Here is a 72,089-nt window from a genome sequence, read left to right as displayed (position 1 = left end):
GGGATATATTGGAGAGGACTGAACTCACAGGAAATTAATACAGAAGATGGGCTATGGCAATAGTTCAAGCAAAATTTAATGCATGCCAGAATGAGGAGATGGATTATGAAAATGGAAAAAAGAGATACAGATTCAAGAGATGTTAAGACAGATGAAAATGATGATGATAGACTGGATATGGGTGAAGCAGAAAAATTGGGAAAGAGTATAAAAGATAATAGGAAACCAGGAGGACTCTACTTTTTATGACTTAGAAAACTGAAGTGACGAAATGATCATTCTCCAAGAAATGATACACAGGACTGGCCTTGTGTTTAGGGAATGTTTGGTGACATTAGCCTCGGACATGTTGAATTAGTAATGTCTGTGGGATGTGCCAGTGGAAAGGTCTGGTAAGTAAAAGGATATATGAGTCTGGAACTCAGGAGAATCTTTCCTATAAGTTAAAAATATATTTAATATCTGTTACATACTTCTTAGGCATAGGTCATGTGTAGCTCTAGTAACAATATATATAGCGCTAAGGAAAAAAAAAAAATTAGGACGGAGAGAAATGGAAGTTTGACTATGGCCCCAAAGTAAATGGTGTTTCAAAATTCAGGCCAGGAGTGAAGTTTGATAATTACATGGTTACAGTGCATATAGCTGGTAAGAGTTGTAAGTTGAGGACTAAAAAGTGAAACCATACTGGGTTTAGCAACATAGAAGTCAGTAATGAAATTAAGAAGAACAATTTAATTTTAACAGACAAGAAGAATGTCAGCTTACTGAGTTGAGGATTGATTGAGCATTGAAAAAACTGAAAAGGTGAGTGTATTGTTCTTTTTAGGCATTTAGATTGATTAAAAATATGGGTTATGTTGGCCAGGCTGACAAGATGGTGAGCAATCAGACTTTTCAATTCTTTCCATAAAACCCATCTCAGGAGAAACAAAAGAAATGAGAGGAAAATATATAAATCAGGAAAACCAATGTTAAAAACTGTGGGAGTCCTGCAAAGATAGATAAATTTGCAAACTGCTGTGAAGAAGAATTGGCAGTCTGGGATGGAGAAGGCCGAACGCCATGTTCAAAAGATGAGGTGGAGGAGAGCTTTTGGAGTTTGCTCATTTCTCTTCCATGAAAATAAAAAGAAACCAATATCATTACCTTCAGAGAACAAAACTGAAAACCAGAAAAAGAATGCACTCACATTGATATTGGATTGGTTAATAGTAACACTGGGGACAAAAAGACCAGGAAATAATGTAGTTGAAATGTTGAAAAAAATTATAACAAAAATAAAATTTTAATGTGAGAGTGAAAAATAGATGCTTTATTCATGTCAAACCTCAGAAAGTTCATCATATAAAAATCATACTTTAGAAAGACCCTTGAAGAGCATACCACTCAAGAAGAAATTTTGGTAAGGGAGGCATAGTTTTATTTATATATATATGTACATTTATATATATATATATATACATATACACATATACATGTGCATATATATACATATGGAAGCAATGTAAAGAGCATAATTTAGTATACTCTCTTATTTTCTTTCAAACCAAGAGATAAAAAGATATACTTCTTGATATAATAAAGTGCAGAAGTGAAACACTGAACTAATGATTCCAACTTTTTAAAAACCGTGATTGTAATATACATGTACAAATACATACTTTCTACATTTTTCTATATTCAGTGTTTATATGGTGAATATGAGTGTGCGCATGTGTATATGTATATAACCAAATACATTTTCACAGATTTTCAAGGTGTGTGAATATTAATTTTTTTTTTCCTGTGTGTTTCTTTTTTAATGGTTGCAACCCTCTGAATTGATTTCTCAAACGATGATGGACTATGGCAAACAACTTTGGTGATTGGAAAACAGAGGAAATTAATTGTATTATGGCATGAAGTTGTCTTATTTGAAGGGAGGTTATGGATATCATCCATTATAGAGGCTAAAATGCTTATTAAGATTTTATAAGTTAGTGATTAATACCAAAAGAATGCAAGGATAAGATAATTGAGAAGAACAGAAGGCATAAAAGGCAAAAAAAAGCAATATGTAGATTATAAATGATAAACTTAAAAATTAAAAATTAAAAAATCAGCAAGATTTTTTTCTTTTAATATTGGTGGTCTACATGATTTGAAACAAACTTCCCTCCAAAGATATTTTTTAAAGTTAATAAAAACAGACACATCTTAGTAGCATGAAAGATTCGAAAACAACGGTGAGGGATTACTGTTTCAAGGGCCTGAACTCCTACCCATGAAATTGAGCAGGGTCTAGACCCAAGACATTTGTCTGCTTGCAAAGGGGCAGGGCTGAAAGAAGTCTATAACCAAGTCTAACAACAGGAATCAGATTCTTGAGAACACCAGGGCTGAAGGCCTTAAAGAATCACCCCCACACTCTACATTTACCCCATTGCTTTAGGCCTTGGCCAAAGAAGAAAGCAGTCATTTTCAGTTGACTCTGGCAGCAAGAGGACTGGGGTGGGACTGCAGGGCCAATCAAAAGTGAACACCTGCTGTGGGCAGAGCTCCTGAAGAGCTAAACTTGGGAGTCACATTAGAGATTCGACTCTGTTAGGTCACAAACTATTTATATTATCACGAGAGACAAAAAGATGGAGAACTGTTCTAGATAAAAGAAGCCAAAAAGTCAGGTAACCTAAGTGCAAAGGTGATTTCTGATTGCATTCTGGATTGTTTTTAAAGACTATAATGCAAATTATAAGGGCAATTGTTAGACTTGGTTATGAACTATATATTAGAAAAGAGTACTATATTAATGTTACATTTTCTGAATCTGGTAAATTATATTGTGTTTATATCAGAGAATGTGTTTATGTGTTTTACTTAGGACATACTAAATGTTTAGGTGTAAAATGTCGTGTCTGTATATATTTTTCAAATGCTTCAGCAAAAAAGGTGTGTGTAAGTGTGCATGATAGCACAGATACGGCAAAATGTAATGAATTAATCAATCTAGATGATGATTATATAGGGTTCATTGAACATTGCATCTTTTTTGTATATTTGACATTTTCAAAATAAATCATTGATGAGGAAAATCATCATCATAGATATTTTCAGTATTTTACACATATTATTTTATTTAATCCTCATAACAACTTGTGCAATTTCCCTTAGAAGTTATACAACCACAGTACCATGTTATTTTGAATTTTGACATTTTCAGATTAAGCTATTGGATCATCCAGTTGAAGATGTTCAGCAACAACTCTGTGAAATGAAAAGGTCCACACATCCTTTTTAGTTAGCTTGCTGTCTGTGACATTAATAAGTCATGATATCAAGTCCAAAAAAATCACAATATATTTCTCATTGTCCTAAACACTGTAGAGATTCTTTTTGTCATTGAAGATTATCTCCTTGTAAAGTAAATACAAATCTAATTCTTAAATCCTATTAGTTTATATTAAACAAAATATGTCAGAGGTTAAAGGCAGTTATAAAGGGATGTAAAACAATATTTTAAATTATATAAAGGAAGAAATTTAAATGAAGTAATTATTCCCAAAATCTTATACATTGGCACAGAGACTTGGTGTTGTCTGTTTTTATCATTGACCTTTCCTTTTAAAGTTAAAAATGAATCTCCTAATTTCATGAGGAAATAGTATTAGACTTAAGAAATAATTTAGTGAAGGATTTTGAACTCTTTCTGCATTAACAAATGAAACTGAAAATGAAAGTAATACTAAAAATTCAAACATGCTCTACTTATTGGATAAATGTGGATATAAGTCACAAGCTAAAGCAACCATATTAACATTAAGTCTTCAGAATGAGCCACAGGAAAATAAACAGGAAATAATAACCCACCAGTGATTAAACAATAGTTGTTAAAAGGTCTTAAGAATGCTTTTCTCTTCTCTTCTTAGTATTGCCATCGATTATATTCAGATGCATATGACTGATCAGTCATTGTCGCTTTCAATCACAAGATGCTGGATCCTTAGAGTCTATTGTTTCTGGTGTATTGGTTGAGAAAAGGCTGTATGCTGCAATGAATAAGATATGGTAAGTGGACCTAGTGAAAGTTTCCTTCTCACCCATGCAATGGTCCAAGGTGGAATTCAATGGGTGATACCAAACAGGGGTTCATGACTCTGACCTCCTTCCATTTTGTGCCCTTCCAGTTAGCCAACTGGAAGAGAGGGTGGAGAAGGCACACATGGTTTATACTAATTTCATTGGTAAGAACTAGTCACCTGCTACATTTACTTGCAAGGGTTACCATAAAATGTAAAATTGGAGTTCAAAAGTATCTCTGGCAAATAAACAAAACCTATTCTAATAGAGCTCAGAATAGTAGTTGCCTGGATGGGGTGAGGGGTGAGGGTGGGAAGAGGAAAATAAAGATGTCTGGAAAGAGCCACTTGGTTCCAGAGAGTTTTCTGAAAATGCTCCATAACCTAATGGAGTGGTGGTTATACAGGTGTACTCAACTGCCAAAACTCACCTAGCCATACTCTGAAAACATGTGCATTTCGTGGTATGTATTATTGCTGAACAGATGCTATAAACTTCTAAATGGAAAGGGATATTCAAGGTCAAAGGGTTAAATAACAAATTACCTACAGCTTCATTAGTGTACTCTGTTAGTCAAAGGCTGCCACGATTAAAGGGAAGGGCAGAGATTCCAATTAGTAAATGGAGAAATGTCAAAGGATTTGGGAATCATGTTTTGAAATCACTGCATGGAGTCCTTTGACCAATTATAATTTACATTCCTCTCATATGCAGGATGCCCAGTCTCCCCATACACACACACATACATGCACACACACACATAGACACACACTCCCATAGTCTCAGCTTGTTAAAGCATTAACTCAAAGTCTGGAAATCTCACCATTTTACCTCTGGAATAAAATTTCTGTAGCAGCTACTACTGCTGGGTAACAATTACTTCACTTTTAACAAGAGTTAAAATCAAGCATTTTATTATTCTTGCAGAAGTGGTGGATCAGGACTTCATAAAGAGGATACAGGGGATGGCTACGCTCACCTGAGACAGCTGACAAGAGCACCAACACATCGCATCACGCTGCAGCTTGGCTTCCTCACAGCAAGGTGGCTACCAGGTAGTCAGGTAGCCTTTGTGGCAACCGAGGGCTGCAAGTGTGAGTGCTTTGGTGACACCTCGCCTTTTGGTCCAGCCTCCGAGGACTCAGTGCACACCTTCTGATCCAGATGCAAAGAATCAGAATTACAGCAGTGTCAAAGAATTTGAGAGCCATGTTATAAAACAGATAAAAAAGAGATTGTGATTGGGGATAGGGGATTTTTTTTTTTTTTAAAAAAAAGGAGAGGACTAAATTTCTATCTCCCTGAGATGCCTACCATAATCTAATAAGATATTACTTACATGTCTCTATGTGTCAAGATTTGCTTTCAGTTTTTTAAGCTGGAGGTAACTTCAACACCAGAAGCAATTTATCTTGCATATTACAGGTCTTAAGCTGTGATGCTTTTCCATCGCTCTCTTTCAAGAATTTTCGTGTGCTCTGGGAGCAAGCCTCCAGACTGGAGACAGATGGAAAACTACTCAGGCCATCGGAAAGTACTCAGCGCTCTGGGAGCGGTTACCAAGGAGCAAACTGGCTTGTGGAAGAATCCGTCTCAGTCCAGTATTTTATTCTCAAAACAGTCTTATCAAAGAAGCAGGAGAACTATTGTTGTTCCCATTTTGTGCTGGGCGATGAGGTCCTGGGAGGTGAGAAAATGCAGGGCGATGTTCAGGAGCTGGAGTTTTGGTTGTCTTATAGGACCTTGGCACCAGCCTTGAGAACATTGATACTGAAAACCTGAAAGTGCCCTTTGTATGTGTGGTTCTTTAATGTGAATTTAATTACCTGTGTTGTTAATGAATATCATAACACTAAACATATTTATGGTAATTATGGGTCACTAGTGACGGAGAGAATCTTCTTTCCTTGGAATTTCTAGCATCCGTGCCTAATCTCCTTCCGTATCGTTGTCTGCTATGGCAACCTTGGTTCCAGCACCGGTACGCCCTGAAATAAAATGAATTCTGACCTATTGTTCCTAGTTAGATCACTTACTTATCTAACCCGCTCAGTTAGCCACCTGTTGCTTCCTGATAAAAAAGCCTCAAACAACCTCAATCCTTCCGGCATCTCCAAGTGAGCAAAGATCAGAATAATGGATATTAAAGACCTTTCAGAGTAGATAAATAAAAAGACGCAGTTATTTGACCAAAGCCCATGAAGGGCAATCTTCTGATAAGATCCATTAGTTTATTTTCAGTAAAAAAAATAGTTACCATAGAAACGCATTATGACGATATATATTCTCATTTACTGTGGAAACGTAGATTAGAGTCACCTTGAAAGGTTGAAACTCAGGCTTTTGTAAGAGCTGTTCACATTTTCCATACTCTGAGATAACATATTTAAAATACATTTCTATATTTCCCTTCTATTTTTATGTGAGTTCAATTAAATAAAAAAAAACTGAAATTATGAAAATAATACCAGATTAAGACCAAGGTCAGGGGCATGTTATCAGAGAGGAACCCACTGAACTTCAAAAGTGTAAGAGTTTTTTTAAATGTCACTTTGAGTACATTAACTCTATTAGGAAGCACAGCTTGTCCCCATATTTCATCGCCATTGGCAGTTTATAAATACAGTCATTTCATGGTTACATATTTAAGTGTTCTACTATTGAATTTCTTTTATTTTCCTCCATAGCTTATGGCCAATATTTTAATTGATGCCCATTTTTAATACTTCGGTACTATCTAGGTGGTCCTTTTCTGTATTACTGATATGAATGACTCTGCGAAAATACAGTTCCATATACTTTAGACATATACTCTTCTGAGGCTTTATTGAAATCTAAAGTGCCAGCAATTGAGTTTTTGTCCCAGAACCAAACGCTTACTGGTGAATTAGAATAGACCATGTCACATCTCAGTTTTCTATATGTGGTGACCACAAATATAAACTTATAGATGAATGATATTTCTGAAATTTTTTTTAGGGGGCAAGTCTGGCAAATCCCATTCTCATACTACAAGCTTTGTGCTCATTTGCTTAGCATTTTGTGGCTTCTTCTAGCTTAGGAACAAATCTCTGTGTTCTATTCTTCCTATAAGGTTGCTTGCAGATTATTTAATTCCTTGTATTGGGCCCAAATGTACATTTCTTTCATCTTTTGTCATTCCCCTAGTGACATTTTAAAGGCAATGCTTTGAGACAAACTGGTAATAAAAAATCCAAGAGGATCTAACTGTCATTTCACTGGATGTCTACAAGTTTCCTTCTTTTCAAATGCAGAACCAGAGTTTACAGACAAATTCAGGGTTAACCTTGAGGATTCTCAAAATATTTTTTTCCTCAATTAAATAATTAGTTCTCATCATCAGCAGCCCATGCTATTATGTTCTGTATACAAGACATTAGACATTAGTAGAAGGTTAAAACACAGAGAGAAACAGTGCATAGTTTATCTGCTCTCACTGAGTCACCATTTCCTAAAATTCATTCTTCAAATAGTACATCACTATCAACTTTCACCTCAAACTCTTTCATTTAATTTTAAACACTTCTAGTAGAAAGAAAATTGTAGGAACCCAGTTAGTGGAAAATCATTTCCGGTTATATTTCTGAAAACAGGCAAAAATAATACTTTCCTAAATGTATAGACACATTACTGGATAGGAAGAGTGAATAAGGAAGATAGTGCAGCTTACTTTAACGCACACATTCTCCTGTAACTTAGAAAAAGATAAATCCAGGCTCAAAATCAAGATAAACATCTTGAGAGACTGAAACCTGAAGTTGTGATCAGGACTAAGGATACTATATTTTGCAAAAGGCAGTGGGGACCAGGGTTTCAGCTCCTCTGATCTACTGAGGAAGAAAAGTACTTCTTATGAGATTGGTGACTTAACCAAAAGACAAAATTTGGAGGAAAGGCTGAAAAAAGTCTCCTCTTAATAAAGTCTGACGACAGGGCCTAGAGCACCTTGTGATGGAAGAAGATGAGAGGACAAAGATAGAGTCTGGAACATGAGATCTCAACTAAGACATATATTAATCAGGATTCTCCAGAGAAACAGACTAGTAGGAGCAAAGAGATTTCAAAGAATTGACGTGTGCCACAGTAGGAGTTGGCAGGTCCAAAATGTGTAAAATAGACTGGAAGCCTGGAAATACTGAAGAGCCAATGCTGCAATCATTTCTTCTTTCTCTGGGATAACTAAGTTTTGTTTTTAAGTACTTTCAGCTGGTTGAATAAGGTCCACACACATTATCAAGAAGTATTCCCTTTACTTAAGATTGTCTGATCGTACAATTTATCCACATTTATAAAATATTTCAAGAGTAGTACCTAGACCTGTGTTTGATTGAATAACAGCACAGAAGTCTAATTAAGTTGACATATACAGCCAAGCATCATAGATCATCTTGGTGTCTTTGACTACATCAGTATTATGCAAAATATCTTGGACAAAGAGCCACAAATTGCCAATTAAAAAAAATAACTGGCTGAAAGATAAATAAAGTAATTTATTGGTTTAAATTAAATAATTTGATTTCATCAAATAAGTTGAATAAATAGTTTTAAAATATTTTAAATATAAGAATATCTGGCTCCAATATTTATAAGGTGGTTGTAAATACATGATTTTAATCTTACACAAACTTATTGAGAAAATGAAAAAGGAGAGTGTATAATCAAACACATGTTAAAAGGCCTGACACCAAAAATAAACTTTACACCAGATTCCAAAGAATTTATAATCAGTATAATCTGGGTGTATGCCAGGAAGGCAAAATGCAATTTTGATTCAAATTTAGAGACTTTCTCAGTATTTACCATATTAGCCAATTAAAGGTAAAATACTATATGATGTTTTCCATAAATGAAAAGGAAAACCACTTGAGAAAAATCTCAACCCATTGTTAATAAATTATATTAGCAACTAAGGAATTGATGGATATCATATTAACTTGATTAAGGGGAACTAGAAAAATCTCTAGGAAACATCATACTTAATGATGAAATGTTAGAAAAATTTCCTCTAAAATCAAGAACAGAATACACTCATGATTATTGAACTGGAATCCCTTAGCTAGTTCTGTAAGACAAGAAGAAGAAAAAAAGTTAATCAAACAGAAATGCTCACATCTCTTAGTTATCCCCAGATGGTATGTTTGATTATGTACAGTGCTCAAAATGGGTGTGCGTAGATTATTCAAATTACTCAGAGGATATTTTGCAATAATTTGAGAAATCAATTGCATATTTACTAGTAAATAAAAAGTAGAAAGGTAAACACAGAAATATTTCACTTTTTGATTACTGGGGAAGAAGGTGGGAAGGGATAAACTGGGAATTCGAGACTTGCAGATACTAACTAATATATAAAAAATAGATAAACAACGAATTTATACTGTATAGCACAGGGAACTATATTCAATGTCTTCCAGTAACTTATGGTAAAAAAATAACATGAAAATGAATATATGTGTGTTCCTATATGACTGAAGCAGTGACCAGAAATTGACATAACATTGTAAACTGACTATACTTCAATAAAAATATTTTTTAAAATGTCATTCATATTGAAACAAAGATATAAGGTATCTATGAATAGGTCTGAGAGAAATTGGGCAACATATTTAGGAGAAAATGATAAGATACTATATTTCACATTAAATCAGACCTAAACTTCAATATGTGCCATAGACAGGGAGATTCTGTATGGTGGAGATATAAATTCTATTACTTTGTTCTGTCCAGTTAACACAATTCTATTCAAAATCCAAAATAATGGAACTTGGCAAGCTATTCTAAAATGTGAATTCAAGGATAGTTAAGGTACTCCTGAAAAAAAGGAGAAGGAGCAGAGACAGGCAAGAGAGGGGGGGGGGTTACCAACCAGTCATTTATTAATGGTTATGGTAAGGTTCTAGACATTAAGTCAGTATGCTAGTGGCACAAGGGTGGAAAACTTGAACAGTGCGACATAGTAAGACAGCAAAAACAGAACCACACACACGCGGAAACTTGACGTGTGACAGAGCCGTGCAGTTCAGCGGAAGAACAGGGGAGTTCTTCAATAACTGGTGCTGGATCACCCAAAGGGAAAACAAGCAAAATCAGATCCTTACTGAATACCAGACATAAGTAACAATTCCAGGCAGTCAGAGGACTTAAATCTGAAAGACAAAACTTGAAAAAAGAATTACTTAAGACGTTTTTTTTTTAACATTTTTTATTGATTCATAATCATTTTACAGTGTTGTGTCAAATTCCAGTGTTCAGCACAATTTTTCAGTCATTCATGAACATATACACACTCATTGTCACATTTTTTTCTCTGTGATTTATCATAACATTTTATGTATATTTCCCTGTGCTATACAGTGTAATCTTGTTTATCTATTCTACAATTTTGAAACCCCAGTCTATCCCTTCCCACCCTCTACCCCCCTGGTAACCACAAGTCTGTATTCTCTGTCCATGTATTTCTGTCCTGTATTTATGCTTTGTTTTTGTTTGTTTGTTTGTTTTTGTTTTTTAGATTCCACATATGAGCGATCTCATATGGTATTTAAGATGTTTTTATATATTATGAGATTTGAAAGTTTTAAACAAGAAACAACCAATGTAAACTTTAAACTATAAGGAAAAGATCAATAAATTTGACTACATTAAATTGGAATACTTCTACTCATGAAAAGAAACTTAAAGCAAATTGCAGAATCGTATTTATATAATATGACATAATATGATAGGGTTGCAAACATAAACTTATGCAATAAATTACTTATGTATATAATAGTACATATAATATATGCATTATATATAATATGTAATATATAATAAAAAACAAGAAAGTAACAACACGTATTTCAGCACTGTCCACTTTGGGGAGAAAGTGTAGGTGGCACATTCAAGAACACATGAAGAACTTCTGAAATATTAATAATGTTCAATTCATTAAGTTTCATAGTTATTGTTTTAGGTATTTTATTTTAATACTATTCTTGATATCTTAAATATATTTGTAATGATATTGTTTTCTTAAATTACATAATTTATATAGTGGAATGCATACTTCAAAGCTTAGAATATAGAGAATTTTGGCAATTGCTCATACCTGTATAATATATAGCTATATCAATATAGAAAACATTTTTATTATTCAAGAAATATTCATTATGTTTCTTTTCAGTCCATCACTGACCTCCATGCAGATGCTGCTCTGATTTCTTTTCTCAAAAATTAGTTATGCCACTGCCAGAAATTCATATAAATGAAATCATATGTACTCCTTTTTATTTTAGCTTATTTAGCTCAGCATAATGTTTTTGCTTTTCATCAATGTTGTTGCATATATCAATAGCGTCTTCCTTTTTATTTCTGGGTAGTGTTCCATTGCATGAATATCCAAACCTTGTTTATCTAGTCTCTTGTTAATGGATATTTGGGTTGTTTCCACTGTGGGGCTAATATCAAAAAAGCTGGTATGAATATGTTAAACACTATAAGAAATTGCCAGGCCAACTTTCAAAGTGGTTACAGAGATGTGCTTATGTAATACAAGTATCAGGTATGAGAGAGAGGGAGACATCAAAGACAATGTCCAGGTTTTAGGTTTCACCAAGTGGAAAGGTGGATTTGCCATTTGCTCATTTGTAGAAGATTTGGGCAGGAAAAATTTGTAATTTAGTTTTCAAAAGATTAACTTGAAATTCTTAAAAGACATTTAAGTAGATATCTTGAAGAGGCAGTAAGATATATGTGCTTAGAGGTCAAAGAAGAGGTGAAGGCAGGAATTCCTGAATCATCATCATATTGATTTACAGACTCATTCATTCAAAAATGTATTTCACTAGGAGAGCACATATGTGTGCCAAGCCTTTGTATACCCATGAACTATACCAGTTAAAAAAAAAAATCCCTGCTCTTACGGAATGCATGTTACCTGTAGCCTGGGAAGCTAGATGAGAAAACTTAAAAAGAAAGTATGTAGAAAAGAAAAGGGGCCCAAGGACTGAGCCCAAGGGCAATCCATTGATTCGAGATTTAGGACATGAGAAAGAATAGCTAAGAATCTTAGGGAAAATTTTTCTGAAATACAAGAGAAAATGTAGAAATATAGTGCACCTTGTAGCCAAGTAAGGCCAATTGTATTATTGGCCTCTTTTAACAAGTCTCCTTGGACTCATGTCCTTTTCCACGGAACTTCAAAGTTACTCCCACTGAAGGAGAAGAATATATTTTTCAATGTCTTGGTAATTTTTTTTTTATCTGGGCAGTAGAATAAAGCAGAAAAGTCAGTAGGCAAGTTCCATTCTTAGTCCCTGAAAGGATTCGCATGTTTTTATTTGCACTCTTGTACATCTGAATTTCCCGGGAGAACATGTTTGCTTGTCCCAGGATGAAAAAGATGTGAAGTAGAGCTTTCCAGCCTACATCTCACATGGCCTTTTCCCCTGTATGTGTCTCTGTGACCTTTCCTCTTCTTAGGGTAACACCAGTCTTTGAGTTCTGGACTCACTCTAAATCCAGTGAGATGTCATCTTCAGCTCATTAAATTAATTACATCTGCAGAGACTCTTTGAAAATAAGTTTATATTCACAGAAACCAAGAGTTAGGAGTTAGACATATCTTTTTTAGGGGACAAAATTCAATCTACTACAATGTGTTCACTGTATTATCTTTCTGTCCATTTAAATATATTTTTATCTAAGAAAGGAGCCATGTTTACTCATGTTTCAGTATCAAGTGTCCAGCAAAATACCTGAGAAGCAATAAGTGTTTGCTGAAAAAATGCTTTAAAATATTTTGTTAAAAAATATAGCAACTATTTCTTTCATAAGCTATAGCTTATATTGTCTAAATAAAGAATTTTTTTATTGCCATAAATTTACTACTTAAATCTAACGTCTTAAAAGTACTTGGAAGGTATCTTCTGTCATCATGTTCTGATTTTTTTTCCAGTCTTTATTCTCAGTCTTTTGAAGCACACATTTAAAAACAATCTCATCAAAGTCAGATATGGTCTTCAATATGAAAAGAAATAATACATTGAAATAATTACCTAAAACTTCTAATAATGATTTGCTCTTTTATCCTAACAGTAATCATCAGTCCACACAACAAAAAACCAGCCATCATGGTGTCTCTTTCATTAAACTTCCTTTGTCCTGAAACATACTGGTTGGTGTGCTCTGTTGATTTATTTCCTCTCTCTTCTGAAAAGTTCTGTTTCTTTTCAGAAAAGATAATAGTGAGTTTTCTGTAACACGCTGTGCTTGTTGTTAGGTAATTATTCTGTCTGGAAAAAAATGTATTATAATAGATTTTCACAAAAAAAGCCATTCAACACAATGCATTTTACTGAAAATCAAGTCTCAAAAAAATGAGAGAACTTAGGGAAGAAATGAATACTTCTCTATCTATCTGCTTCTCTGTTACATTTCAGAAATATGACCCATGAAATCAGTTAGGGAAAAGTTAAACAGAGATGTATGAGGGAAATTTTCCCTCTACCACAAATGAAACAAAATGAATAGTGGTCAAATTAGTAAATCACATCTTTTATTATAATGTATAGTTACCTTTTTCTATAAGATGAATCTATTTATGTGACAAAAGTTAGCTAGAAATATATTTCATCAATATAAAATAAGACAGCTTTAAAATAATTAAAAAACAATGGTTTTTTTCCATTCCATATGTAATTTTCTTTCAGTTGAATTAAAATAACTACTAAATTCTAAATCTAAAAGTTCTTCCTAAAATGATGACACATATATATCTTCTAAGTCATATACACATTTGTTTTAAAGAGTGTGTATTGCTTAGGAAGTTATTTAAGTATATTTTGCACAGAGAAAATAATTAGGCATTAAAGACAACATTGGCAAGCTACTGTAACCTGTTTTAAAACCTATTATGTAGGTAATAGGTTGTAATGTGTAATTTAAAATGCATAATATATCCATTACTAGTCTATCTACTTACAAATATTCTGTTTATTTATTTTTAAAATATGCATTTAAAAATAATTGTAGCCCTAAAAAGATTGCATAAACACAACTGCGAGTTCCTGTACACCTTCATCCAGGTTCTCCCAATAATATCTTACAAATCCATAGTACATTCCCAGAAGCAGGAAACTGACATTAGTGCAATACTATTGACTACATTACAAAGAGACCTTATTTTGATTTTACCAGCTTTTAAATAAAAAATTTTTTGGTGTATAAATCTGTGAAATTTTATTGTATGTGTGGATTTGTATAACCACCCCTCAACCAGGATATTGATTCCATTCACAAAAGAACCCTTTCACGGCATCACTGTGTAAGAACATCCACACTTTCCCTAACCCTGCTAACCACTGATCTATTCTCCATCACTAAAATTTTATTTCAAGACTGTTATATAAATGGAATCATATAGTACGTAACCTTTTGAAACTGGCTTCTTTTCTTCAGTAAAATATCTTTAAAATCTAAACAAGTTGTCTATTTTAATAGTTGATTGATTTTTTTTTTGCTGAATTCTTTTCCCCTACATGGTTGTACCACAGTTTATTTCACCATTCACCCACTGAAAGATGTTAGTTTTGGTGTTTTCCAGGTTGGGTCTATTGCAAATAAAACTGCAAAGAATATCCATGCCCAGGGTTTGTGAGGACATAAATTTTCACTTCTCTTGATGTGTCATTGCTAGGTTGTATGTTAGCTTTATAAGAAAATGTCTTGCATTCTTCCTATTAAATTACACATTCAGCTTTTTAAGAAACTGCCAAATAACTGTTCCATTTTGCATTCCCACCAGCGATGTATGACAGTCACACATCTTCATTAGCAGTTGATATTATCTGTGATTTTTATTTCGGCTAGCTTATATGCATGAGGTTCTTTTGTGTCTTTAATTTGTATTTCTGGAATGGTTAATAATGAACACATTTTCAAGTGCTTATTTGTCATCATGTATCTTCTATGATAAAGTGTCTTTTCAATTTTTTTGCCCATTTCCTACTATTGAATTTAGAGAGTTCTTTATATATTCTGGATCGAAATACCTTGTCAATCTGTATTTGCAAATATTTCCTCACAGTCTGTAGTTCGTATTTTATTCTCCTTAAAACGGTTGTTAGCAGAGCAAAAAAATGTTGTTATTCTTTGGTTTATTTTTACAAATACGTGAAAGTCTAAGGCAGATACTTGACTCAGAAAATATGTATTTTAATTATTTAATCTGTGTGTATGTGTTTGTACACATGTGCACATCATTTTTAGAAGCAAAATAAGGAAACAGATAACTTGAAAATACTAAAGAATATTGTTAGGGGTGATAACTTGAAAAGACTAAAGAACATTGTTAGGGGTTTAAAAACGTTTTGGAAAGTTATTGATTTTTTTCTAATATAGATGTTTTCCAGGGAACTTAAACATTGGCTCATACTTCATAGCAATATCTTTGCTGTATGCATGTGGCATTTTGCCCTTTAATTACAGACTTTTTCAGCCAAATGGTTTTAAGCATTAAAAACATTTAAACCAATTTTTCTCTAAAAGAAAAGGCAATTTTCTTTTGAGAAATTATTTTAAGACACTGCACCACATAACTAATTATAACATAAATCAGCACTGTTTAATATATGCAGTGTCACCCAGCAGAAAAATGTTTTTGAAGGATGAATAAGCAATATAAAATCTACCCTTAAGGGGAACATTATCAAACACATTTTACTTTGAATCAGGTTTTTTTTAAACAAGAACATCCCCAATAAACTATGCTTTACCTGAAAACTTCAAATTTTGTGAGGCACTGTTATATCTAATGTAGGACTACTGAAAAATAAAGCCAAAAAGGTTATTGAAGGAAGGATTTAGAATGTGGCTGATTACAGCATGTCTTAATTACAGAAGCAGGACATTTCAAGAGCAATCAATAGATACAGAATAATGAAATCATTGTGCCTATATTCACATTAAGGATTAAATGAGGACTAAATTTCCTCGTTTTGTATGCAATCATTTAATTTTTTCGAGTACAAAACCTGTAGGAGCGATGTAAAAATAACATGTAATTACACTGTTGATAGTTAATGGGAATTATTTGAGTGTCTTTTACAACTGATGTTTTCTTCTCTAACATTGTATAATTTTAGGCATGGGAAGGACCCCAGAGATCTTCTAAATCAAACCAAGAGCAAAAACAATGCATTTATAGAAGAATTGAAGACTTCGGTCATATTACAACAGTTCACAAATCCACAATAAGGAATTAATGCAACAATGAGATTATCAGCACTGGAAATCAATTAATTTCCCTGTGCCTCAGTTTATTCCCCTGTAAACAGGGGGAAATAGCAGATATATTCCTCTGATGCATTTTGAATAGTGCCTGGAATGCAGAAGTGCTATCTAAGAATTAATGGCTGTAATTATTATTTCAAATCATCAGATTAATGAAACAGATTTATTCACCAGAACATTTCATGGACCTGGCCTGTCTTCCATGTCAATCCTATCAAAAGAATCACGGCATTGTTGCAATATATCGCATTTAGGTGCTTTCAAAGAAAAATGGTTTGAGGTTGGAAAAAATCTTTTACCAGGATTGCAGAAAAAGAAAGAATTTTAGGAGCAGCCCTTTTGGTACACAATTCTACATCTAAATCTTAGTCCAGTATTCATGCCCTACACTAAGAGAAGTTAGAATGGACAAGCAAGGTTGGGGAAGGAGGACTCACAGGTGGCACTTGCATAAAGTCACTGTGTGATTTTGCTAAGCGACTCAGCTTACAGTGCCTCTGTATCCACGTCTGCACACGCGAAGCAATAATGGACTAAGGGAGCAAAGAATATCAGGAAAAGCTGAGATCCAGCTCTACCACTGGGAGGATGTAGGTCTCTCTGGAATTGGCAGTTTTTATATCTTTAAAAGAAGTAATAATAATACGTGGATCCAAGTTTGTGGAGCAATGCATGTATATAATTTGGCGCCCTTTTTATAGCTAAGCAATAGGAAGAGCAGTACATTCATAGAGTCGCTGACAACAAAATGAAATGGTGACTTCCAGGCTACACAAGAGAAGGAGTTTGAAGAAGCCAAATAAGAATGAAGTAGGACCAGGTATCCCAACTGAGAACATTCTGGAAACATTATTGACGATTCTTAATACAGGAAGGAAGCTGACTGTATTAAGAATTGTTTAAAGTAGATTGAATGACTGATCACTCAGAAATGTAAGTGTTGAAAGACTGGGTAAAGCATAGCATTAAGGCAGGGATGCTTAGGGTCCAGAGCAGGAATTCACTTCCTGGTAGACCGCCTGCCCTGTTTCATTGATCCCGTTCACCTTCACAGGCATCACCGGGGCTTCCCACCTGGCAGGTTGATCTCATGGGCGTATGAGCCACCGGGAGCATCCTGCTTAGAAAGCTTCTACATTTGGTTAATGGTCTATTGTCACTGTCTTAAAATTCTGAATAATTTTCAAAACAGGGAGCCTACATTGTTATTCTGCACTGGGCTTTACAAATTATGTAGCTCATTCTGTCTCGAGAAGTATGAGTGCTAGGTAGGGTTCAAACTCTTCAGTTATTTTGACATAGATTCACTTTCATCAATGCAAATATAGCAGTGAAAAACCATCTTATTTTTTCAGCTGGCTTCTGATTTTTAATGTGGATGCTCTCTGAGTAGATTTCTTGAATATACTCCAATCGGCATGATAGCCTTGTTTTAATAGTTTAGACAACCTCAAATGCAAACCGTAAAGTATGACAACAAAGTGGAACTTGGCATCTAACCCATGCAAATTCTCTATCAGCAACTTCAGCTGAAATCTCTCAAGATGCCGCATCTATTAAAAACGTATTGTGACACATGCAGAATGGGGCTGGGTGGCACGAGCATTTATTCCTCCAACGCATGTGGGATGGCTGGGATTTCTTTTCCAGGTTTCACATATGATCTGAAGAAAACACATGCTGCAAGTTGTGTCGCCTTTAGTTTAATTCAGTCCAGATTGTGAAAAAAAGAAAAATGTTCCCACAACGAGACTGAATTTTTCATTAATCAATCCTCCAAATTTCAAATCCCAGTTGGGAACCCTAAATTCAAAACGTGCATCATGGGCAGTAGGGAAAAATAAGACATGCCCAACAGAGCCTTGTGAAATCTCTGAGAGTCCCGGAATCTTGGTCTTGTCATCTGTCAATGGCAAAAGTCTCATATCTTCGACAGGATTGTCATACAAAGTAAGGGAAACATCAGTAAAATGCCTGGTCCTTGGTGGCAGCTCGATAAAATATTTCTTTTTGATTTGTTGATTTTACTGTTTGCTCGCACTTGGAAATCAGCAGAATTAAGTGTTTACTTATCCCAGCAAATTATTTATTGACCTCTGAAATCATTCTATGCCCCAAATACCTAGTAGAAGGGACAAAAATTGTGTTGAGAAAATAGTTGACACAAACAGATGTAGAAATGGTTCCATACAAATGACACTTTTTAAGTATAGGAAGAAAAATACACATTAGAAGAACATGACTTAAAGGACAAACATGTTATTCAAATAAATTTTTTGGTCTATCCCTACTTAAACTCTTTTTTTTTTTATTTTCAAAGTAGATTATTTCCCTTGATTCAAAATTATTTTGTTTCAAAGTAATTTTCCCTTTTTCCAGTTTTCTCTAGGATCCGGTTTAAAACACAAAGGTCTGATTGTGTCAATTGTTTTATTTCCTTTGTAGGTGAACAGTTTCAATGTTTTTCTTCAAGATTTCACTCTACATGGTCTCAGCTTATAAAACTCTATGTGTAGGTCTGTCTGCATTCATTTTGTTTGCTGTTCAATGGGTCTTTTGGATCTGAAGATGTTTGACTTACTTCAGCTTTGTAACATTTTCTTTCATTATTTTCTTTCCTTTATTTTCTTTTTCCTCTTTTTTTGAACCCCTATGAATTTTAACTACCTTATTGTTTCTTTTAACTTTCCAGAGAGTGCTTCAATTGTATTTTTAGCGTATCTATTTTTTTCCTGTAATTTTGCCGATCAGAATATTTTTAAATCTCTAATTGCTTCTCTTTCTTATCTGTTGACTTCTTGTTTTATTGATGTAATATATTCCTCTGAAGATATTGATTAGAACATATTTTAAAATTTTAGCCTACTTTTTGCCCTGTTTTCCTCTGTTTTCTGTTGTCCTTTTTGCCAGTCTTGGTCTTTTTCTTCTGTGCTCTGAATTTTCTTTAAAAGAGTGTTGCTCCTTGGATGTCTTTTTGTGTATATGTATGACAGCCCTGGCTGATTAAACTAGTACTGAGTATCCTCTGCTGCTATATGGTCAAGACCATTTCCCCAGTTGGCCTCTTGTCTTTAATGGGAGAGCCAGTTGCAAGCAGAACTATTACTGAACAGGAGGTGGTGGCTGTCAAACATCACTGTAGTCTGTGAGGGTTGAAAACAGTGAAGGCCTTTTCCTAATGCTAGAATGAGGCAAAACAACTGGAGAAGCCCCAAATACTGCTAGAACGATCAAAGATTTTTGTTATTTTTACAGTGGTCTGTCTTTATCCCAGCCCCTGGGGCTTAAATGATGGGTGATCTGGACTCTCAGGGGTGGAGTAAAGGGGTACTCAGTATGGAGAACTGTCCCCAAACTGAGCCATTGTCAGCTCCTCGGGGAATGTCCCTGCTTTGTGTTCAAACATCTGCTCCCACTCTGTGCAGCAGCCAGTTCTGCTGCTGGGGACTTTGACATTTGTGCTAAGGAAACACTCCCAACTCCTCCACAGGGATCTTCCCTACGCTGCAGGGCTTCCTCAGCCCTCTTTTATCTGAGAATATTCTCCCTCATACTTTCTGTTTTCCAGAAACCCAATAAATACCTCTGACCTCCAATAAATTCATCATTCCCCTGCTCATTCGAAGCAATCAGGTTATCCTCACTGTGGTAAGTAGGCACATAGTCAGACAGTTTATTCCAAACTAGTGACTGAGGAATGACAATAGATGGACTCTTTTTTCCTGTTTGACCAGAAGCCTGCAAACAATTTTTTTAATTCTTTATAATCAAACTCTATAAAAAGACACTATTTCAACATTATTCAACAAACATTTACTAACCTACTATAGCATACACACACACACATACACACACACAATCAAATAATTAAATTGTGATACATAAGATTATAGAGGTTGAGAGGTCAAGAAAATAAGGGTCAAGATGGATTTCTTGAAAAGAGGAGCTGCTTTATCTGGATCTGGAAAGATAGGTTCATCAGATAGATGAGATAATGATGAAACAAATGGAGAGGAGGCCGTATATGCGAAAGCAGTCAGGTGTGAAGTCATAAAATATTGTGCGAGCAGTAATAATATACTAACACATTAAGCTTCAGCTTTAGTATTTGGCAGAAATCTACTGCTCAGTGCTGGCTTCAGGCTTTAGACCAAGAAACTGTCAAATACTCACATCAGTGTCATTTCTGTCATACCTGAACTTGTACATGTTCAATAATGCTGTGGTTCCATTTTTAAGCTCATAATTATCAACCCCCACACATCAAATACAATCAAAGCCACACATTTGGATTTAGAGTTAATATTTGAATAGTTACATTCAAGTATATTTTAGCATTCTGATATGACTAGGAGTAAATTTTTTTTGGAGCATCTTTGCCAAAATGATATCAGTTGAAACCTAAGTGTGTGTTTTTCAATGAAAAAATTAAGTGTTCCAAAAATTGAAGATAATTGATTTACTGCAAAAGTGGTTAAATAGATAAATAGTTTGGTAAATACTGTAAATACCAAGAAGTTACCCCCAGCAAAATAATCTTGGGAAGAAAAATATCCTTTTGGAGTTAACTATACTTAAATAATCTTAAATGACAGCAAGGATTGATGTATCAAAATTCTAGTCTCCATACAAGTGTTTATTGTTCTAGCATTTGTAACATTAAATATAACTTTCAAATATTTATTTAGTCATTGACTCAGAATTTTTCAGAAAAAAAAATCTGCTTAAAAATTGAGACTTGTTTCCACCTTAAGAGGATTAATTAGCACTATATCAACATTGTTGCCTAAAATTTACACAAGGAGAACTCTAATATCATGTACAATATCCAAGAGAAATCGTATTTTATGTAATCAAAGCAAAAAAAAAATAAAGAATATGAAAAAAAGTGTTAGAAAATGGAGAAAGAGAAAGAAGCAGTTAGCATAAGACTGCATTACAAAATAACCCAGTATGGGTGGTAACACTTCAATTGCAATTAAAGTTTGTTTCTTGCTCACGTACCAATTCACAGAGGGTGATCTTAGCAGATGGTTTGTCTCCATATGGTGGTTCAGTTGCCCAGTTTTTCCATATTTTGGCTTCTCTGTTCCCCTAGAGACATGCCATTATTTGCTTCCAGACACAGAAAGGAGAGTGTGAGCATGGTTGAGGGTGAGGAGACACACTTATTTCTTAAATTCTTCACCTGGAAATGAAATACATCACTCCTGGTATATTTTCCTGTTGTGCATAAAACAGTGATTTTTAAATATACCACCTCTTTATAACACACATCAAATATTTGTATATGTAAGAAAGAAGAATTTTTTTTTTTTTAGTTTGACAGTTTTGTGGCCTCATAATGTTATAGACTACATGTTTGTGTCCCCTCTGACCCCATCCCAATCTATATGTTGAAACCTTAACACCCAAGGGGATGGTATTAGGAGGAACTGAGGCTTTTGGATTTAAATGGGTTTAGATAAAGTCATGAGGATGGAGGCCCCTAGATGCAAATAGTATCTTTAGAAGATGAGAGAGAGAGGGCCCAGTCTCGGCCATTGGAGGACCAAATGAGAAGGCTACCTGCAATCCAGGAGGATGGTTCTCATCAAGAACTGAAGCAGGAGGCACCTTGATCCAGAACTGTGAGAAATAAATTTCTGTAGTTTAAGCCACCCAATATGTCATGTTTATTATAGTAGCCCAAGTTGACTAAAATAAATGATGAATTCAACTTTCTTCTTGCTTTGCTTAATTTCTGAGAGATAGATGCCTATTGGACTTCTCAGAGGTAATATGAGAGTGAATCAAGGAAGGAGTATTTATATAATAGAAAATCAATATAAAAAGTGTCATGTAATTGTTATTGACCATGAGTGACTTAGTGATCATGATCATACAAAGTTTTATGCATATCTTTCAGCTGAATTTTCAGAAATTAAACACAGGGCAGCTTATATGTAACAAAATTAACCACCATGAGTAGAAAGATGGGTGACTACTTTCAACATATTTTCTTCTATCGCCAAAGAAGAATGACATGACATATGGGACAGATTAGATGATGTATTAGATGAATACAAGTTGTTTTTTTTTTAAATAAGGAAGGACTTTTTTGTTGATGTTGTTAAAGATAATTCTTGAACAAAATGAAAGACTAAAACTTAACATTGTAAATTTTATTTCTTGCTTTTGACAATATTTAATGTGCATGGTTAATTGAAGACAAAGTAGTTCTTGTCAAGTAATCAGAACTGATGTGACTCTAGAATGTAAGTATGTCTTCCTTCACTTCTTGCTACAGTGTCTCCTCTCAATGTACTGCAGGGATGCTATAATAACTGTACATACTATGAATACTGAGGAAGGTGAACATTAATACATTGTTTCATTACCTTCAAAGCAGCATGGCTCCATTGCCTGACCCTAGGTATCAGCACAATTTTCCCTTCAACTTTTGCATGAATCTTGATCATTTTCTCAAGAACGTATTTTAAGTCCTTACTACTTTTTCCAACACGTCTCCAAGTCTCCCCACAGCTTCACAAAATTTCCTGACCTTAGTCTTCTCTCGTGGAGGTGTGCCCATGGGTTTGTCCTCACTGTTGTCATTTTCCAAGCCTTTCATTACTCACCCATCTATTTCCTTGGTTGTGAGATGTCTCAATGACTGGTGGACATTCCTGCTACCTCCAAGTGGGTGGATTTGCTGCCTGTTATGTCTCTAGTTACAAATTTGATTGTGTTTCTTCAGGATTTTAGAATGATTACTTGTCTGCCCTTCTGTTGTAATAGAATATTTATTTGATGAAATATATATAAAAACTGGGAATATTTTTTTTAATTCTGATATTTTCCCAAATGTAATCGTGAAGTATTGATTTGACAGCATTTTGCTTAAACAGTTATATTCATTTAGTTGTGACTACCACTAATTTATGAAAATAACTGTTTAAGAAAAATGCAGTAACTAAGAAAACCACATTATGTTTTTTAATTTGTCTACATTGGCCCCAGTTGAAATTTAAAAGTATGGCTTCAGATATGACTTGAAAACACAAATGACAATGACCCCCAAATTAATGTAGCTTACTGTCCAAAAATATATGATACCCACATTAAACTTATAAAATATCTTTCATGATTTTACATAAAGCTTAATATGACCTAATACACACTATTTGCCAATCTGATAAGAGCTAAAAATAGAGTAATACCCCAAATATAAGTTTAAATATTCTTTGTAATTTTGAGATTTAAATAAAGTATTTACAACACATCCCTGCTGAAAATAGTCTAAGTCTCTGAATCGAGATATCAGAGCAGACATACGGTCTCAAGTTGCCAAAAAGTGACCGAGTTTTGGACATTCCACATGTCTGAATGATGGCTTCATCCAACTTCACAACATCTGCTTTTGGTAAAGTTCTTGTAGTCTTGCTGCACATTGCAGACATTCCAGAGACAAGAGAGAATTCTGGTCAAAACAGAATTATCTGTAATTCTGATGTAAATTATGTTTAGGAGCCAAACCTTTTTGCATATATAATCACTAAGAGATTAATTATTTACTCAAAAATAATATTCCTCTATGTGTTAGTCTCCAAAGTCCTCGGTCTCAGTGAACTCATAGGTTAATGGTGTCATTTCACAAGCAAATAGATAATTACAACACTGTGTGGCAATAGATGTGTTAGAGCTATATAAAATGTACCATGGGAGCAGAGGGAAGGAGTTCCCAGTCTAGATTTATCTAGAAAAAATAATCTAAAACCAATAAACATAGTTCCCTGTGCTATATAGAGGAAACTTATTTATTTATTTTATATTAAGTATTTTGCAAAACTTAAACTCCCAATTTATCCTTTCCCAACCCCTCCCCCATCCCGGTATCCAGTAACCTATAATGAGAAATGAAATGAAAGTTAATTTATATATGTATGTATGACTGAAACGTTATGCTGTATGCCAGAAACTGACACATTGTAAACTGACTACAATTCAGTACAAAAAAAAAACAATAAACATAACCAAAAATAGACTCATAGAAACTAAAGCAAGGGATCTTTGGTAAAATCTAGTTCAGTCTCATTTTATATACAAGAACATTGGTGTGTAAAGAGATAAAACACTATGTAACTTAATGTACGGACTGATGATGGAAACCAGAACTTTATTATCAATTTAGTTCTCTTTGAACCCCTATGTACATATGGATCAGTTACCTGAAGTTGCTCTTCCCTTGTCTAATTTCTGAACAGGTAACACCATGTTGTGTTGATGACTGGTCCAACCATCAGCGGTCTGGTAAGTGTGGAATCATTCATACAAAAATGGCGGAGCCCACTCTGTAATTGGTAGGTGGTGTTTAGAAAAAGGATCTAATATATATACTGTATTGTCCCTGCTACAGAAAGGATTTGACTACTGTACTTGCCTTAAGGACCTTTAATCAATTTCTCTGCCTGCACACCAAGAGGACAAAAGTCAGGAGGACTTTCAGATAAGATAGCAGGACTTCACAACTGTAGGATAAACATTTTTGATGGAAGACTTTGACAGATTGCAGACAGCAGTATCAAAAGCAATAAAACACTCCATGGATATCAGAGAACAAAGCTTTTGTGAAAGCAAATGGTGATGTCTCAGAGAAAAATTCTAGTTTGGCTTGATGAAATTTGCCTCATGTTGCTCGGCAGAGGGGGTTATAAACAGCGGAGGGATAAAGAGAAAGATGAGAGAGAGAGAGAGAGATACCAGAATAGCATCATTGTAAAGGTCTGGTCTTTCTGCTTTCAACTTGTTAGAAACAAGGCAGTTGGGCATAGTATCAGCAATATGAGCGATTCACCTCTACGGCTGGGGGCTCCAGGATTTCTACAGGTCTCAGAGAAGGCACCTGAGATGATACATTATCCAGACTTCTGAGATGTTGCCCTGAGGGCATAGTCTGGTTGAATAAAGACTAAATAAGAATTAATGAAGTGTATTCCTTTGTAAATGAAGTGCTGATGATTATTTATGATATAATCAAAAATGAAGATGAGTATATATAACAAAAAGGTAGATGTTATTTATTACAACAATTATTGGGAAAAATAAATTGGAACCCATTTATATACTTTGCTGGGGTTTTTGCATAAGAAGATAATGCTATAGGCTCATTGAAAGAGTCATGCTTGGTGCTCTTTTTCTAAAAAGAAGGAAAAAAAAATAAGGTAGGTTTAAATTAAATACTTCTGGAATCAAAAGACATTAGAAAGAAATCTCCAGAATGAGTTTTCTGTTGGTTTTATTAGCATATCATGGTTTGATCTGTAGAGCAGCATATCTAAAGAGTATGTATTTCAGGTTGTAAGCTTTACTATATATACTGGGTTTTATTATATAAATCTGGTAATGATCCCTGGACTGATCACAGGACCCTATTTGCAAACTTGACCAGCTAGCGCTAAGTCATTTTATTTAGAGCGATATCACTATTCTTTCACATGATAATATATACAATGTCAGTATTACAAATGAAAATGGACAATTATTTAGAAAATTAAAGAAAAAAAATCAGAGAAATGACCACGTTTCTGAGGTGTCATGAAAATGAAAAACACTAGGAGCATTAAAGTTTCCCTAATTGATCGCTATGGTTTAGGGGCTTTGAACTCTGAACTCAGACTCCCTTGGTGCAAATCTTGTACCATCTCTTCATAGTTCTGAGGACTTAGAGTATTTTATTTTTAAGTTCTTCATTTATTACTACTGTATAAGGAAGAGAATACAATGACCTACTTATAAATTTGTGTGCTGATTAAATGAGATAGTCCTCATAAAGCATCTAGGAAAGTACTTGCCTCATAGAAAAGACCCAAGAAATCATGGCTATCAATATTATAAGATTGAATGCTTGGAGACAGGAGTTTCTAAGTTCTGGCTTAATATTTACTAACCAGTAAATTTCACACACAGCAGAACTGCTTGGAGTTTCAGATGTAATCTGTAACGTGTTAGATGAATTGCAATTACTTTTAAATATTTTCTTCTCGGTTCTCAGATTAGAAGAAATGAACTTTTAAATAATGTCATCTGAACTCAGAAATTAAAGAAATAAACTAACATTAAAGTACCATGTGCTGCTGACATATTGAGGTTGAGGGAAATATGGTTAATTGAATATACGGATAATTCAAGTTTATCATGAACATATTTTATTTTTCTTCCATTAGTATTGTGAAGGAAACTTTTAGTCTCTGTGATTATTTCAATAAATAAAGCCAAGTAAGCATTACTACAATTTCTTCAGTGATGGGTAATCTTGTAAGGCACCTATAGATTTACCCCCAAGAACTTGCAACAAGGAAATACAGCATTGCATCCAAGGAGCTCAGCTATTAAGTCAATACACAATTTAGATGTATGCAAATACTTGAGAACTTGTTTGGAGGGTCTAGCGGGGGATCACAGCTACTCGTGTATACCCTTGACTGAAAAGAATGGTCCTCCCCTATCGGGGATGGTCGTCCTCTTCAACCGAGCATGCAGCTTCGGGAGGGATGCACATGGAGCGGTGAGGGAGGAAGGGGACACCCGCCTAGCCGGCCAGATCAGCTGAATCAACCCTGGCGATCAATGGGTGACAAATGTCGCAGCCAGATCACCCTCACATCCGCAAATTCACTTAAAATAAAAGGATTATTGAGACTATTGAGGAGATCTCACTGAGTACATTAATACATTCAGAAAAACAACATGTCAACCAGAAAAAAAGGGACTGGTCAGGAAAGGAAGACTTAAAGCATAATCCACAGAGGCAAATATTAGAAATATCCATTTAAGTACAACTGAACGGTTCTCCAAAGAAGAAAACCTTCACCAAAGTACATGGTGCTATTGGTAAACCATTCCTGGAAAGAGGAGGCCTACCTCAAGCTACTGCAAATATTACTGCAAATAACACATGCTTTTCACTGTAAGAAATTCTAATTATAATGGGATTGGCATCAGAACACAAGCATTAAAGGATTAGCATAAGAAGGGTCCTGAGCGAAATTTGATCTCATCTGTAGAAATTCCTACTATGAAAATAACAGGCTACATTTGGTTTAAAAATACCTGGTCCATATGGCCAACATACATTAATAACAATTTATGATCTTGGCTTCATATTTCAATCTATGTACACTTATTGGTGTGCATTTCCCTGAGAAAGGAATCAATTCTCAATGAGTAGACATGCCAAGTTTCTGATCATGAATAGTGTTGTCTAAGGCACATCCCTCAAGGTGGCTAAACTGACCTCTTCTGGAAACATCCAGACCTGGATAAGTTCCCATTAAACCACTCACATCACCCTACTCTTTGTGGAATAATCTATTGCCAGTGATTATTATTCAGTCTCTTGGTTTTAAGTCTTCTTAATAAGGTATTACTCCCAAACCTCTATCTTCAGTTCAAAACTCCTTAGCTACTGACTTGTCCATCGGAAACTGGATGTCTAATAACATCTCAATTAATCAGTTTAGAAGAGAACTCTTGATACACCCTCCAAATGTCCTGTCTCTCTTTTGCTCTTCCCCACGTAAGTAAATGGCACCATCTCATTCCATTTTTCAAGCCTGAAAACTGGGAATTTATCTTTGATTCCTCCCTCACAACAAACCAAACCAAACCATCACAGCAAGTTGTGTCAACTCTTCATTCCAAATATTTCTTAAATCAAGTGTATTCACTCCATTAAGACCCTAATCAACACTGACTTTTATCCTCATAGTTACTAACTGGTCTTCCAACCTCCCTTTCTGTATAGACTGAACAATTTTGTGTCCACCTCCCTTTCCACTCCAACCAACCAACCAAATTCATATGTTGAAATTCCAACCCCCAATGTTATGTTAGGAGGTAGCCCCTTTGGAAGGTAATTAAGTCATGAGGATGAAGCTCTCATGAAGGGGATTATTACCCGTATAAGACACTGGAGAGGTTACATCCTCTCCCTTTATGCCCCCCATGTGAGGGGGCAGCAAGAAGATGATCATCTACAAACCAGGAAGAGAGCCCTTGAGCCCTTACCGTAACCTGGTCAGGCTAGTGGCAGCCTGATCTCAGACTTTATAGTTTCCAGAACTGTGAAAAATATATTTTTTGTTGTTGTTTAAGCCACTTAGTTTATGGTATTCTGTTTCTGCAGGTCTAATTAAGAAATTCTCCTAAGGATTTTCCCATCCAGTGGCCAGAATGATCTTTTGGAAATGTCAGTCAGCTCATGCCATTATCCGACAGCTAAGCTGAAAATCCATGCTGAATGCTAATTTATGGGGCAGTTCAAGATCTGCCCTCTGATGGCCTCTCTAATCCCCTCTTGTTCAGGGGTTCCAGGCCTATTGAAGTCTTCTCTTTTTTCTATTTCATTCTCAGTTCTTGCACTTATTGATTCTTTGTCTGGAATTCTTTCCCCCCAGATCTTCTTTCCTGTCCTTCAGCTCTGACTTTAAGTATCATCTTTTGGATGGTATTTCCTGATTAGTTCATCTGAAGTAACCCCCAGGCATTATTTTGCACAGCACCAAACTTCGCATTCTTCATAACACAGTCTGTTACCTCATAGATCCTCACTCATTTATATGTATGAAACCAGGGATGTTGTTGGACAGGATCATAGTGATTTTTCCTACAAATGAAAGGAAAAGTGGCCAAAATATAGCAGGCACTCATAAGAGTTTGTTGAAAAAACAGATTGCATCAAAAATGCAGATCAGAGGACCCAGAGAGAAAAGATATTTTTGAGATGATATGGTCTAGTCTCTCTATTTTCAAAGTCTGGAATCATGTTGCTGATTAAATTTGCCTATAAGCTTCTAACTGGTTAATGATAAAATCAGAACTCAAGTGAAAGTTTTCTGACATTGAGTTTAGAGCCCATTTAATATGTCATACTGACTGTTCAATAGCACAGTCCTTTAGAGATACACATAGAAGTCATAGAGTTTTCACCAATTTTACTTTGCATTAATATTCCATCTATTCCTATATACAATAAAGTTTTGAGGGTTGGCAAAGTCTAAATCTAAATAAAACTGCACTTGATATTAGACATACACATACCCTTTCCATGTAACTAAGAGATTATATTATTTTGTGTCATTTCTAAAAGAAAATGGAGTGAAAATTTCTCTAAACCATGCTTTTACAATAGACTAATATTGTTTAAGCGAGCGTTTCACACACATACACACACTCATACATAAATGTTTACCCCAATTTTAATGTGGTATTTTTATTTTGTCTTTATTGGATTAAATATATATTTGAGAGGGAAAAAAACCCTATATTTAATTGAGTTTCTCACAGATGATTTGGCATTATAGGCAATAAAATGTTCAACATGTGGTTTTATTTGCCATATTCCAGAGTTTATGTCCGTTTTAAAAATTTAACCTCTGACAAGATAAATGGTTTCTCAAGGGACCTAAGAAGGACCTATAAAGTGATGTCACGTTTGCCCACGTTACGTTGATACTTTTCACCTAAATAGTCAAACATGGCACGGTATTAAGCCAGAAGATAAAACATAGCAAAAAATAACATAATTGCTCTTCTGTGTCTGTGATCTAAGAGGAACCCTAAAACCAATATCCACTTTAAGTATTCTCAGTTCTAATTTTGTTGTTCTCTTTTGGTGATCCAAACCACAGGTCATAGTTAAATGATTTTTTTGTTTTTTCCTTTGCAATTGACTTTCCTTTTTCTAAGAACTTACTTGTCAGAACCTGGATTAATTAAGCTACAGAACCCATTTTAAAAGTCTGGTTGCAAAAGAGACTGAGAAGAATTGTCTCCAGCAAAATTAAATCTACACTCAGCGGCAGATTCCATGGTTCTGCACCCTGCAAACATGCTGTATGGTTTTTATTTTGATCTCTGATTGTTTGACCTTACGGATTAAACCATTGTCTACATTTCCAGTTTTGCGGTTAATTAAAATGCCTTCAATTTAAGACTCCCTGAACTATGATTAGTTCAGCTTTTGGAGACTCCCTTGCCCACTGAATTGAATTCAGTTCAACAGAGGTTGGTCGATAGAACAGTGGGGAAAAAAAGAAAAAAAAGGTTAAATGTACCTGCCTGCATAATGTTCTGTCTGCATAATGCCAAAACAACTGGTACAAAACAGGAGCAAAAACAACCTTTATTTGGTTCTGTCTCTTGTACTACATGAAGTTTTTATCTCCTGGATCCTCCAAATACACCCTTAATCAATTAGGATCTCATAAAGTTGTGAATAGCAATTCATTACAGCAGAATTAAGAGGTATTTCTGTAAATGATGTATTTTAAGCTCCTCAGGTTGTTTCTAAAGAAAGTATTGGGAAATTAATTGCAGCCTCAAGAATATCCAGATAATAAATGTTTCTGTTTCTGTAGGTACCTGGTATTTCTTGTAAAAAAAAATAGCACTGTATATTTACAGATCATCTACTAAGTTTGCCCAAGTTATATTTCCTGTTTATTAATAAATTGTTCACAGTGATAAGGATATAAAAACATAACTACCATCTGGGAGAAAGGCTTCTGTAGTCACTCTACATATATTACCTCTAACTCTCACAGCAGACTTTATTTAAATTCTCTAAAAACTGAAAAAATATGTCAAATTAGAAAGTAAAAGAATAGTTTTTTTTGTTCCATGTTTATGCAAATGCATTTGAAGAAGCTGGATGGCATGTTAGTGTGTCCATCAGTGTTCCCACTTCTCATTTATCATTGCTAAGGGGAAAAAAAAAATCCGTTCTAATAATTCATAGCTTTCAACTGTCCCTGCTTCGGAATCCTACAGCACCTTGAACTACACATGTGACACCTTATGGCATACTGTCAATTTTGGGGACTGGTCAAGTCACACATAGTAAAGTATTGGGTCATAAAGGATGCTTAATACATTCATCTTTGTGCCAAATCTCAACCACATTTCCCTGCTTAATAAATATTTTCTTAACACATAAACTTGCAAAATCAATTCACAAAGGAGAGTTACATAGCTTAAAAGGGTACGTAAATGAGCTGTACTTACAGACTGGTTGTGTCTGCGTCTTTTTCTTCACTGCATTGTTATACAGCATTTGGGTTTCAGAACATATTTTGAGATTTCCTGTCTTCCAAGCCATCAGCAATTTCCAAATGATATTTTTAGCTTTCTTAGGGACAGACCATGAAAGCAAAAAATGAGGTACATGGGGAAAATAATGGTGGATAGTTATTCAGAATCATCTCTGCACAGTTTCCTTTTTTTGTTGGGGAATGAATTTCAGTGATACATTTCTTCAGAACTGTGTTTATGCAAGTCTATTTTCTGGGATGGATTAAATTGACCAAAAACTAATGTAAGCAGAGTGAAGAATTAACAGGGTTTTAAAATCATTTTATTTATTGGTAGTAGATAGTAAATTTAAGAGTCAATTTTCCATTCATAAATCAGGATAGAGGTTTATTTTTTCCTGAGTCTTATAATTGTATAGTGTGAGAGACATGTATTAATGTATTCAGTAAAGATGTAGTTACAGTAAGTAACTGTCAGAGTATCTCTGATGATAATTTATCTCTTTGACATCTACAAATGGTCATGGCAAAACAAAGTATGTAATGCCATGAAAGTAGCTTTTATTCAATAACTTTAACTGATAATAGTAGATGAAAAGAACATAGTTTAAATGTGTATACACACACATACATAAAAACACACATATATATGTTAACATATATATATTTTATAACATATGGGAGGAAGAATATGAGATATAAAATTGTACGTACTTTTTGTCTATAAGTAGGTAACAACTGTGATATTCTCTTAGAGAAGGGAGATATCTTTCATTCGCCACTGATAATGGGGGGTGGAGAGGAAGAAGAAATCCTACAGTACAAAAAACTCTTTTTTGGATGACATGATCTACACAAAAAAGTGTGTGTGCTGTGAGTCTTACAGTTTCAGCCAGAAAGAACAGTATTTGGTCTAACTGACAATCAAGGTTATATAAAATACATTGCCAAAATTAATATGAAAGTCTAACCTCATCACACAGCCTGCCATTGTCCTGTCTTACAATATACTATATTAATAGAAGGCAGTGCTGGTGGCTGTGTTGCGTGTTAGGCTTTTTGAAAACGTATTGAAAATATGTGTAGACAGGACCAGAGGGAGCACTGGGTCTTGTTTTGAAAGTATTAATACTTCCAAATCAATAATTCTATACTTATTAATTTGTATACTATACGAATTATACTCTGCATAGCATAGCAACATTTTTTGATAGGCTGCATGAGGTTAAATGTGGACCAAATAATACAATCTTTGTCAGTGTTGTCTGAAGCAATGACATATAAAATAAATGACATAAAAAGGCAAAGTACCCCATAATCAACAGAAGGCAAAGCAGAGCAAATCTTCACTTGAACTGCCCAACAGAAAACAAACGTGAGTTAAATATGACTGCATATGTAATTAAAATTTTTCTAGTAGCCATTTTTAAAAAAATGATTGAATTCTACTGTTATATTCTATTTAACCACATATATCTAACACACTACTTTGAAATGTGTCAGTATAAAATTATTAATGAAACATTTACCTTATGGTTTTCACACTGTCTTGTAAGTCTAGAGTGTATGTTACTTTTTGACTCCATATCGGTTTAGATTAGACAATTGCAAGTGCTCAGCAGGCACGCGTGTCTAAATAGCTCCCCAGTGGGACACCTCGGTTTAGACAGACCTTCCTGTAATTAGCAAAAAAAGACAGGAAGACATGCTGATGCCACTCAGTCTTTGAAATATACCATTATGTTTGAGGACCTATAACCAAAAAGAGAATTCAGGGAACAGACTCGTGCTGAAACCAGCTTCTCACTTGGGGAAGAAGACTTCAAATTGAAGGAGGGGAGATAAAGGGATAAGTATATATTCCTAAGAATGAAAACTTAGTTGAGGTTAGGGATATGTAAGGACCCTGAAAATAAGGAGACAGGTGAAGAATCTGTGTGCTCTACGGAGCTGCCTTGGGTCCGGTGTCTTCTGTAAATTCCGCACCTGACAGAGCTCTTGGGATCCAGATGATTCTGTAGTAAAGATCCATGTCCCACACTCATCCTCTGGCACAGGAGAGTCAACTGCCATGCTGTATAGGGTATCAGTCTTCTCTGATTCAGAACAGAGGGGTCATGCAGAAGGTAAGCAGATGTTCCAGTTGCCCAGGCCATCCCTCCTTATGCTTATGATGGCAGTACAACTATTCAAAGTTCTTTCTTGCCCTCTCAAACCTTGTTCTGGTTTGGAAGAGACATTTTATGTTCATTCCAGGAGATGAACCCAGAAGTAAGACTCAGTGACTCTCAGGAACCCAATGCCTAGTTATGGGTCGAAGATGAGAGGTACATTTCTGTGGTCAGCACAGATGGGAAAATAAGCCTTTAAAATCCTAATCTATTAAGAACAATTTTATAAGAAAAAAATGATGCTGACTTCTTTGCACCTAAGTTGATCTATTTCAAATAAGAATATATTTTCTCTCTCCATGGCTCTCCTTCTCTCTAAGTTTGTGTCCATTTGAATCCTTAAGTGGCTGTCACCATTAATAAAATTGAGTAGCTGAAGGCCACATATTAAGCACCTTAGCTGTTTCTTGCTCCATCTAGAGATTTCTTTCAATCGTCAGACTTATTTATTCTGAACTTACAGTTTTAAAATATATTTGTAATAAAACAGCTCTAGGTAAAGTGGTTTATTTAGATTCTCAAATTGTATCCCATTTTTTTCCCAATAATTATTGTTACCTCTTCACTGATCTTTATATGGTAAAAGCTTTAGGGGAAATTTCAAGTTTCAAATTAACTTTGAAAGTGACTAGAGCTTTATAAATGAGGAATGATTTAGGTGCAAATTTATGGCATATAAAAGATTATAGTTATGTGATGAAGCAAAAAGCCTAGCTTTCTGGAAAGTATTTGTTTAGAGAGGAACATAAACAACTTGCATTAGGGAAATTTGCAAGAATGTGGGGAATGATCAGAATGTATCTAATGCATTTATATGTGGATATAAAATATGTAATTTGTTATATTGATTTTCTGCTATCAAAGATGCAGTAATCACAGTAACTTTACCATCTTTTTCAAGAAATCTTAGCAAGACTTTATTTTACAGTGTACGTACGATGACTTCATGACTCAGGATGCCTTGAATTTTATGATACTCTTTTCATAATTTTTGTGAAAGCAATCAATAGACAATGAAAAAAATCCTCATTGTCTACATTAAGAATAAGCAATCATTTAACGAAAAGAGGAATGTGTTATACAAAGATAATATGTAGCTATCAATACAGAGTTATGTTTTCTTTCTTAAAAGTGATTTCTAAATCCTAGATATTTATAAAAGTCAGTCTATAACTGTTCAGGAAGTTGACTGAATTAAATTAGATGGTGTTCTAAAACTCATATCTTTTTACAACTTTCAAGGCTTGCATACTCATAAATCTGAGTAGTTAGCAAAATATTTCTTGGTAAATGTATACTGCCAAATCAGTTTAAATGAATAGATAGTAACTTTTAATGAATATTAATCATCTGGATGCTACTGATGGTAGATTGGGTGCTGGTAAGGCATTGTATTAATCTCATTAATTTCATAGCAAAGCTTTTATTATGAGTTTTTTAAACATCCAGTAATGTAGCTAGGAAAGCATAATAAAACTCAACCTGAGGTGAAAGAATTATCATTTTTGTGATCTTGTTTATTTTATACTTTTTTTGCTGAAATGTTAAAGTAATTCCTAGATAATTCATTCCCAAATACTTCAGAATAATTTCTGAAAACTATAACATTTTTATAATTGACTGAAATATTAGGATCACACTCTATAAATATTACATGTTAGAAAAGTACATGTAAAATACATTCCTATATCATCAATATCCCATTATAATATCTAACAAATTAATATAGCATTTTAAATATCATCATTATCTAGGCAATGGTCAATTGCTTCCACCTCTCATCTTTATCACCATTTGATTGCTCTAGTCAGGATCGAAATGGTATACACACAAATTTTATTTGGCTGTTCTGTCCTTACTCTCTTTTACTTTTGAACAGATCTCCTTCCCTTTTTAAATACTGACTTATGTTCAGTTTTTCAGAATAATTCCACATTCTGGATTTGTCTGATCACATCCTCTTATTATTATTCAATTTGTTCCTCTAGCCTTGGCATTTGGTTTAAACTGGAAGTCACAGCCAAAGGTTTGATTAAAACCAGATTTAGCAAGTTTGGCACAAACCGTTCATTGGTGGTGCTGTGGAATTCACATATAATCTCATTAGAAAGAATGCATTATCTGGTTATTTCTTCCACTTTCCCATTGTTTCTAAGTGTTATTATCAAAATTTACAAACATATAAAACAGTAGACAATAAACAATATACAATATACATGTGTGCTATGTATACATCATTCATATGTATGTATGTATCATTTATGTAATTGTAACTTGGGTTCCAAATATTATTATGCATTTCAATGAATGGTACATCCCTTGAGTCCCTCTAAATATAAATGTCTCTCTAATATTTTTTGTTTTTTCTTTTTCCTTGATGAAACCAGGGTATTTTTCCTATAGAAATACCTAATTTGGATACTACTGACTGCATACCTTTAGTCTCTTCGAACATCCTCTCTTCCATGTATTTTCTATAAACTGGGAGTTACCTTAGAATCTTGGTCAAATTGAGGTTCATATTTATTTTGGTAAAACTACTTCACAAAAAGTCGCCATAAGTTACATAAATTGTATGTTATGTGTTTCATGTGACCTTGAGTGTGTGTGTGAGATAACTTCTTTATGAGAGGTTAGCAGCCATTGATGAACTTTGGATGGACACACAAATCCACCAGGAAGCTGAAAAATGTTGCTATACTAATTATCTCATGTCTGTTTATTAGCCAGAATATTTCTTTTAAGATAAATTTCCTGTCTTTAGTTATTTGCTAACATGCAGTGCAGTTCATATAGAAAAGACAGCTTACATGTTTTGTTTCCTTTTTAAAAAAATCACATTTTGAAATAATAATATGGTTTCCTATCTCCAAAGTTTATCAGTGAATTTTGAAATCACACATAATGTGTTTTAATCCCTTATAATCATTTGCTTTTTTTTTAACATTTTTTATTGATTTATAATCATTTTACAATGTTGTGTCAAATTCCAGTGTTCAGCACAATTTTTCAGTCATTCATGGACATATACACACTCATTGTCACATTTTTTTCTCTGTGATTTATCATAACATTTTGTGTATATTTCCCTGTGCTATACAGTGTAATCTTGTTTATCTATTCTACAATTTTGAAATCCCAGTCTATCCTTTCCCACCCTCTACCCCCCTGGTAACCACAAGTCTGTATTCTCTGTCCATGAGTCTATTTCTGTCCTGTATTTATGCTTTGTTTTTGTTTGTTTGTTTGTTTTTGTTTTTGTTTTTTTTTTTTAGATTCCACATATGAGCGATCTCATATGGTATTTTTCTTTCTCTTTCTGGCTTACTTCACTTAGAATGACATTCTCTAGGAGCATCCATGTTGCTGCAAATGGCATTATGTTGTCAGTTTTTATGGCTGAGTAGTATTCCATTGTATAAATATACCACATCTTCTTTATCCAGTCACCTGTTGATGGACATTTAGGCTGTTTCCATGTTTTGGCTATTGTAAATAGTGCTGCTATGAACATTGGGGTGCAGGTGTCATCCTGAAGTAGATTTCCTTCTGGATACAAGCCCAGGAGTGGGATTCCTGGGTCATATGGTAAGTCTATTCCTAGTCTTTTGAGGAATCTCCATACTGTTTTCCACAGTGGCTGCAACAAACTGCATTCCCACCAGCAGTGTAGGAGGGTTCCCCTTTCTCCACAGCCTCTCCAGCATTTGTCATTTTTGGATTTTTGAATGACAGCCATTCTGACTGGTGTGAGGTGATACCTCATTGTAGTTTTGATTTGCATTTCTCTGATAATTAGTGATATTGAACATTTTTTCATGTGCTTTTTGATCATTTGTATGTCTTCCTTGGAGAATTGCTTGTTTAGGTCTTCTGCCCATTTTTGGTTTGGGTTGTTTATTTTTTTCTTATTGAGTCATATGAGCTGCTTATATATTTTGGAGATCAAGCCTTTGTCGGTTTCACTTGCAAAAATTTTCTCCCATTCCGTAGGTTGTCTTCTTGTTTTATTTCTGGTTTCCTTTGCTCTGCAGAAGCTTGTAAGTTTCATTAGGTCCCATTTGTTTATTCTTGCTTTTATTTCTTCTAGGAGAAAATTTTTGAAATGTATGTCAGATAATGTTTTGCCTATGTTTTCCTCTGGGAGGTTTATTGTATCTTGTCTTATGTTTAAGTCTTTAATCCATTTTGAGTTGATTTTTGTATATGGTGTAAGGGTGTGTTCTAGCTTCATTGTTTTACATGCTGCTGTCCAGTTTTCCCAACACCATTTGCTGAAGAGGCTGTCTTTATTCCATTGTATATTCTTGCCTCCTTTGTCGAAGATTAGTTGACCAAAGGTTTGTGGGTTCATTTCTGGGCTCTCTATTCTGTTCCATTGGTCCATATGTCTGTTTTTGTACCAATACCATGCTGTCTTGATGACTGTAGCTCTATAGTATTGTCTGAAGTCTGGGAGAGTTATTCCTCCAGCCTCTTTCTTTCTCTTCAGTAATGCTTTAGCAATTCTAGGTCTTTGATGGTTCCATATAAATTTTATTATGATTTGTTCTAGTTCTGTGAAATATGTCCTGGGTAATTGGATAGGGATTGCATTAAATTAATCATTTGCTTTTTGATGTTCAAACAGTTCCATATTTACCCGGTGAGAGTTTCTTGATATTGTGTTCTGAGTACTATCAAACTCTATCAGAATATAAAGAAGGAAAAAAATAACTCCCAACTCTTTTTTTATGAGGCAAGAATAGCCTTTATATCAAAACCTGACAAGAAAATTATAAGTAAATAAAATAACACATCACTATCTCTTGTAAGCATAGATGCAAAATCCTTCACAAAATATTAACAAATGACACCCATCAATGCTTAAGTAGATAATACACCATGAACAAGAGGAGTCTATCTCAGGAAAGGAAAAATGGCTTAATGTAAAAATCAAGAAAAATTACATGATCATCTAAAGAGATGGAGAGAAATCATTGGAGCAGATTCACATTCATGAAGAACACTTGCAGCAATCCAGCAATAGAAAGACACTTCTGCTTACCTATTAAAAGGCATCCACACACTGCTGATAGCTAACAACAGCAGAGCAGCAAAACAATGAACATGCTTATCCTAAGTCTGGAAACAAGGCCAGAATCCTTCTTTCACCATTTCTATTCAGGATACTACAGGGGAACATAACTATGCAATAAAAAAAGAAAAAGGAAAGTATAAACATTAGAAAAGAAAAGTATAAACATTAGAAAGGAAAAGGCAAACTCTTCCTCATGCACAGCTGGCCTGGTTATTTATATTAAAACTCAGTGGGGATACACACAAAAATCTACTGCAACATATGAGATTTTTAACAAGTTCACAGATATAAAGTCAATATGCAATAATTAACTTCCTAGATTCTAGTACTGAGCAACTGAAAAAAAATGAAAATATTATTTACAATAGCATCAAAACATGTAAAATACTTAAAGATTATTTTATTTAAAAATGTGAAACTACTATAGTTAAACTTTTACAGACACCGTGTGGAGAAAAATTAAATAAGATCTAATGCAGATTGAAAGACTCATATTGTTAAGATGATTTTTTTCCAAAATTGTATCTGTAGATTCAATAAAACTTCATCTAAATTAATATGAATATTTCTTTGGTAGAAATTGACAAATTGATTCTTAATTTGTTGGAAATATAAGGAAAAGAGAATACTGAAACAGCAGTCACTGAGAAGAGTACCTGGGCAAGAATTTGATTTATTTGAAACCGCACTAATTAAAACAGTGTAGCATTAGCATTATATTAAAGAAACAGAACAGAGAGGCCAAGAATTAACCCAAACTTACCTGATTAATTAATTTTGAGGAAGATATCAAAAATGAAGTGGAATAAAGAAACTATTTTCAGTAAATCGTCTGTAACAACTGACTAATCCTTTGAAGGTAAAAAAAAACCATACTTTATCTTATAACATATATAAAAGTCAAATTGAGATTGGACAAAAACTTAACAGTAAAACCTAATACTATAAATCTCTAGAAGAAACTATAGGATACTATGTTCACAGTCTTGCATTAATGCAAAATTTTCTTGGCTCAAAAAAATGAAAACCATAAAAATTGATAAACTAGACTTCAGTAAGTTAAGAATTTTGTATTCATTAAAAGACATCTTTAAGAGGTAAAAGAGATAAACTGTAGAGTAGAAGACAATATTTTCAATACAGTTTCTGATACTGAATTTGTATTCAACTTATATAAAGGATACCTAAAACAATAAAAAGACAAATAGCCCAATAAAAATAAATTGGCAATAATTCGAAGAAACACTTCACAAATAAGGCCACCTTACACACTTTGAAAGGTGCTTAGCATCATTAACCACGAGGAAAAGAAAATACAATTAAAACAATAATGAGATACCAATTTCTACTCACTAGAATGGATAAATTAAAAAGATTAATGCTAAGTTTTGGTGAGAATATGGAACAATGAAGACCTCATACATCACTGGGGAAAGTTGAATATTATACCAAAAACTTGAAACAAAAAGATCTGTACAAGAATGCTCGTAGCAGTTTTGTTTACAGTGGCTCCAAACTGAAAATGTTCAAAATGTTCATTTTTATAAGCACAATAAAGAAGAGGCCAATTGTAATATACTTATTAGATAGAACGTAACTGAATAAAAAGGAAATATACTACTTCTACACCAACAACATGGATGAATCTCAATACATAATATTTATGAAAGAAGCCAAACCAAAGGAATAGGTGCTTTATGGCTCCATTTCTATGAATTTCTAAAATATAGGTAACTAATCTATGGTTATATGGTAAACTGTGGTGGTTGCCTCTAAGAAGAACAGGTGATTGACTAGAAAATTTCATTAAAAAAACTGTCTCAGATAGAAATTTCTCAACCATATTTGGACAACTATTTTCACATAAAGGAGCTATTCTCACTACAGATAAAATAAAAACTCATGTACTAGATAGAAACTGAAAATATATAGTGACTCAAACATGAAAAGAAAAATAGTTATTTCCCATGCAGGTAACGTTCATTTATATCCTATATAGAGTCTATGAGGGTCGATGAATGTGTATCTGTAGATGAAGGGCAGCTTTCCTTCAAGGAGTCATTCAGGGATTTTCCAACTGTCTATCATGTTAGGTTTTCCAGGTGCTTTCCATCTAGGCTTCAATTATCTTCAACGTGTTGCTTTCAATTTTCTTATCCTCAACTACACCAAACTAGCAGAAGAAATAAGAGAAGAATTATGTATGAATGTTTCTTATGATCTAGTTTGGGAAGTAGTACCTATTAGTTCCACCTATAGTCCCTTGCCCAGAACTTAGGCACATGGCCAAAGAAAGAGCAAGGGCCACCGGGCAATGTGGTCTTCTTTGGTCCAAGAAGAAGGGGACATCAATTTGATACGCTAGCCTTCGCTGCTATATACAAAGCAAAGCGTTCCTCAAGGAAATCCCTATTATTATTTTGTCCCTGCTGAAACAAGGGTAGTATTAAATTCAAGGTTCATTCTATAATTGGGCTGAAGTCTTAACGAGTTCCACATCTTTTAAATAATGACATAAAGTCTAAATAGAAGCATTACTTCATATTTTTAAATTTTTAAATGGTTTACTGCTTTTACACAGAAACCATGATACTGAAATTGTTCCCAATTAATATTTTCCCATTTTTTTTTAAATAGGATTCTCCAGGTCTTCTGTTCAACATAGACCTTGAAAGAGGTCTAAACTGATTGAAGGTATTAATAATTATGTTTCCTTGAACAGTCTGTTTTAGCTATGCCATCAGACTGACACAAGGTTTAGGCAGCTTCTCTGATTGGAAGTCCATGTAATCCATCCGCTTTCATCCATTTACATATGTAGTCATTCATTTACCTAATACCTGTCCAGCTGCCTTCATCTAGGTATACGTGTGTTTTGTTTCTAATTAACCTTCACTTCCTTTCTTTTGTGCATATTACTTCAGCTTTTTTCCAGAGTAATACAGCATCGTGCTTCCTTTTCTTAAAAGTGACCTGAACTTTAAATGTTATTTTTTTTTCTCGTACGCCATCTGTCAGGATACAGCCACCTTGACATTTGCATAGGGTGATTTTGTCTTGCCCCTTAAGAACTCATTGCAGCTTAAAGATGTGTGCAGAGCTATCCATAGGAATTACACTAAAGTCTCTGAGTTGGGACTTAGGTGAAAATTCTGTGCATAGAATTTTGCAATGAATTGCTTCTTTATATGGTATATAAATTAGAAGCTTGATTGCCAATTTATTACTTTATGAAAGATATAGCATCTTTAAAAATATTTTCAAAATATTTCTAATCTTCCCTATGAATCTCACTTTTAATGTAGAAGGCACTTGATTTTCTGAAAAGCTATGAATTAAGTTTGGGACAGATTATTCTCAATGAAGATAGACCACTTCCATCAACCTATTAAGTTAGGTACTATGATTGACATACATATATTTTATGGATAAGTAAACTGAGTAATCATAGCAGGTTAATGAATTTGTTCACATTAAATAGAAAAATGTTGAGGACAGGATTTGAACCAAATGCTTTTTGAGTTCAAAGCTCTTGATCTTAATATTACACTAATATATTTCCCACACCAAGTGGTACATTTTAATGAATCTCAAACAAGGTAATAGAATGATACTTCACATGAAATATCAAGAATTTCTCATTTCTTTTTTTGCATTTAATTTCTGTCCTTTTTTAATTTGAAAGACTTAACAATTAGGCACCCAAGAGCTCATCACTGTTCAAAATTCTAACTGAAGAAACAGTACCCTCAATTTGACACTTCCATTGCCTACAAAGTATTTATAAACCTAAACACTCTTGCAATTTTGTATTGAGCATTTGAAAACAGCTCATTGCTAATAACTCTATTCGATATTTACCAGACAAAGGGGAGTTTCAACTCTTAAGCTTCAGCTATTTTTGAATTGCCTTTGTGCCAGAGAACTCCACCTTCAATTGCTTTTAAAGTAGAAAATATGCACTGTCTCTTCTCACATAATTCAAAAGTAGTTTAAAGTTATATTTCTCAAAAAGAGAAAAATGACAAGGGAGCTATGATCAGGTCTTTGTAGTCTGTCCAAGGGAACATTATTTGAATGTTTTTATTTTTTCCTATAAGTGGAAGGGTCTATGGTACAAGTGCTTGGAGAAAGTTAGCTGCAGTCTCTGCTGTCATAAATATAATGTTTGTGTGGTGTTTGGAGATCCTGCAAAGGGCAAGACTAAATTATAGCATGAGGTGAAATGCAATAGCTGGAACAGTGCTCGTCTTCAGTGGCTGGGAGCCAGTTTTCCAAGGTTCCTCTTACCCTCAAAATGTTACCCATTCGAGCTATTCTCCTTGAGTTCAGGAGGTAAATTAGATCATCATTTCATAAATTTCATGCATTCGCACCTTGCACATGGAAATATTGTCACTGTAGTGGTTTAGAACACTGTCCAAGTGATGTGCTTGTCATTAATTCAACTTTGGGAGAGGCCACTTAGTATAACTGTGTCCTCTGGTCAAAGACACCCCATGATTCAGAGACCCAAACAACAGACAACAAGTTGAGGGGAAGATGCAAACACTTCAATTCTTTTTAATTTTTTTTAGAAAGGGGCAATAGCTTAAAGTTATATTTCCATCTGGTAGAACACAAACCATACATAGTCCATAAAGATGTGTTTAATAAACATAAAACACTTATTAAACCACAGACTTCATCTCCATTGAACACCTTTCCACTGAACACCTTTAATTTAAAGAGATAAATTAGATACAATCTCAATTTCTTAGTGCTTTAAAATTATGCTTTGTTAAATAAGCTGTCTTTGGAGCTCAAAATATTAGGGTTAAAATAAGACATGATAAATGTTACTACATATATACATAAGTACAGATGGGAAGAGATTGATTTTACTTGCAGAGAGCTACCAGGAAGCCTTCATAGAAAAATATCAGAGGCAATTCTTACATACATTGCGTTACATGATGAGAAGGGAATTGCTAGTCAGAAAGAAGAGTTGCAGAGGGATTCCAGACAGGAAAGAAAATACAACCAAAGTCCTGAAAATGTGAGAAAGCATGTCTCATGCAGGGCTTTATGAATAATTCAAAGCTGAAAGATTTGAGTGAAGTTTAGAGTTTAGAGAAGGATGGGAAATTAAAGGAAAAAGAGATTAAGTTTCTCTTATAGGTTAGAAATACATTGGTGAACCAGAGGACTGTCAACAGTTTTAAAGTGAGGGCTTGACATTATCATATTTCTGTTTTGAAGATTGTCCTGGCGGCAAATGAAAGATGTAATAGAAGTAGCTGGAGGCAGGAGGATCAGATAGGTGATGTCATTATTGTTAAATGGATTCCATCAATTGGGTTCCAAATGGTGTCCCTCCAAACAGGAGCCCTGATTTTCCTACAGTATACTGTGAGTCAGACTGACGCTCTTACAAACAAACAAACAAACAAACAAACAAACAAACAACAAACTGACGTTCTTGAAATGCTTTTAGGTTTGAGCGATTGGTTTACTTTCAATGATCTACTGCCTCTTCTCTCCCAATATGATTTACTGAAACATTTTGAGTGCTTTATTTCTTAATGTGAGCAAAAAATTGAGTTCATGTTTTGAGCCTGGTAAGATCAAGATATACAAACCCTACCATCAAAAAATTTTAGTTCCAAGTAAATACCTGAGAAAATTGTTCACCTTTAATAGCATGTTTGCATCGTCAGTGAACAATTGGTAATTACATAAATATGCATCATTTGAAGAATACATAAATAAATGATGGTATAGTCATATAATGAAATTTTTAAAAAAGTTAAACAGATCTAAATATAAGCCAAGTATATATAAATGTCAAAAACAGAACTTTCAGTAAAAAAAAAAAGAAGCAAAATGGTATATACAGTATTAATCCCATTGTAAGTGAATTAAAAACACAAAAACATATGTTGTTGGAGATGCCTACCTATAAAAATGTGAACTCTATAGAAATTCAACAACTTGAGGATTATGGTTACCTCTTGAGAGGAAGAAACAAGATAGGCATATTAAATAATGCTATCTGTTAAAGCAAAAATGTTCTCAAACAAATATTGCAACATGATGAACTATGTTAAATATCTGTCGTGGGTATATGCAGATACAGTATTCTCCCATACTTTTTTCTGTTTTTTCAGGTATTTTGTTATAGCATGGTTGAATCCACTCTAATGAATCACTAAGAACATTTCAACTGATAAACCACATATTTTACTTATTCATTATTAATGTCTTCAAAATGGTCAAACTGGATACTCGGTTAACAGAAACCACCAAAGTAACCCACATTTTAGTATACTTGGTCCAACACTTACATGGCAATTCTTTTAGGTTTACTGATTCCACTTCTACACTTTACAGAAGGCCAGTGGGAATTCCAAGAGTTTAATTCCAATTAAATCCCAAGGGAAAATAAATACATAGATATGAAAAGGAAAATGACAGACCTTGACTCTCTTGTTACTAATTTTAACCCATTAACTTGGTTCCTTACAAATTTTGAGTAATAAAAAGACAGTTAAAACAGGTGACAACTTGTAAACAACTAATATTAAAAAATGCACAAATACACAGATGGCTCCATCAATTGCAGATTGCCCCCCCCTTTTTTTTTAATACTGCTCCAAGAAGTAAAATGAGTTTGTATCAAATTTGTCACCTTCTTATTCCTGACAAAAAAGAACAGCAGCAAAAAATCCTGATACATGATAATGAAATAATTCCTTTACTTTTCTTATCGTGCAGTTAATCCAGTTTCTGATGGAAATTAAGTGGCACCTTAAATCTATAGACACAAGAATACTGCACTGGCTCACCCTTGCTCAAAAACAAGCTCACCAATAGAGAGGCTGACCTATGTAGGAGAGACTCAGAGACCTAAATAATTGCTTTTTGTAGAGGTTAATAAGAATGAAAACATCTATTGATTTGCTGATGGTTAGTATTCGTATCTATTCCACGTACAGAGAAGCATTAAGCAACAAGAACAGATCACTTTCAAAGTCCATGATGTATATTTTATCAGAATAATATCAGATGCGATGTTTTAAGTTACATCATGTTCTGAAACACAATACGGTGTGGCAGAAAGAGCAGGTTTACTTAGTCCCTCCCTTTTTATTATCAGTGTAAAAAACTTGTTTTACCTAAATAATAAAATGTGTAAATACATCTCCTATGAGCTATGGGAGAAAATAGTAGATAATTACATGTTAAAAAAAAATGGAACCAAGATCACAACATAGAAAAAGAAATATATTAAACTTAGAGAAATGAAAATCTTTAAGCAGAAACTGAAACTGTTACTGAAAATCAGCCAAATATATTAGTTCTGTGAAGCATGGAAGCACGGAAAATAGCATTAGTTTATATATATGCACCTGTATATCAACAGCAATAACTTATATGCATTTAAAAACATAATATAAACATATGTATACATATATACCCACAGGCCTGTATAAGTATTCAGACAAAATTAAGCAAATGTTATGATTTTCTACTTTCAAAAACTCAATTCATTTATTAAACTTTAAGACCTAAATCAGTCATTTCAAAAGCCTTTAGAAAAGGGGTTTTAACTAGATATAAACTATAAATATTAACACCTATTTAAAATAAGCATGTATCATTCAGTTGTATTAAAGTGAGTGTGCTTGGGAAAGTGAAACATATCACCTTATAATAAGTCAGTGATTTTCTTCCACTTGAACTAGTCTCTGGATGTTCTGTAGAAAAAATTAGTCAGTAAGGAAGAATCAGGGTGTGTCTTCTCCTGTACCAATTTTCATGTGGAAAAATCAACCAATACACTTTGGAAAACAGGGGAGAAGAAACTGAAGTAGTTGGCTGGACTTAGATTAAAAAAAACATACTAAACCATGCAAATGTTTTCATTTCATATCAATTAATTTTATGGCCCTAAAAACATGTCGTATTATTTTATAGATTATGCAGTTATGAGTATTGGATTAATAATGTTCACCTATAAATATCAGAGTAACAAATTAAGCTGAGTAGAGAAAGCGTGAGTCTAAACATATACATATATATTTATAAATGTGGAGTAATAAAATATGTACTGAAAATACAGCACTGATTTACAAGTAGAGTTTTGATAAAGCACTGTAAAATATAATTTACTTTGCAATCAGAAACAGTTTTCATTTCTTATACTCTTGCCCTTCATATTAACTTGCCCCTGAAGTTTAAATGTTTCTTCACACATTTTTTATTTATGCACCAAAATCAAATTCACATCTCATGGAGTTATTTCATTTTAAGTGGAAATGTTTTATATATTGAAAAGGTATAAATATATATAAAATAAGCATCGTAGTGGATGACTGAGACTGAAGTGATTCAGGTGAGATTTATAGAGAAAAAAAATATGTTTTGTCCTCAAATTATTACAGCAAACCCTGTTTCTAGGGTAAAGTGCCTCTGGTCTTGGCTTCCATCTGAAAGGGCAAAAGAATGTCACTATTGCAAGGCTGCTCTCCAGCTGGATTGAAATAGAGAAAATATCAAAACTTTTCCAAAATGTGACTAAACTTATTTGTAATAATCTTGGGACAATGTCAACCCAAATATAGTGAGTAATATTTTCTAAGTGTCTCATTCTATCTATCTAGGAATTTTTCTCTTTTGTTTTCAACTAAAAAAAAATGTATCTGTAGTATCTTAAAAAGAGAGCTGGCTTTAGTCACTGAACTAATTCTACTCCCAGCGTGGAGTTTACCATGTGGCTTCAAATAGATCACAAATCGTACTTGAACTTGTTTCTTCTTATTTCTCAAGAAGGGACTGGTAGGCCTCTTTCTGCCCCAAAATTCGTTTATTCTAAATCTATAGAAATGTTGCTATGTAGTTGTGTTATGGAACATTCCTTACAGTGTTAACCTCCAGGAGTGCCATGGTAACACACAGAAGGTGAGAACACATCAAGATATGTTATAGTGTTTTTTAACTCAATAGATCTGTGCACTTCACAGCATACATTATGCTCTATTTCGTGGTATCAGAGTAGTGAGAAAGAGAAGTGAATACATTTTAATTAAAATGGATTCTCGAAAGATGGATTCTCATCTGTGTGTAACCAACTATGACATTGATGGAGCTATTAAAACATGTTTCATTCATCTCTTTTTAAAACAAACAAATAAACAAGCTCTGTTTAATTGGAAAGGGTTATGCATTGGGCAAATAAAATAGAATACGTGAAAATATTCTGAAAAATATAAAGCACAATAAAAAGTCAAGTTATTGTTATGGAATCATAACATTACAGTTTCTTGGTCAATGTTCCCAAGGAATAATGATCAGGATTAATCCATCAGCATCACCAACTGCACATGAGGCCAAAACATGAGATTGTTCATACATCTATTTACAAATATCTAGCTGTTTGGAGTTATTCTGGCACATTATTAATTTTTGACAAAATAATCTGGATATGCTGGCAATATTGGTAATCCTAGTCAACGCTGAGCCTGTACTTTATCCCTTAATGTGGTTCAGATGTTTCCAAGTGTTAACACATTCACTGAATTACACACACATAGTTAATGAAAATATTATGATCCCATAAATATAGCAAGTCAAACTAGCACCTTCTTCTGTTAGCCCACCTTTTTTTCAGTTCAAGAATAGGGAAGCACACCAGCTGATCTAACATATATACGAGCGTGGTATGGTAGAGTCTAGCTGATTCACGGCATAGCATGCAGCTCTTGGTTTAATGGCCTCCAGCCTGAATAGGTTTCTTGATTTGGATCACTACAGATAGCATGAAAAGTCCCTTTGTTGAGTTTTAGTTTTTCTTGGCTTTCAGTAGCACAGCATGAGAGGGATACAATTTGGCACTCTGTATCTAAGCTGTCATTTGGAAATTTTGGATTTGGATTCTCTTCCCAGCATTTAGACTTCTTAATTCAAACCATATTATACTCCCTGAGCACTGATGCTGTATTTTCCTGCAGAGAAGGAAAAAGTGACTCCAGAATGTCACCTGGCTCACTGTGTCACCCCAATACTTCAGTGCAATTCATGGGCTTTTCAGTGACAACATTATGGAGTTTTTCAAAGTGCCAATGAATCCTATTAACATTCTATGACCGAAAGTTGTATTGGTCTATTCAATTTAAAATGAATCAAAATTAATTGTTAAAATGTTTCAGATATATTAACCTCTCTCTGGCCACTAAATTTCCACAATATATAGGACTGCTTATCAAAAAATCATTTAAGTTATAAAGAACATGGCTCTCTGTTCTCTGGCCTGCAAAGTATATTCCTGACACTTTTGCTAGTGACTAATATTGAGAAAGTACTATGGTAAAATAACAATAACACAATGAACATTTTTAACTCTCACAATTTTAGTAAAGAAAATGTCTCTACCCCTAGATTTTTCTTTTGCAAAGAACATTCTCTTCTCTTTTAGTATCACAATATTACAATGGTGTACAAGTATGTGCCCTCTACATTTTATTTTAATCAATCAGAAAAATGTACAAATCATGTGTATAGCCTAGAGAACTTTCTTAATGTGGACATCTCCATAAAGCCCAGCACTAGGATAAAGAAATAGAACGATGCAGAACTGTGGAGCCCTCTTTGCTCCCCTACTAGATGTTACCTCATTCCAAATGTAACCCACTAACTTTCCTTCTATCATAAATTAGTTTTAACTATTTCTGAATTTGATAGTATGTACACTTTAAGATATGTCCAAATCTGTTGCATTTCCATGCACTAATAATGAACAGAAAGAAAATTTAAGAAAACAATCCCATTTACAATTGCATCAGTGAAAATAAAATATCCAGGAATAAATTTAAGAAAGTTAAGAAAGATGAAATTAAGTTAAAAAAGGTGAAAGACCCATATATTGAAAACTATAACAGCATAATGAAAAAAAAAATGAAAGTAGACAAAAATGAATGAAAAGTTATCCAATGCTCATGGATTAGAATAATTGTTATTAAAATATCCATACTATCCAAAGCAATATATATAGATTCAACACAACACATATCAACATTCCAAAGACATTTTTCACAGAAATAGAAGAAGTCTAAAATTTTTATAGAATCACAAAATAACTTAAATATCCAAAGCAATGATTGAGAAAGAAGAACAAAGCTGAAGGTATTCTGCTTCCTGATTTCAAACTATATAACAAAACTATAGTAATTAAAAGAGTGTGGTATTGACATAAAAACATACACACAGAGAGCTCTTAAATAAACCCATGTGTGTATGGTCAATTATTTTATGATAAAGAAGCCAAGAATACAATGGGGAAAGGACAATCTCTTACATAAGGGGTGTTGGGAAAACTGTACAAAGAATGCAAAAGGATGAATCTGGAACACTAACCTACACCATACACAAAAATTAACTCAAAATGAATCAAAGATTTATATGTAAGTCCTGAATTCATAAAACTCCTGGAATTTAATTATAGGTGGTTAACCCCTTGCCATAGGTCTTGGCAATGATTTTTTGAATCTGACACTGAAAGCATAAGTGACAAAAGCAAAAATGAACAAGCAGGACTATATCAAGTTAAAAACAAAAAACAATACAAAACAAACAAACAAACAAAAACCTCTGCATGGCAAAGAAAACCATCAATAAAATGAAAAAGCAGACTATTGAATGTGAGAAAATATTTGCAAATTATATATCTGATAAGAGGCTAATATCCAAAATTTAAATAAAGAACTCATACAACTCAATAGCAATTGAGTTGAAATATCTGATATATATGACATATATATATACATAAAAGATATAATATGTCTCATATATATCACAATTTCTTTATCCATTCATCCATCAGTGGACATTAGGTTGTTTTCATATCTTGGTTTTTGTAAATAATACTGTAATGAACACTGCGGGGCCATATATCTTTCTGAGTTAGTGTTTTTGTTTTCTTTGGATAGATACTCAAAAGTGGAATTTCTGTATCATATGGTAGTTCTATTTTTAATTTTTGAGATATTGCCATACTATTTTTCATGGCGACTGCATCAATTTGCATAGTCACCAACAGTGCACAAGGTTTCCCCTTTCTCGACATCTTCACCAACACTCGTTATTTCTAGTCTTTTTGATACACCCATTCTAACAGGTGTGAAATCTATTATTTCTATTAAAATATTAGAAATCATCTATGATGGAAATGACAATATTTTCCCATTCTCTCCACAACTAAAACCCCTGGACATTAAATGCAATACAAAAATAAGATTCTGAAGTGTAGAGAGAAGAAAACAAAATGATTACAAACCTCAGAAACCAAGAAATGTCATGCCGGTGAATTCCCTAGGAAATCTTTATGTCTTATAGATCTTTGTCTTGGAGCAGATGAAGATGGCATGCCGGAAATGCCAATAGGTGCAGATAAAAGATATCTCTTAAAAATCCAATTTTCTTTAGATACATGACAGGAAAGGGGCAACCTAACAAAGTGTAAAACTTTCATATAGTAGCCACTCTTCAGTTAAAACATTGTGGGGGAAAAAAACAAACAAACGGTGGCCCTATCTCTACATGTCAGCAAAACTGTGTAGGGAGCCTGGACTTCAACCCTTGCAGCTGTAGAAGGATGTCCCAACACCACGATTGGGGTGATGTCAGAGACGCCAAGTAAAGAGTCAGGACTTTCACTTTTTTGCCTGGTGCTAATGAAGCCAAACATCTCATCTTACCATGCTGTCAATCTGACCACAGGAGGTACATTGGCAAGGCATTCCTACCACCCCAGTCGGAGGTATCAGTGAAGCTCTAGTGAAAAGCAATTTCTCCTCTCAGTCAACAACATAAAGGAGCCACTCCCCTTAGGTGTCAATGGAGGACCAGTAGGAAACTGGACTTCTCCCCACATCTGGTGGTGACAAGATGGTGTCCTTCTTTAGCCCTACTACAGTAGTATCAGAGAAGTCAAGCTAAAACAGAGAGTGTAATAAGATCCAGAGTCTTATAATACAATGTCCCAATGTCCAGGTTTTGATTTAAAAAAAAATCCCTCATTACACTAAGAAAATGGAAGATGTCAAACTGGAAGAGAAAAGATAATTAATATAAGCCAACATTAAGACGACAAAGATGTCTGAGCTACCTGAAAAGACTTTAAATCAACTGTCACAAAAACGTGTTAATGAGCAATTATAAACATACTTGGAACAAATGAAGAAATAGAAAGTCTCAGAAAAAAAGTAGAAGATATGAAATAAAAATGTTAGAACAAAAAAATCCAACTGAGATTGAAAAAAAAAAAACTCAACAAATGAACCTACAGCAACGTCAAGGCTACAGAAGAAAGAATCAGTGGACTTGAAGACAAAACAACAGAAATTACTCAGTGTGAACAATAGAGATAAAATATTCTGAAAAAAAAAATAGTTAACAGAGCCTAAGTTATCTGTGGGACTACAACAAAATATCTAACATCTTTGTTATCGGAGCCAGAAGAAGAAGAGCCACAACTGAAAAGAAAACTTCCCAAAATTTTGCAAAAGACATAAACCTACAGATTCAAGAATCTAAGCAAACCACTGATAGGATAAATCACCAAGAATCCACACCAAGACACAGTAACTTGTGAAAACTGAAAAAAAAAAATTTGAAGGCAATATGAGAGAAAGATATTTTACCTATAGAGGAAAAATCAGTTTAAGTGACAATGGATTTCTCATCGGAAACCATAGAATCCAGAGTAAAATGGCACAGCTTTCTTCAAGTACTGAAAGAAAAACCTACCAACCTTAAAACCTACATCTCATGAAAACATCCTACGGGAATAAGGAAAGAAATCATGATATTCTTAGAGGAAGGAAAAATAAAAGATTTGCCACAAGCAGATGGACCTATTAATAATGGCTAAAAGTGTTGTCTAAAAAGAAAGAAACTGATAAAATTAAAAATTGTGGAATACCAAGAGGGAAGGAAGAACATGGTAAACAAAAACAGGTAAATACAATAGATTTTCTTTTCTTCGTAATTTCTCTAAATTATTTAAAGGTTGAAGTAAAAATCATAAAACTGTCTGGTAAGGTTCTAAATGTATGTAGAGGAAATAGTTAAGATGATTCTATTATTAACAGGTGAGGGTGTAGGTAAGGCTACAAAGTGAGCTAAGATGTCTCCGCTTTACTTGATCTGCTAAAATAATGACACCTGTAAACTATAAATATACATAATACTTGGTGCAATATGTGCGATTAAAGGTATGCTGGCATTCTAATTCCCAGGTCCTCAAAATGTGACCTAAGAAGATGATAAGCTCTTTATAGAGGATCAAACTAAAATAGGGTCATTGCTGTGAACTCTAATTGAATATGACTGATGTCCTTATAAAAAGAAATTTGATCACAGACACACCCAGGGGGAGATAACGTGAAGGAATACAGGTTAGAGATGACCATCCAGAAGCGAAGGAGAGATGCCTGAAACAGATTCTCCCCTTATAGCTCTGCCTACACCTTGACTTTGGATTTCTAGCCTTCAGAACAGTTAGACAATAAATTTCTGTTTTTACTAATTTTCCCAGTTTGTGGTCCTTTGTTATGGCAACCCTAGCAAATACAGTAAAAACACACTAACAAAATTAAAAAGAAATGCTTAAAAAAAATGTTCAATTAATATAATCCATCATGTTAACAAGTTCAAGAAGAAAAACAAAATCCCATAATCTCATAAATTTTGCAGAAAAGAATTAGATAAAATTTATCATTCATGATAAAAACTCTCCACTGTTTCTTTTATTCAGCATAGCACTGGAAATTCCAAGCAAACAATTAGGCAAGAAAAAGAAATAAAAAGGCAACCAAATCAGAAAGGAAGATGTGAAATTATTTGTTTGCTGATACGATTTTGTAAATAGAAAACCCTAAAGACATCACAAAAATCCTATTAGAACAAATAAATCAATTTGGTGAAGTTGCAGGATACAAAATCAACATGCACAGGTCAGCCTAAAAGTCGAGAGTTATGTTTTATTTGGTGGACATTTCTGAGGACTCGAACCCCTTCGAGCCTGGGATGACAGCCTCTCAGATCGCCCTGAGGGACTGCTCCGAAGAGGCAGGGGAGGAGCCAGGATACACAGGAGCTTTACAACAAAGACCAGGTAGTGGGAACAATAAAAGATTACTTGTTAACTAAAGAAAACCAGGCATCTCAAGTTAAAAAATTTAGCACTTTCCTATGAATGGGAGGAAGCAAACATTTGGGCTCATTGAATTCATTCCTTTGACAAGCACCTAGCTATCCAGGGCCAGCATCCTGTCCTTTCTTATTCTGAGTCCCCTCAGGGTGCACCACTGTGAGTGGCTGCAGAGGCTGGGCTGCGGGCTTGTGTTCACTTGGGGGTGGCGGCAGCCCCTCATGACTTGATGGCTTCAGCATTCTTTGTTCACTGATATGGTTTGCAGTATTTTTCGTTCATAGTTTATATATATAACAATGAACTATCGAAAAAAGAAATTAAGAAAAAAATCTCATTTGGAGTATGAAAAAGAATAAAATACTTACGAATAAATTTAACTAAAGAAGTGAAAGACTTGCACACTTAAAACCATGTATTGATGAAAACAAAATTGAAAGGAGACACAAATAAATAGAAAGACATCCTATATTTATGAACTGGAAAATTAGCATCATCAATATGTCCATACTACAGAAAGGAATCTGCACATTCAATGTAATCTCTGACTAAATATCAATGCTTTTAAAACAGAAATAGAAAATTTTATCCTAAAATACATGTGGAAACACTGAAGGCTCCAAATAGCCAAAACTATCTTGAGAAAGAACAAAACTGGAGACACCACACTTCCTGATTTCAAAACATGTTATGAAACTATACAATGTTTAAAAAAGCATGGTACTCTCATAAAAACAGACACAGAGGCCGATGGAAAAGAATAGAGAGCCCAGAAATAAACTCATGCATGTGTGTTTAACTGAGCTTCAATAAGGATGCCAGGAGTACATATTGGGGGAAAGAACTATCTCAACAAATAGTGTTGAGAAAACTGAATATTCCCGTATAAAAGAATGGAATTGGAATCTTTCTACCGTACACAAGAATCAACTCAAAGTTTATTAAAAATTTAAATGTAAGACCTGACTCTACAAAGCTCCTAGAAGAAAAGGAAAGGGCAAAAGCTTTAGGACGTTGGTCTAAGCCATGATTTTTTATTGAATATGACACCAAAAGCAGAAGCAACAAAAGCAAAACTAGAAGAATGGGACTACATACAAATAAGAGGCAAAAGAAGCCATCAACAAGACTTTTTAAAAAATTTACAGTGGGATCCTTTCATTTCATTCTTAATATTTAGAGTATACATGTATACAGTTTCTTAAAGAGTATATTTTCACAAATAATGCCCGTATTTACCTCAGTTCTCAAATTGTTGTTAAAAAATACTGATTCATTTCTTCTTCAAGTAGGAAGGGAATTCTCAGAGATTACAGAATAACAAATCCATGTGTCTTAACTCAGCACCCCCAGAAGGAGAGTTTGAGGCTGGGAGTCCTGTGTATATGATTTATGCATGGGATGTTCTTAGGCTCAACCTTTAGGAACAAATTAAGCTGGACAGGAGGGGAGAGGAATTCACACAAGAATGTGGTGTCAGTTGAAACTGGCCTTGTATCTGATCCTGCGGGGAGCTCTGGAGCATAAAGCTTATGGCAGGGTTTGTCCTGTTTTGAAGCAGAGGGAGAGGTTTTGGATTCCTGGTGAGATACTGTCAATAACCCAAAGGAAATCCTTTGAACAAAGTTGTAGATGTCAATCAATGAGCCATTAGTCAAAGCATCCATAGTTGTTAGGGTATGGGAACCACATCTAATCAATAAAAGAAATCCCAGAGAGTCTGAGCAGACACCAACAATATTTGCCAAAACAAAACGATACATGACATACGTGAACTTGTCATGTATTGACATAATTCCTCAATATCTAAGCTAAATTGAAGAGGCAAGAAAACTATTTTTGTTAGATCACTTTTCGTATGAGATCTCAATTTAGGTTATCATAAAGTTTACAAAACTGTATCATAATTTCTAGTGTCATTTTCTCCAAGTCTCTTCAATCATTATTTATAGATACAGATGGGAAATAAATAGGTCGTTACCCACCATTTTGAAGAAGTATCTACTCAGATAAAACTTAATGCTTCTAAACCTTCAATGCATAAAGCCTCAGGGGGTCCCATAAAACGTTTTCCACCTGTTAGCTCTTCTCCACTGACATGAGAGAATGTATTCCTCCCAAACAACTCTGTCAGATAAAGAGGGACAATATGGTAGAGGCTTCCTGCATTATCAGGAAAACACAAACTTGTTCTCAACGCAAGGCTTCCTTGAGGAAAGACTCTCCTCAGGGTGTCCCTGAAGAGAAGCATGGAGTCTCAAGACATAACATATCCCTAGAATTGCAAGCTCTCCCCTAACACAAAACTAATCCAAAGGACATTCCAAATGGCTGTCCATTTAGTTCCTGCTGAAGTATGCACAAATACGGGAATTCTCTACCTCAGAAGGCAATGGCTTGTATTATAGAAAGTTATGATTGTTACAAACAGCTGCCTTTGGTATGGCCTTTGGGATCACTTTCAAATATTATGCCCCACAGATACTTTACAGATCTGATAAGGCCCCCATCCTATGGCCTCAAATTAAACTACACGCAGCTTATTACTAGACTTATGGTAAATTGTCACATTTTATAATTCACCAGATCTCTGAGTGGTTTGAGCCTTTCTCCTTTCCCCAGCCTCTCTCTCCATTGTTCTCTGTCTTCACTGATCTTCTTTCAGTTCCCTGAAGGTGACAGGCTCCCTTCCCAGCTTAAGAACTGTACCTGTGTTCCATTTGTCTGGGACACCTGACACCACCCCACCTGTAAAACCACCCCGGGCACACCCACAAGTGCCTTCTCCAGCCTCCTCAGAATGCCTTGGTCTTCGCCCATTCTTAGCACCACATAATTTTCCTTCAAAGCTTTTGCTACTGTTCTCATTCTACATTGAGTTAAACATCTATTTGACTAATTTCTCTCTCTCACTAAAGTGCCATGAAAGCAAAACATTTAGACCTTGCTGGTCATTGACACAAATAACTGAACCCAGTGCTTTGAATCCTGCAACATACAAGGTGCCGCACACACATTTTTGAATACGTGAAGAAGGTTCAGGCAACAGAAGAAGACAGAGGCGAAGAGAGATGGAGAGAGAGAAAGAGAGACAGAAAAAGTGAAGAAATTAAGACTACACACTATCTGTCTTGTCCAAAAGTTGAGAAACTGGGAACAAACCCAGATTTTTCTGACTCTATATTCATCGAATTTTGATGTTCCTTTTTTTCTTGTTAAACTGAAACATGCCTGTCTTCATTTCTTCCCTCCAGAGCAACAAAAATCAATACAGGTACATAACATTTTCGCTTTTTAAAATAAAACTCGTATTCTTTTTTAAAATAAATACTCTTGTTCCTCTCAACTATTTCCAATGAATGCCTAAAACTTTTACTTCATCCCCTTATTAGTGCTTTGTTCTTTTTGTTTTTCAGCTGATGTGAACTCCAAATATAATTAAATCTGTGGCAAGAACATTTTAAAGGTGTTTATATGTATTTTTTTTTCTCTTCTTGTTTTCCCATTTTGTGTTTCATTCAAGCAGGGTGCAGGTTTGATGCTTTCATCCCCCAGAGAAGGTTTATAACAACACAGAAAGTAGAAGCTGTCCAGAGAGAATTCCCTTCACAGCACCTGTTTTTCTCAAAACCTCAAGGCATTAAGGAGATTCTACTGAATGTCCTGTAAAGAGCTAAAAAAAGAACAATTTTGAAGAGAAGGAAGATGTTTCTTAATCAAGAAATGTCTGTATCTCTCTTTGTCCCTCTCTCTGTCCTTGCCTTTGTGCTAGAAGGAGCAGCATCCAGAGGGATGTGTTTACTTGAATCAGACTAGTCGGTGATATCTAGGCTCCATGTGATGCACAGAGGCTGGAAAGCCAGCTGACTTGAGGGACCACTCACTGGGATGGTAAGATCTCCTTGGTAACTGAGGCAGAAAGATGACTAAGGGCTGAGTGAACTCCTAGGTACTTCTGCACTATCCTGGGTGCAAAGGGACCTTTAGGAAATGTGAAGTTCCCTTTACTGTCTCCAAGGAAGGTTGGAAGCTAAGAGTCAAAATTTAAGCTAATTTAAGCTCAGGAAGTAATGTGCAATCCCCTGCATGCCTGGGTTCATGGATGGGCATCCATACTTTCAAGGTAGCCTATTCTCCATAGAAGAGTGACTTGAGGACTAAACTTGCTCTTCTCTTTCACAAAGGTTAGATTTAGCTCTTCTGTGGATGCATTCAAATGAGTGAAATATTACAGAGACATGAAGGATCACTGGATAGTAAGCTAGACTCTGCCAGTTGGGTCCAAAGAAGCCAATGGTGACACATAAATGCTTGTAATTAGTCTTCATCTTGGACAGTCCATGCAGATCCCAGTTAAAGTTCATTTTTCCTTAAATAATCATCTTTCACTTACCTGAAAACTTGGAAATATAACAGTATTTTATGTATTCTTGATTAGATATTACTACTATCATCATTTATATGTAAGATTTACAGAACCTTTCAGTTCTGGCATTAGAACTCAGAAACTATCTTCATCAACATTAATAAAAAGGGAAGCTTAGCCTATAGAAAACAATCATTTATTTAGAATATCCATAACAATACTTAAAATACATATTCTTATTACTGCTGGCCACAAATAAAATCTTTCCTACAACAAGGTCCTACTATATAGCACAGGGAACTATATTCAATGCCTTGTAATGGCCTATAATAGCCTATGTAATAGCCTTTTCATATTCACATATATATGGTCTATACCAGAAACTTAACACAACATTGTAAATCGACTATACTTCAGTTAAAACAAACAAAAACTTTCTTTCCTTCTAGATTACGGAAAGCAAAGTTTTCACTAACTCACTTCGTATTAACTTTTCTGTATCTGTTGGTCTTCAGGAAAGCAGTCCTCTGCCACAGCTGGAGCTGACTGCTTATATGCTTACGTCTCAGCTCTAACCTGTTCAGAGATGATCTGAGGATTTGGATATTTGTTTCTCTGATCTCAAGCAGGGCTGTTCATTGCAGGGAATACTACTTGTCATTTCTGAAAAAAAGAAACAAAAAGACAGATGAAACACACATATGAAAACAATATAAATAAACAAGCCAAAATTCTGGAAGAGCAGAGAGAAGTTAGATTGCTGAAACAATCCATGTCTCTTTGGGTATTTCTCAACAGAAGGTTTTTCATCTCTCTTCAATGGATTTCCATACAAATGATCAGTTATATCTTTCAAAAAGCCATTCCATATGCAGAGACTTAAAATATCATGACGAGTACATATGGCCTCGTATACATGTACTCATACCATCCATGTCTAAGGGTTGGTGCTGGGGATGTAGCAGGGAATAAATTAGAAAAATTATTTACCCTATAAAAACTCAGATTTTTGTGGATATTTGTCTGGCTGGGGTGGGAACACATGAGACACAAGACAAATAAATTACTATAATATATAGTATTTCCCCCAAGTACACTGGGAGAAAGTAAAACAAGAAAGAGTAGAGCATGTGGCTTGATCTGTCATTTTATGTGTGGAAGTCACAGATGGTCTTACTGAGTAGAGGATGTTTGCGTGAAGGTGACAAGCAGTTAAGTGAATAAACCAGGAGGACTGGGTGGGGGGAGGTATTCCAGGGCAGAAGGAACTGCAAGTGAAATGCCCTTGGGGTAGAAACGCTCCTAATGTGGTAGAATGAAGTCTGTGTGTGAGTGAATGAACAGTGTAGTCAAAGAGGAGTTCAGTCAAAGACATCCTGGCTGGGCATGGGGAAATCACGTGGGGACCCACAGGCCATTTTACTGTTGGCTTTTATCCTAAGTGAGATAGAAAGCTACTGGACATCTTTGATTTGAAATCACATGATCTGATTTAGTTTGTAAAGGGATGATCTGGCTATTGTTTTGTGAAAAGATTATAGGGGGTTAAGGGTAGAGTTTAGGTAGAAGTTCAAGCCAGGCGGCATTAGAAAGCATTTACAGTACAGGGGATGGGAGTTGGTTGATAACAGTGCAGTGACTGTAAAGGGATTAATGAGAAATGCTGGTCAGAATCTCAATATATCCTGAAGGAAGGGCCAGGAGTTTGCTAGTGGACTGGATAGAGGATGAGAAAGGAACAGAAGAGTTGAGAAGCATTTGTCTGAAAGCACTAGAAAGATGGGGTTGTCATAACAGTATTTCAGGGGATTGATCTAGGCTAGAACTAAAAATATGAAAGTTGTCAGTGATAGAAGGTATTTGAAATCATGAGAAGAGATGAAATAACCAAATGAATGAGAGTTATAAACTGAACTTTGTTCTTCCAAAATCTGTATGTTGAAGCCCTAACACACAGCACCTCATAGTGTACTTTGACTATACTTGGAGTAGGACCTTTAAAGAGGTGATTGATTTAAAATAAGGGCTTGGCCTTATTTAGGGTATGCCTTAATCCAATCTGACTGGTGTCCCTATAAGAAAAGTTTAGAAGACACAGAGACTCTCTGAAGATGTTCATGCTCAGAGAGACAAACATGTAAAGAACCAGCAAGATGGCGGCCATCCATAAGCAAGGAGAGGTCTCAGAGGAAACCAGTGCACCTGGCACCTTGAACTTGTACTTAAAGCCTTCAGAACTGTGAGAAAATACAAATTTGCTGTCAAAGCCACCCAGTCTGAGGTATTTTATTGTGGTCACCTTAGTAAACTAATACAGTGAGTATGGCAGAGGGAAAAAAAAAAAAAGGCAAGAAGAAAAATGAAAGAATTCTTTCCATTAGGATACCATTTAAGACATATTAGCAGTAAAATCTTCATTTATTTTATTTAGTAACATTTGCTAAACTCAACTAAGTGGCAGGCATGGTGAAGAAACTGAAGTATAATAAGCTATGGTCTTTCTCTCAAAGCACTTTCAGTCTAGTTTAGAAAGGGGACAAAAAATGATGATGATAATGATGATATCCTTAAAAAAGGTTGCATGAGGTTTGCATAAAAGTTGGAAAAAATTTACTGACATGATTTGTTTTTTTAACTTATTATAGTGTGCTCATTATTAAAACACATCCCAGACATAAACATCATAATAAATGATGATGATGACAAGAGTAATAACAATAGTAGTTATAACAATAACCTTTATTTGTTTGAAAGAAAGCAGCAACAAATGGTAAGGTCGGGTGGAACGTATTTGTTGGATATAACTTGAGGGGAGAAGGCAAAGCAGTGATTGGATAAAAAAAGCAGAAGTTCAAGAGGCTCATCAAGACTTAATCTACAGATAAGTTCTCCCTAGGAGCATATTTAGAATTAAATAATAGTGATGAAAGACAGAAACATGGGGAAGACTTACATTTAGGGATTTTCATAAAGAAGAGGAGAAAGAAATAGAGGAGTAGAAAGAAAGGAAGAGAAGTTTCCTGATGGTTGAGTGACTGAAAAAAAAAAAAAAAAGAAGAACAAGAAGCATTAGAGAACCAGCTCATGCTTCCAGTAAGATAAGGGCTAAAACTTACCAATTGAATTTGGCAATACGAGCATTATTGGCCATATCTGCCAAAACAATTTCAATAGAGTAGAGGCAGAAGCTATGATGCAATGAGCTAAAGAGGAAATGAGAAGCACAGAATCAGGGGGTGGTGGTGAAGCCTGAATTTCTAAAGCCCACGTGAGTGGGGAAGGAGGGGGTTGGAGCAGTAGCATCGTAAAGGGAGGCATTTGCTGTGACTGTTTGTTTTTTTTTTTTAAATTTGAGATATAAAGTGAAGGAAAGGAGTCATTAGAAAATGTAAAACAGAAAACATAAAAGAATAACAAGATAAACTAGGTGACAACAGAGAATGAAATAACAACCAGAAATACATCTCAACCTCTGAGGCTGGAGGAAAGGAAGAAAAATGCATTTAGAAGTAGTAGAAACTAAGGGCAGGAAAAATGAAAAAAAAAATTTTTTTTTAAAGTATGGTTCTTTTTCTTTTGATTTGTAACTATGAAGCTTTGTTTTATTATAATTATTTCATGAGCTGTCCTAGCTTTTCTTTAAATGTTGACATATAGAAAATGATTTTGACATCCCCAGAAAATGTGACATATATATATGTCAATATATATATATATGTCAATATATATATATATGTCAATATATATATATATGTCAATATATATATATATGTCAATATATATATATATGTCAATATATATATATATTAAAACTAACTTAAAATGCCTGGTACAGAACAAATAACTGTGTTAGTTATTTGATAATAAAATAACATTCTGTAAAAGCATTCTTTCTAGAGAAGCACTCGCAAATTGCTATGCCTTATATTCATGGCTTTCACTATATAAACTTTGAAGTAACTAGTCTTTTCTTTAATATGTGTGAAGATGATTTCAGAATTTGTCATTCCACTTTATGATCCTCTTACCAAATTGAAGGTTTATAACTGTAATAATCTGTTGGACATCTCTACATGGAGGACATGTGGATAATTTGATTAAAAATTGAAAAATTTAAAAAATAAACAATTAAAGTGGTTCTTTCCAAACTAGAGCTCTCCTTCCTCTTGACTCCACTTCTCATGTTACTCACATGAGAAACATGGATGGATGACAGACAGCTCGATTTCTCTTTCCCTTTACAGTTCTCCGTGAAATCACTCACTGATCTAGGGTATTACCTCCTTCACATTTTTCAGATCGATTCTTTCTTCTCCAGACACTGATCTAGGTGAAGTCGTAATCAACTGTCTTCCAGTGTCCTTTGACAATGACCTGAGTTTCCACATCTTGAGTTTCTCTAACCTACAATTTATTCACCTCACTGTCACTAGATATTTCATGAAAACATAGGTTTTATGACAGTTCCTTGATAAAAAAAAAAATTAGGTCCAGTTGCCATAGAACTAACCAAATTTGTTTTATCACTTGCATTCATTCAAAAAAAATTTTTTTTTCTGTAGATGCTCCTGAAAATCAGTTTAAAAGGATGGAAGGGCGGGAGTAAAAGGTTGTGAAAATACAAAAAATATACAGCTAAGTAAAGCTTTATAGTACCGTGGGCACTGTAAAATTTTTTGTTCATCTCAAACAGCCACAGTAGGAATAGAAAACAAGACAATGAGAGAAAAAGGGAATGACACATGTATAGGAAATTCATAAAGTGTCGACGAGCCAAAAATGGTGATTAAGAGAGAAATGAGGTGACTCAAATGCCAGCTCACATCAATAATGAAAGCAAGACAGCAATCCTGAAAGCCCCCAGAGAGAGCAGAGCCATTTACTACAGAGAACACATCTAATAACTTTAAGAACATGAGTCATCATAAGACCAAGCTTAAAAAAAAAAAAGAAGACAGGCATTGACAGAAAAATCAAGCAAGAGAATGGGAGTCTGGTGAGAATCTGGGGCACAGATACAACAACTGTTATGAGTACCCCTTTGATTATCTTCTTCAGAGCTGATAATGCCAAAGATACTGAGATGATACTGATATAAATATTAATTGCTACACATCTGTATCCAAAGAAGAGAAAAGGCAAAATTTGTAGAAAGTTAGATTTCATAGCGATACAGGCAATAAATGTACGATGATGGTGGCTAAAGCTGATTTCAAATAAATATACATTAGTCATCTATCAGCAAAAGTAGTTGGTAATGCTGGCAATCTGAACGAAACCAAATCGAGAGCCCAAAGTGAGCCGATACTTACATGGTCACCAGATCTTTGGGGAAAGTGCTAAGAACACACAATAAGGAAAGGATAGTCTTTCAACAAATGGTTTTGTGAAAACTGGGTATCCACGTACAAAAAGTAAAACTGGACCCCTGTCTTCCACCATACGCAAAGCACAACACAAAATGGACTAAAGACGTGAATGTAATAACTGGAACTGTAAAAACGCCTGGAAGAAAACACAAGAAAATTCTCATTTCTTGACATTAGTCTTGGCAATGATCTCTTGGATATAACTCCAAAAACACAGGCAACAAAAGCAAAAATAAAGTGGGACTGCATCAAACTAAAAAGCTTCTGTACAGCAAAGGAAGCCAACAGAGTGAAAAGGAAACCTGCAGAACTGGAGAAAATATTTGCAAACCACATATCTGGTAGGAGGTGAATTTCCAAAATACATAAGGAACCCCTACAACCCAAAAACATATTTAAAGTACTGAAAAAATACTTGATAAAGCAAAGATAGAGATGAAGAAATATCTACAAAGAAACTGATTTGACGAATAACTGACTTATCTACGATGACAGATATAGTAAGAAAATACAATCATATCAGTCTAGAAATTAATATTCATCTAGAATATTATTCTAGAATGGGGTTAAAATTAATGCAATATACATACATATAAAAACTGAGTTTATGACTCAAAATATGTTGAAAGAACTTCGCAAAATCATATGGGAATTCATCAAAGCTTAAGAATTAGATGCAAATTTCTAGATGACAGTAGATTAGATAATTCAGAAAAAAATTACTGCTGATGAAACTAAAACATGCAAGCACATACATAGAAAATACCTTATTGAATGTGTCAGAGATACAATAAGCCAAAGAGTTAGAGACATTTTTAAAGGATTAGCTAAGCCCTATTTTACACAAATTCTTCCATAGTATTAAAAAAGAGGAAACTTTCCTCAAATCTCTGTGTGATTAGCATTATCTTGACGTCAGTATTTCACAAGAACAATTTTAAAATCCTATAATGCTAAGTAATAGTAAACAACATTTAGTAATGGTAACAGAATAGTGACAGATTAAAAAATCATTACTGCCAATGCAGAAAAGCATTCACAAAATTTAAGAGCAGTTTATAATTGTTTAAATTGTAATATAAGAAACATTTTAACATGATAAAGAATATCTATCAAAACAGTATGACAAACATTATACTATTGGTAAAATAGTTAAAGTGTTTTCATTAAAATTAAAAAAAAAACAATTTTCCTGTACATGAAAATCATACTTGAAATTCTAGCCAGTGAAGTAAGAAAAGGGGAAAAAAAGTAAGCAATATTAGAACTGAACAGGAAAGAAACTGTTTTGCTAGTATCAGTAGAAGACAAAATTAGTAACATTGAACATCCATGAACATCCCAGAAAAATACAACTAATAATATAGCTCAGCAAGCTTGTTGGTTACAAGATCAATATATAAAAACAAATTGAATTTAAAAAATTGAAAACATGATTTAAAGTAGGCTCTTTTCACAATGAGAAAACATCTGTAAATTACCTAGTAATAAATCTAACAAGAATTACAAGCCTTCTATGAAAAAAATATATTTTATATAAGGCAATCAATGGAACTCATTGTGTTTATGGATGAAAATTATCACCATTATAAATATAACAATTTTCTCTGAAACAACAAATAAATTTAATCTGATTCCAATTAATACTCCAACAGGGATTTGCTATGGTAAATGTGTTGATTCTAAAATCCAAGTAGAAAAATAAAGGTCTAAGTTTACTAAAAACCATTAAAAAATAACAATCCACCAGATTTGAAATTTTATTAGGATGCATGATACATACAATAGCATGGCATTGGTTCAGGATAGACCGTGAAACAGAATAAAGAATCCAGAAGGAGAACCAAACATATATAAACATATATAAACATACTAGCAGGGGCTAATACACAAGTAGCCGGAGGTACACAGAGTGCTAGGAAAAGGATGGATATGGATGGACAAATAAGTGATGTATGGGGAGTGATGTCTTCAATATGGCAGAATAAGAGGTCCTTGTTAGTATATCCCTTCAGCAATAATAATCTGGCTCCAACCCACAAACAAAAGTGACTTTGTGGGAGCTTTGGGATCCAAGTAGGAGACCTGTGATCCAGGGAAGACTGAGCTACAGCCCTGTTTGGCCCTGGTCCTGTCACTAGCACCACACGCCAAGGGACTGGGGAGGAGTCACACTCACCCATGCTTTGGATGATTGTTCCATGCTGTGGACCCTAAAATAGCCTGTGACTCAGTTTCTGTCCCTTTTGGCCATGGTCCAGGAGACCCTGAAGGTAAGCCTACCAAACTTGGTCCAGCTGTAGAATCTGAAACGGCCGTGTATCTGGACATCAGCCTCTCCCAGACTCCATCCATACACAGTCCTGCCAGCACAGGCTTGGAACAGGGGACACTCTGATCTACAGCCCTGGAGATGCTGAAAGAACCCTACACTTGGCTCCAGCCTCTCCCATCCATGGTAGGAAAGTAGCCCTGCTTGCCCAGGAACCTGGTGGGAGACATTTCCATCCATGCCTCCAGAGCCAGAAATGCAGACTTCAGTTGGGCTGTGGACCCTGAAGCAGTGCCAGGACTCAGTTACAGCCTCACTGAGGCATGACCCAGGGCCAGTCTTGTAAACACAGACACAGGCCCACCCAATGACCCGACCCAACAGGGGGCCTCCAGGGACCTGGTGGAGGCCACACCTGTCTATACATCTGATAACTGGCTCCCTGTCTGAGGATCCAACTGTGAGCCCTGAAGGAGACCCCTGTCCCTAGACTACCCTGTAGAACAAAGTCCTGCAGGCAGTTCTGTTTTCTAGGAACCACACCTTCCCAAGCCCCCATCAGTGTTGTTGCAATAAATTGGGGAATAAGTAAGTGATACATGGGAAATTATTTACCAAAGGGAAAAATGTCAACTTTTACTCATATGCTAAATAACAAATTAAAGACATAACTGTGAAAAATACAAGTTTAAGATTTCAGAAGCTAATATAGGAAAAATATTTTTATGACTTTAAGGTAGAGGGAAGGACTTCAAAAATAAAACACACAGTGTACAAAGCATATAAGAAAAGATCGCTATATTGGATCACATTAAAATCACAGAGTTTATTATGACTAAAGGTAGTATATCCAACATTAGAAAACAAGCCACAAACTTGGAAAAGATATTTGAAATATTTAAGGGTAAAAGAATTACTATACAAAATATATAAGGAATCTCTATACACAAAGGAAAAGATAAATAAGTCAATAAATTATGTAAAAGCTATGAACAACTAAGGCAAATAAAGGGAAACACTGCAGACTCAGCTACATGAAGACATTTTCAATTTTTCTAACATCAGGTAAATTGAAATCAATATAACACTGCACTAAATAAATTGCTAGAAAAACCAAATATCCTAGCAATACAAAGTAAAAATATATTGGTAAAATATATAATATCTATCAATTTTTAGTATCTAGCAATATTGAAAAAGCTCACAGTCCACTAATTCCCATGAGAAAATCTGGGGAGGGGGAGAACATTCCTACATTTGTTTAATTTGAGTACTAGTTTCCTAAGTTTTTCCCTGTGCTTAAAGATTTTCATAATGGTACCTTAAAAAAAAAGCTAACTTTTAAAGTTCATAAACAATCGAACTGAGGAAATACAGTGTTCTCCTGACTGAACAAAATTGTAACACCAGAGGAAAGGTGTATTTCATGACTCCTCCCTGGAGAACGCATTCACATCACGAATCCTATTCTCCAAGTCTTAATTCTTCTTTGGAGAAGTACCAAGTTGCTCTTGAAAATGACTAAGAAAAAATGACTCCAAATTTATCAAACACTCTTTAAAGTGTTAGAAATAGGGATATAATTGACATTTGCCAAAATAACCATTTATCACTTGATGTTTGTTCAAATTGTTTACCATCTGTCCACTTATCTGTTATTTACACATTTACTATCAGTGTCCTCTTGTGGTATGAAAATATCTCTATTTTTGAGACAAATGTAGTATAATAGTGATGATTTCTTTGTATTTTCAAAATAAACTGATATTAAAAATAAGTCTTTGCCAGCCTTGCAATGACTTCCAATTTGTGACAATAATTAACCAGGAAAAATACCGTTGGCAGATTTCTTAAATACCATGAAATGTTTTGAAATATTAGCCCTATAGTGTATATAGTAACCTTCATTCCTCTTCACTGCTCAGCCTAAATATAAAATTATTAAGGTGGCCGATGATGGTACACTGATTTTGCCAGGACAATTCTGGCTTATTTACACTGATCCAGGATAACATTCAGGTTAGCATTTGTCCTGTTTTATTGTTTTTTAAATAAAGAACTGTGATTACATTATTGCATTTTTTGTTATTTTTACACTACAAAAAATAAAGATGGGTATGGTAGTACTTCCAGTTTTTCACACAGTCTCCACCAATAATTTGTAAGGATGGGCTAGATAGAGTTCTCACTTTAACACGTAATTTAAATCCAAAAGATGGTTAGTGATAATCAATGTCTCTTTTCTCTGCCTTTTTCCTCATTTTTAAGGCTAGGATGTACCACATTTGAATAAAAGAAACTAGCATGCTTAGATATCAGCAGCTCGGGGGAGCAAACACTTCTGGACCCTTAGGAGAGAGGGGACTATGAAGCCAGCTCTTCACTCTAGACAGCCACTTGTACCAGGCAGTTATGCCACTGTCCATGCTGTGGCCCGGGGCATACACAAGTTTGGCCACCATTCCATGGGCAATGTGGACAGCTACAGGTTAGCTTTCCTGATACAGGTCTGTAAATACAGGCTTAGCTGTTTAGCTGTAGGACATAGAAGGTTATCTGAATACTATTGCAATAGTATGTGTGTGTGTGTGTGTGTGTGTGTGTATCCTTTCCTATGTGGTATCAATCTATAGCTACTTATTTCATTGTGTGGTAACTATTTTATTTCTAAAGAAATTATTTTGACAGCAATGAGTTGAAGAAAACAAAAATAAGTATTTAAAGAAAAAAATCAGGCACTGAATTCCTGGTTCTCTAGAAAATTGATGACAAGTACGTATTTTGTGTAAATGTTAGTCAACCTTTCCCTTAATCCATGAACAATGTGGTATCATTAGCCCTTGATATCCAGAATACTCATATTTTCCTCTACTTTACAAGTTAGTAGTGGTTTCTGAGATCCAACCCCAGTGATCCCTGCCTCCTGATAGTCTCACTCAGATGCGGTCCTTTTTACACAAGGATTGATCAGTGTGACAAACAGCAGAAGTGATGGCACGTCATGTTCAACATTAGGTTAGAAAAGACTGCCATTTTCATTTGAGGCACTTACTCACTTTCTCTTTCTCTCTCTCTTCTTGCTCTTGGGGAAAACAGCTGCTATGAAGAGGCCCACATGGAGACAGACTGAAGCCTCTGGCCAGCAGCCAGACAGCAAGGGAGCTTGGTAGCCAATTCTCCAGCACTGGGTGGATTTTGAAATTACTGCAGACTCTGACAACAGCTTGATTGCAACCTTGTGAGAGACCCTGAGCCAGAATCACCACCCAGTTAGTCCAAGCCTGGGTTTCTGAACCTCAGGTGTTTTAACTTAAATTTTGAGAAAATTTGTTATGCAGCACTAGATAACAATTACACCATTTAAAGGAGACTATGACAAACACTACTATTTTACATGCATAGTTACAGAAAGTACATTTTTCTACCATCCTGTGAAGCTTAACATTTCATTTGAGCAATCAACTGTTGTTCTTAGTTAACGTCTCTTATTTTCCACTTTGATTTTTCCTGTGGCTGCACAAGAAAATAAAGTAATATTTGTGAACATGTTAGATTATTAGTGGAAGAACTTTGCAAAGATTTACATATACCATTTTTGGATCACTGTAAACAGAAAATTAGTCAAATTTAATAATGGTTAAGTTTTTGAATTCTAAGTGTAAAGGAATTCATTTTTTGAAATGTATTTTGTTAAAGACAAAACATCTAACATTATGAATATCATTGTAATTCAGTTAAAAAGTTCAAAAGATGATAAAATTGGTTTAAAAGTGATAATACGCATATTAAATTTAGCTTAAAGTTCAAGAAAGTAAAAAAAATTATTTAGTTAGCTAATGATAAAAGGTATGAAAATTAAGAAATTTTTGGAGCAGAAATGTATTTAACAATTGGATTTCATTCAGACATAACATAATTATGTTCAGAGAGGTTGTGATAGTCTAGCTTTTGTTTTGAGAGCAAGGCATGGATGTTTAGGTAATGTTTTAAAATATTAATCTTTCCATAGTTGGTGAGCTGCTTGGATTGTCTGCCAATCCACAAAACTGAAGTACCTTGCAGACAATTTATAATGAGTCCAGAAGAAGAGGCTTCTTTTTATTTACTAATTATTGACATTTCTTTCTCAACCAATGAAAGGCAGAATAACCATTGTCTGGGATTATCTCTTGTTTGGAAATAGCTGGGAACCCACATTTTTCCCCCAATCATCCTTGTCTCTCTCCTCTTCCTCAACAAATTCAAACCTTCAAAATATTGATTAAAGCTTGTCAAGGAGATAATTCCAATGGTTTCAACAATGTAGCTCAATCTGGCATCTGCCATTTTGGAGGCCTCAGAGCAGGGCAGCGTGGGGCTAATGCAAAGTTCATTTATACCGTGACTCTCAATCATGAGAATAAGCTATTGCAAGACATTTTAAAGTCATTTCTTCCCAAATCCTTGATATGCTGCAGGGAAGCATTAGAACACATGAGAGGGATCTTCTCATTGCATCTGGTGAACATGATTTCAAAGATGTAAGAAAAGGTGGGGTCCTCTCTGAACTGACTGAGATAGATTTCACCTGCACCAGTGGAGGCTGGCCTTGCTGCTCTTTTCCACATTAAACCTGGAGCAACCAAATGTAGCTTTGAGAGTGGGGACGGGGAAGTAGAAAAATAAGGTGAGAAATAGGGCAAAATCTGCCCACAAGGGCCTCCTGCACTGCAGAGTTCTAAGTCTGAGTCAGTCTGAGGAGGCTTGGAGTCACATGATTTCTGGACTGCTCACTTAGGTGGCTAACCATCCCAGTTTACTCGGGACACCCCAAGTTTTTGCACAGAGAGTCCCCTATCTCAGAAAAGCCCCTCAATATTGTGGAAAGCTAAACTGCTGGTCCCCCTAGCTGTACTGATGTTTTGTGAAACAAAACAAATGGGAAAAGTTATGAAAATTAGAAAATCAGTATTGCAACCAATGGGGTGAGAATGGTGAGGGTGTATGAGGTCAGAGAATGAATAAAGAGGATAGGGTTAAAGATGAAGTCATAAGAAAAATAAATTTGCTTTCTGCCTGCACCAGCTTATTCAATAAACCATTTCAACTTGTCTTGTATATCTGTTTTCCAAAACTCACTCAGTTACCAACCGTGCTGGGAAGAGTATAAAGAAAGATTAAAACAAGGAAAGATTTTTGTATCATCATGAAGCTTAAACATATAAACAATTGTGACACAATTCTCTGTTCTTTCTGTTATTTTTTTTTGCCCCAAGTAACAGGAGGATATGGTTTAAACATTGTGATACTTATTCTGCTTAATTTAGTGCCAGAGAAGCAAAATCAGGATTCTGCTTTAAAGTAAAATAAATTCAACATATTATGGGGAAAGAAAAGTCTTTCAAAAGACAAGATTTGATTAGAGATTCTATATGGAAATTTGTATTTATATGCTTCTATGCCATCTCTTTGTGTTTTTACTGTCACTCAAAGACAAATACTAATTCATAAAGTTATATTATGTATAAATTCTTGTTTTATAACCAAAACATCCATAACAAGAGAAAATCCTGTTTTTCACAAGCGCTTTGCATGGAATGAAGTCAACATATAGAAGATAATGGTACATCAGGTTATCAGTAAAAATATTCATGATGCAAACATCCATACAGCCCACCAGAGCCTGAATAGGAAAGAAATCTTGTGCTCATGTTTTCCATCTCACATTATTTTAAAAATTATGTCAACCATTTGAAGGGTGTAGTGATTGACTTTCATTCTTTTTAAAAGCATATATTAGCAGATTAAAACCACAAAATATACTCAGGCATAGTTGTCTAAATTTTATTAAAAGGTACCAAAATATCTTGAAAGAGTATTGCAATATAATACTTTATTTTTCAAATTAAAGACAACTTTTACCTGCCCTATTATTTTAATAATCAGGACTCTATCTCAGTCTCCTTTCTTCACTACTTATGGCTAATTACTTGGATACACTGTCAGTAATCCTAACAATTTAGGATTTAGCAGGGAATAGCATCTTTCACATCAACAGGGCAACGACAGAAGAAACTAATAAATAACACCTTTTTTCTATTTGTCTTTTTGATAATCTAGAAAACAGAGCTTCAAGGAAATATTTGGTGGTGCCTTCCTGCTGTGCAATTTTGAGTCCTTTAATAGACTCTGAAATATCACTGAAGCAGCCTGTGCAGGAGATTGAAATCTATTAAGA

Source organism: Vicugna pacos, chromosome 6 (assembly GCF_048564905.1).
Source record: "Vicugna pacos chromosome 6, VicPac4, whole genome shotgun sequence".
In the NCBI taxonomy this organism is placed as follows: Eukaryota; Metazoa; Chordata; class Mammalia; order Artiodactyla; family Camelidae; genus Vicugna; species Vicugna pacos.
Note: the sequence above shows the minus strand (reverse complement) of the source record.